The 72,089-nt window shown below is 36.5% G+C and overlaps 1 protein-coding gene across 2 annotated transcripts; it reads left to right on the plus strand.

The window, feature by feature from the left end:
• Positions 1–31,753: 31,753 nt before the first annotated feature.
• VSTM2A (V-set and transmembrane domain containing 2A) lies at positions 31,754–56,021 on the plus strand. Of its 2 annotated transcripts, none has more exons than XM_061995853.1 (5): positions 31,754–31,832; positions 34,312–34,478; positions 35,349–35,399; positions 39,874–40,210; positions 55,933–56,021. In XM_061995853.1, the coding sequence occupies exons 1-5, from the start codon at positions 31,754–31,756 to the stop codon at positions 56,019–56,021; spliced, it is 723 nt and encodes a 240-aa protein (XP_061851837.1). The 2 variants fall into 2 exon arrangements, with proteins under 2 accessions (XP_061851837.1, XP_061851839.1); XM_061995855.1 differs by lacking the exon at positions 55,933–56,021 and adding an exon at positions 55,811–55,887.
• Positions 56,022–72,089: the final 16,068 nt, after the last annotated feature.

Raw genomic sequence — 72,089 nt, forward strand, 5'->3', positions numbered from 1 at the left:
CAGAAAACAAAGAAGCCACATATCTGAGGCTGCTGAATCTCAAAATTTAGCTTGCTTATCTGTACATTATATTTTATATTGTTACACTTTCAGCCTACACATTTCCACCCCTAAATAAATAAACCAGTTTGAGTGACAAAGTTCATTTCTTAAGTCCTTCTTTGTCTTGTAAATCTGGGCCCCATTTTCCTAACTGTGAAGCAAACACAGTCCCCACTCATTTTGATAAGACATCAGAATGCATACTGAAAGAAACTGTGACAAAAAGCAACCAACTGATAGGTTGATAAATGTATTGATAAGTATCAAGCTATTGATATTTACACATTCTCAGATGCAGTCAGACCCCTCAAAATTATGAAGTTTATCTGGTTTGTCCAGCTGGATGCCAACTTCATGTCCTTGAAGTCATAAGCCACAGCATATTTCACATGATGGGCAAACCCTGTTATATATCACAGCAACAAGAGACTTAGCATGACATACAACACAACGTAAGCTACTTTACAATGGTGCAGGTTCACTCAGGCCTTGGAGAAAACAGATAGAAATGATATGACAGGTATGCAGAAGATCCCTGCACTTCAGAGACAGAGAAAAACTGAAGGAGCACCAAGTGGATACTGGGACACTAACATTCCAGACAAAACATTTACGCCTGTTAAATCTTCAGATTCTGTTTGATTAAGATTAGCAAAAAGATTATACCCAAAAATCTTAATGATTGACTGAGCTTCCAATTTCACTTGATGGCAGTCAACATCAGGTGTTTTATGAAACTGGTTTAATGATATTGTAATAGACAAGGATCAAATTGTCCATACTGATTAAGAATGATTAAGAAAACATTTCTGACACTTCAAACCCCCAAAGTCTTAAAGAAGTGTCTACAGACCTCTGAGAAAAAATTGTCATCCACTGTCATGATTCCTGCCTTTGCTCTTTGGAAACACTTCACGGCAGGGATAGTAAAAAGGCACAGCTGTACAGGTTTCTTGTGTAGATTTTTACAGCTTCCCTTCAATAACAAAGTTAAAACAGCTAAATTACTTTAACAAGTACATACCACTACTGTATTAACTATGTTATGTGCATTTTTGCAGCTCAAGGGAAATGACAAAGTTAGATTAGTGGGACCTTCAGCGTATACGTAGTATACCCTCATGTTTTTTTCTGAGCCTTCAACAGAACAATTACGGCCTTTTCCTGGTGTTTGACTGAGACTGAATCACCAAGAAGTTATTTAAGAATGATCAAGAATAATCACTAAGGGCAGGTACATACCATAAGCTGGTGATCAAATGCGAAGAAAACACTGAAAATAATAACTTCTCCTCCTTTAAATCTCATATCTTCAGCTATATTTGCCTTACTTAATGGAAAGGAATTCTACCTGTGTTTTTTACTCAGAAATTGGATATTATTAATCTCATTCACTGTCAATGAAGGAATTACACTTGACAGTCAAATATTCAGTAGGGCAGTGGCAAGAAATGTCGAAAACAAACACACATTTCTGTGAACAATTTTTGTGTACTTCTGAAGACGTGCAGTTGTGATTTATGTACACAGATGTGTCAGGTTGGAGCAATATTGTTATATGCACTATACTGTAAAGGCATCACAGTTGTCTTGATTTTTTAAAAATAATAACTCTTAAAGTAGTTGACAGAAATGAGGGCACAGAATTAAAGGTACCGATACCATATAAAATAAATAGCAAAAATAAAAATATCAAAAATTCTCAATTTGGAAATGTGTTAATGCTTCAACCGGACTTTGCAATGAAACCACCCTATATGTTTTTACTGGCCAATTAATACCAATCTGAATCTAGACCTTCAGAAGTAATAGGATTCTGATATCTGCCCCTTGCATTATCTCTCTCCCAGTCATTTGTGTTTGAGTATTAATATTTTCAGTCTCTTTCTCAAAATACGAAGAGTTTTGTGAAACAGCTTTTCAACTGAGTTCTAATGATTTTGTTAAGATAATGGCTGTTCACAGATTTAACTGTAACTGAGCCAATGCATTGTTATTTTAGTGATCTATAACAAAGTTCATTAACACTAGATATATTTATCACTGCTGCACTTAAATTTTGATGTAATAAATGCGTGGTACATATATTTACTCGTGATTGACAATTTTCATATGTAAACATTTTCAGCATTTAATAAATTTTTATTTTTAGAAAAACTGTCCTTAAAGAGAATTGGACAGCACCGAATGTAGGTTTTTGACCACATTTTATAATAATATATTAATATCTAATGAAGGTGGGGAAGATGACCAATAAAACTACTTTTATTTTCTGTATCAAGTTTGTAGCATGAATAGCTAAGAATTATGTTGACTTTATTTTACTAACAAGCAGATTTTAGTCATTCATTCATTCATATATTTTATGAATATTGACAGGAGTGAATAAATTGAAAAAAAACCTTTCCTTGAAAAAACTCATCAACTAGTGTAAAAGAGCATCACCACTTTATGACTTAAATTGGATTTTTATTTGAGGTAAAAATCGTATCAAATGTAGAAAGGAAACCTGTTTAATTTTACTGCAGTGGTTCTAACTAGAGAATAGATAAGAACTTCAATTGAAGGATTTAAATTGCTTCAGATGCGCTTTGCATTATAATTGCCTACATAGGTAGCTCGCAGAAGCATATTCTGCACTCCTTTTTTTTCCCCCTTAATGTAGGAATAAACACTTCCAGATTGTACCAGTCTCAAGTAATTATTCCTACACAAATATTCTCATTCAAGATCTTTAGAAAAGTACTAGAAACAAGCTTTAAAACACACGTGGGTTAAATAACATAAGGATATTGCCTGATAGCATAACAATTCCAAGATTCATGTTGCTTTCTTTCTCTAACATCAAAATACACTATTTGACATTCGATTTGCTGTAGCATAAAGACTAACCACACTTTTAAGATAAGTAATGCTTTTCTAGAGCCCTTCTTCCATTGAGTCTTGCAAAGACATTTTTTTCTTTTTCTATTTGAGAAGGAATAAAATTATTATGAGTAAAAGAAACCATAAAACTAAAGAAATGTTGCCAAACGTTCTCTTTATTCTTTTCTAATGGATCTGTGGAGTCACCAATAGCCGTCAGCATCCTACAGCAGCTGTTGTGTGTGAATCTCCTTCAGCTGCTGCCTGTAATGCACCACTTCTCGCTGTGCAACATCCTTTCTGAGCAAATCAGGAAAATGTGGAAAGGGACTTGTGTCCTTCCTTTGCTGATAGTGTGCACTGCAGCAGTCTAACAGCCCTTGCCATCCTCTCTCTACATGATCTCTTCTTTCATTAATGTCCACTCTCACTTTTTCCATTCTGCAGCCATTTGGGGCTCCTTATTTCACAAACCCCACAAAATCCTGATCAGCAGTCAATAGCAGAAAAAAACCAGTCTCATTTTCTCCTTTCTACATGATTCCTTTCTGATGTTTGTTATATAAGAGACTGTCACAGTAAGGTATTATTTTTCCCTTTAGAGCTCAGAATTATATTTTTTTCATTCATATGTGGAGTAGACCCATGTTTAAAATAGCTAAAGCACTCCCTTAAATCTCAACTGGTTTTAATATAACTTTATCAATTTGACCATTGCAGTTCCCACACCTTCTAGTCATGCATTCGCAGGTAAAAAGTTCCTTCATCTTCAAGCTATTGGTGATAGGTCTCTTTTGCAGGGTGGCATAGATGAATGAAGCTAATACTGTGCAACTGTGTAAAGAGAAGCTCAATAGGTAAAGGCAAAAATAGAAATCATCAACTTCTTATAGTGTAAAGTCGCATTACAACCTCCTCAATATTTATACAGTAGGATAATCAATTTCTGAAAATCACAGATAGAAGTTACGTATACTTGTTATTCTAGATGTCACTATTCCAAATGACTTAAGTTGCCAAATGTTATACTCCTGCCAACACACAATGTCATTGCTATCATGGGTATTGTTGGGAGTGATTTGCAGCCTTGTAGTCTGGTAAAGCAGTACTACCATGGCTAGGAGAAGACCACTGACACTAAGAGTATGCCCTCAGGCATGCTTTGTCCAAACTTCATTTTTGCTTGCCTGGAACTTTGTTTTGGCATAGTTAACTACAACAGTAATTTCTCCAGTGACAAGGGGACCATAGCAAATTTATTTTATTTCTTACCTTTTTATGGTGTAATCATACTTTCTATACAGTAGTAACAAACAACTATTCTGTGTAAACTATAGTATTCAAAACTGCAACATATTTATGCAATTATAACTGTAATTATTATGCAAACACAGAGCTGGTATGACAGCAGAATCCTTGAAAAGGAGGACAAGAGATGCAGTGCAGGGAAGCACAGGCATAGGATGGTAAGAGACAAGATGATATTGAAGACTCTGGAGCTAGAAACAACACGCCAAAGGGCGGAACAAGAAATGCAACCATGGGAGCTAAGTAAAACCATTTTAAGGATTTCAAAGCGAACAGAGAACAAATATTCAACATATGTAAAGTACACTATATATAGGAGATTTGAGTATGACATGGACCTGCAGACCAAGGAAGACTAGGAGATAAAGCATGTTAGAAAACATTAAAATTAGCCCAAGATAGACCCTAGAATGAGGAAAAATATACCACTGTGATTAATTTCAAACTTTTTCTGGAAATAAACAAAGAAAAAAAAAAGAAAGAAGCATCAGCAACAGCCATGCTGCCTTCCTAGTGAGGAGTCTGAGATGCTATCATCTCCCTATAAATCTCATCTTCCATCTCCAGTCAAACTGAAACCGTTTACTTTAGCTCTCAGAGAGTTCTGAATGAGTAAGCATAACAGAGAAAGATCACAGAATCATAGAATCATTGTGGTTGTAAAAGACCCTTAAGATGATTAAGTCCAACCACGAACTTAACATTGCCATATCCCTGGAATATCTCCAGAGATGGTGACTACATTACCTCCCTAGGCAGTGTTTAGACACTGGCAGTTTTTAACAATCCTGTCAGAAAAAAATTCTTCCTACTCTCCAATTTAAAGCTCCCCTGATGTAACTTGAGCCCATTTTGTCTTGTCCTATAATTTGTTATTTGGGAGATGACACAGACCTCTACCTTGCCACAACCTCCTTTCAGGTATTTGACAAGAGGGACCATGTCCTTCTCAGCCTCCTCTTCTTCAGACTAAACAACCCCAGTTCCCTCAACCACTTCTTATAAGACTTGATCTCTAGACCCTTCAGCAGCATTTCTGCCTATGATTGAACATGTTCCAGAATCTCAATATCTTTCTTATAGTGAGGTGTCCAAAGCTGAACACAGTACTCAAAGTGTGGCCTCACTGTAATGGCTGACTTGATGGAGAAGGACCTGAGAGTTCTGGTGGACAGCAAACTAAACATGAGCCAGCAGAGTGTCTTCATGCCAAAAAAGTCCAATGGCATTTTGGGGTGTACTAAGAAGAGTTTGATCAGTGGGTTGAGGGAGATTCTCCTCTCCCTCTACTTTGCCCTGATGAGGCCTCATCTGGAGTCCTGTGTCCAGTTCTGGGCTCCCCACCTCAAGAGGGACAGAGAACTTCTGAAGATAATCCAGCACAGAGCCACCAAGATGATCAGGGGACTGGACTATCTTTCTTAAGAGGAAAAACTGTGAGATCTGGGGCTGTTTAGCCTGTAGAAGACTAAGGGAGAACCTCATCAACACTTACAAGTACCTCCAAAGGGTGGATTTCAGGAGGATGGTGGCCACTTTTTTTGTAATGTCCAGTGTCAGGATTAGAGGTAATGGACATAATCTGGAACACAAAAAGTTCCACTTAAATACAAGGAAAAACTTCTATATTGTAAGCTGGAAGGAGCAGTAGCACAGGCTGCCCAGGGAGGTTAGGGAGTTTCCTTCTCTGGGGATTTTCAAAATCCAACTGGATGCATTCCTGTGTGACCTGATCTAGGTGGTTCTGCTTTAGCAGGGGGTTTGGACTGGATGATCTGTAGAGGTCTCTTGCAAACCCTGGCATTCTATGAATCTGTGAGTACAGAGGGACATTTACCTGCCATTGTTGGTCACACTACCTCTAATACAACCCAGGATGCTATTGGTCTTTTTACCTACCTGGGCACACTGCTGGCTTATATTCAGCCAGCTGTTCATTAACATCTCCAGGTCCTTTACTGATGGACAGCTTTTTAGTCACACATCCTCAAGCCTGTAGCGTTGCATGGGGTTGTTGTGGCCTAAGTGTAGGATCTGGTACTTGGCCTTGTTGAACCTCATACAATTGGCCTCAGACCACTGCTCTAGCCTGTCCAGGTCTCTCTGAAGGGCTTTTCTGTCCTCAAGTAGGAATCTATGCTCCTGCCCAGTTTTGTATCATCTGCAAACTTTCTGAGGGTACATTCATTTTCCACATCCAATGACATCCAGGCTCCAACACTTAGCCCTAGGGAACACCACTGGTGTCCAGCCACCATCTGGATTTAAATCCATTCCCCACAACTCTCTGTACCCAGTCATCTAGCCAGTTTTCCACCCAAAGAAGAGTAACTTTATCTAAGCCATGGGCAGCCAGTCACTCCAGGAGGATGCCATGCAAAATGATATCAAAGGCTTTACTAAAGTCCAAGTGGACTACATCCACATCCTTTCCGTCATCCACTAAGCAGGTCACCTTGTCATAAAAGGAGTTAATGTTAGTCAAGCTGGACCTGCCCTTCATGAAGCCATGCTGACTGGGACCAAATCCTTGGTTATCCTGTATGTACCTGACAATGGCACTGAGGATAAAGTGTTCTGTTGCAGATGAGTGTCACATTTGCCATCCTCCAGTCCACTGGGACCTCCCTGGTGAGTCAGGACTGCTGGTAGATGATGATGAGTAGCTCACCGAGCACTTCTGCCAGCTTCCTCAGCATCCTTGGGTATATACCTTCCTTGCCCACCCCTTCTAAGGAGTTTGTAGCCACCCAGTACAGCATTCCACAGTCATGTAACTCATCCAAGAAAGGAGTAGATATTAGAAAGTGTGCATATAACAATTGTAACAGTATTCTTATTTATTGCCACTAGGCCTTTTTCTGTAAGAGTTCTTTTTATTTACCTTCTTTCTCTTTTTTTTCCCCTCTTACTAATTAGATGTGGACTAATAATGATTTCATTAGTCTTTTAAGAATTAATTACACTAACAATAAATTCTTAGCTTTGCATTTAAAGTGTGAGTTGTTTTTTTGGGTATTTTTTTCAATGCAAATATGTTGCATGTATTCAAGTAATCACAGTGCTTTAATATTTGGATGAGTGGGAACTATTCCATCAAGCATAGTAGCAGAAAAATCAATACAGTGAGACTCTATCTGCCATATACACCATCATAGTCCCTCAAGATCATATATATATATAAGTAAATCTGACAGGGCTGCTTTTTACCATGTTCATGCCACCTTTTGTCTCAAATTTTCCTGCAGTTATTTAATTCTTACAGGATTATGTCTCATAATGCAGTACAAGTTAAATCATCAGGTTTTGTAATCAGTGTAGGACTGTTAATTGTAAAGTTGAGTATTTGATAGAGGAATATCTACCCTACTGTTCAATATAATGCACAGCAATAAAGGAAAACTTGATTACTGGTCACCCAATCTGAGATCTTTTCCCTCTTCTAGGCTCCATAGAAGCACAGCTAAGAATTAATACTACAGTTCTTTTATTAAAAAACACACTCCAAAAAAAATCATTCAATTGAGTGTGACACTGCTCATCTGTCACATTTTTATTTCAGTAAGGGAGGTTTCCAAATCCCAAACATTAATAAAAACCAACAACCTCAAAGTTAAAACCTCTTATGGAATACACTAAATACTTGTAAAAAGACAACTGGTATTTTTGTCCAGCTCTACATTTAATTTGAATCCTATATGTACTAAATCAATCAGCATGCTTTGCAAATAGGCCCAATAAGAGAACACTTAAATTAGTTAGTATGGACACAGATCTGATTTCCAATGAACCTTGAAGTGAAATACTTCATATACACGAACACAAAACATTTTGCATACTTCCAGTGGTTTGGTCTTGAAATTTTAATTTTGTGTTTCTGAAAAAATGTCTCCAGTCTTTCAATGAAAGTGTGTTTTTGGTCTTCCAATCAAAGTGTGTTTACTTTCACTAGCTTGCTTTAAGTAGCGAATAAATGTTGCTTACTTTCATTAGCTAATTAAGATCAATATAAAAATGTTGCTGAGAAATATATTAATTTTACCATTTTGACTATGTTTTAAAACTGTTTACAAGCTGTAAATACGTAGCCTCATATGTATTTTATTATCAATTCTTTGCACCAAGTTAGAGAAGGTTCTTTAATTGTTACTGGTTTATTAGACTCAAATTCATCCATGAGTAAAAGGAACATACCCAAGAATTACACTGTTAAATCTCTTTAAATCTTAACAGACTAACCAGAGAATTGTTAAGTGTCCTTATTTATAGTTCAAGCTGAACATAGTTAAAACCACACACAAACTTTCTACTACCTTTCTTTGTCATTATGCTCACCCTTCCACTGCCTCTTTGGCTACCAAGTGCCCCATGTTCCCTGCTGTAAGAAGAATGACACTGACATTGATGATTTCTTGTTCCATGTTATAAGGTCCACTTGAGGTAATTTTTATGTGTTTACTAATATACTCTGCACTATGTTCTTTCTTCAATGGACTACAACTCTTCTTTACATCCATATTTCCTCTATATGGTATTGGATGCTTGTTCATTTTACTTCCTCAGTTACTCCTGAAGTCACTTTATCTGTCTTCCAAGGTTACCTTTCTTTGACGAGTAGTAATCAACTTAACTGACCTGTTTATAGCAGTGAGTCATCTGTAGCTTCCTGTGCCTCTTAACAATTTACACCTAGATTTCTCTATACAGCATTTTATTCCTTGATAATGGATAACTCACTCTGAATAACTACTTATTATTACAATTTGATAGCTGTACATATATATATATAAGTATGTATGCTTGTGTATATTTATAACATATGTAAATCATAGAACTGTAGAAAAGACTAAATGCAAAAGGTTACAGTCCCCTGGTCATTAAATAATTGTTTTTAGCTACACAAGCTAAAACACATCTCCAGAAAGGCCAAGAGAAGTCCAAATATACTCCAACATGCAATAAAGCAGATATAGTGAGCATAATGCACAATCTGTAGTGTATTACTAGTGATGGAAACATTGTGTTTTCTCTCTACAAGATTATAAATTCTTTTAAAATAAAAACAAAAAATTACCTATGAGGAGGTCATTTCAAAGGATTTTCTTGGGCAGTATTCAGGCCATATTAGAAGAAAGACATTTTATAGAGGTAGAAAGTATAGCTTTCCAATTAAAAAAAAAACAAAAAGAGTTGTGCATGAATAAGAAAAGAGCACAAAAATCAGTACTCTAAGCAAAGAGTCACCAATGAAGAGTTAGGTTTGTATTAGGGTGGAAAAAAATGAAGGGGTAGTCATGAAACACTGGTATTTTTCCACTGATCAAAAGGATGCAGTAAACTCTTTCTTCATGCCACTAAGGATGGAATAAAACATAACAGAGCTCATTTAAAGAAAGGAAGTTAGTTTAGAATTTATATATACATCTATATGTGTGTAATATATATGCACACATAGAGTTTTCATAATGAAAAATGGGAAGAGGAATAAATTGCCTAAGGTTGTAAAATGCCAATCCTGGATAGAGCAGCAGTCCAAAATAAACTGGAGAAAAATAATTAGATAGAGCATGGCACAATTGTCCTTAGAGACAGCTGGATTTAGGAATCTTTCTAGTTATTCTCTCTCTAATTCCTCAGGTAGGCTCCTGAGAACTCAAAAAGTCAAGTATGGTAAAATTAAGAAAAATTCTGGACAAAAAATTTTAAAAGGGAAGGATGTGGGAACCTGCAATACAGCCCAGATGCCTCAGATTTTAGTAAAGAAAAAAGCTAATTCGATGGTATCTATTAAGACCCAGTGTTCCCCTGTTAGAGATTACAAAGATTTTTGTTAGTATTGTACATTTTCTCAGATACATTGACCTAGATGGGTGAGTATTCTTGCTGTATTCAGATCAAGTAGGGTTTAAGCAGCAGCACCACAAAAGTACTATACTCTTTGTGGTTCTTCACTACAGCTCTGTAGAATTAGCATATGCCCAATTCTTATTTCAACACTAGTTCTAGTAACAGGACTGATTCCAGTGGATATATTCTTGGTATCTCGTACGCAGATCTTTAAGCATATATAAGGATTCACTCCCCTCCGAAATAAAATTTAATCTAATTTCACAATAAATGAATTTTTCTTATGAAAATACATTGCTGCAAAGTTTATGTTGCTCTAAGTGAATTTCGCATCCACAAACAGCTATGAACTAGACATTTAGTGGACAGACAATTAAAAAGTTTGTATTCTAGATGAATTCTTGAAAATATACTGACTGGAATCATATTTTACAGTGAATTACTACATTCAAAACAAAATTAAGTTTCAAACGCATGCAAGGTTCATGAGCTTTTTTCAATAAATTGAATCAAAACTACAATACATAAACATGTATGATACACGAACATAATACATGAACATCTGCTTATGCCAGGCAAAAACAAACAACTACTCTTGAGTTTGAAAAACAAATCTAGAAAATCTAAGGCTAAAAAAATCAAATTAAAGTATGTCATGTTACCTACTAGTGTGATAACAAAATATGCTGAACTATGGCATGCTTCTGAAATTCCAGAGTGCTTGTTTTCTTTTTCTGTGTTTCATGATTACAATGCAAAACTTTAAGTATAAATTCAGGATCACCATTAGTAAGTAAAACTCTCCCTCTTTTGTGATGTGTTTCTTAATTAAGAAGGTGATGAGCTGAAGTTCAGTGGTCAGAGGGTGGGTGGTTAGTTGCTGACAAAGTTTATGGGAGCACTTCGTTACTTTAGGGTTTGAATGTGATCCTCTTCATTATGGCAGATCTGGGTGTGTTAACCTGTCCTTCAGTGATGTTAGAAGGTATAAAGTGGTGATGTTGTCAAACTAGCTGTCTCACCACATTCAAAGCTTAAAGTGCAGTTACAGCTTGAAAAATGATTATGAAAAATACCACAGTCTTACCCAACTGATCTAATTCCCATATGCACTTGATGTATATCCGCTTACTTTACTGACTAAAACAAATATTTTGTACTGTTAGCACTGCAAATCAAGACAGGTCTGAAAGATTGCATAGGATTTCATTTTGGCTCTTATATCACCAGCAAACCTGACAGATGAATCCCAGCTGCAGAAGAATATTTATTACTGATGATGACATAACAGAGAGGAAGAGCAAATTCCTAGTTGAATTTGCCTTGTAGGCAGTTAAAAAATGCATCTTTTTGACTCACATACAGAAATGTAAAAAAATTCCTAAGACCCAAAAACCAAAAAAGAGCAGTTAGGCACTTATCACAAGAATATGGAAAATATTTATATTGGTTATTTTGATCTTTAATGTCAGTGTCATTCAGAAGACCAATAGTGAGGAGCTCAAGTTCTCTGTCAGACAATAAGAAAAGGTAGGTGTCTCTCTCTGAGAAGCAGTGAGTATGTGTCTTCTGTGCATGTGAGATTTTAAGCCAGATATTTAAAACAGCCTGAAATAAAGGATGTGGAATTACACCAATGTTATTCACTTCAACAGTATTTTTTTCTGAAGCATCCATACAATTATGAATATACATATGAGAAGTTTCTGAAGTATACTTTATCAAGAGAACTGACATTTCTCCCATGTATTTAATGATATCAGTTTCTCAAGCTTTTTTTTTAGGTAGTAGCACAGGCTATTTAAATAGGTACCTACCTACCAGTAATCTGCAATTCCTTCTTAGAATCTATACCAAGCAAAATCACATTGCCATAATACAGTAATTTTAATTGGAGTCAGGACTGTCTACTGTTGTTCCCTGGTTATTCCTGCATGATTAATATCATAGCCATCTAAGGGGAAATAAAGGCTATGGATGCTGTGTATGTCACCTGCAATGTCTGAGCCTTTTCGTACGGTCAATGCGGTCTTCAAACCTGGTGCCTCAACTTTATAGCTCAGACTTTATAGCTCTTTGCCCTGATGCACCTCATTATCAAGAACCATGACAAACCAGTAGTTCATCGTAGCAAAAAACCCTCAAGATACATATACATAGCCTACTTTTAAACTGTCCTTAATGTGAAAAGGCAATGCATTTTTTTTTTCCAGACTGATGCAATCCACAGTTGAGATCTGAGAACTCTATTCTTCCAGCTTCTTCATTTCTAATGGGTACCACCAGATGTACTAGATAAGAAACTGATGTAAGACAATGTCTTTCTGGTCAGAAAAGAGATATGCTTGCTCAGTACCTAAAGTATAAGTTTACACGTCAAATTTCAATCGTCAAAAAAATAAAGTACACAAAAAAGTTACAGACAGTCAAAAAGAAAGCCATAGGAAGTAATGTACGTGTATCCTTGATCAGTATCAGTTAATTTGCCTTATACCTCTTCTGTGAACATGTAATTCCAGCATCTGGAATTTAGGCTGCTTCCAGTTAAAGGCTGATCTGTTGGTCTTTGGAGTTCTCCATGTGATCAAAACTGCCAGACATCAGCTCTCATACTGTGACCACAAGGTCACAGAAATGATGACTTCTCACTGGAATCAATATATTTGCTGTGCTGCATGAGGATATTTGTGAATATGGGGGATGGAATTTCTACAGGTGCTCAGCTGCAAAATTACTCTTCCTTGTTTTCAGCACTACATACAATATTTGTTTATTTCAGTTGAGCTTTCTTCCATCAGTTCTTCAAACATGTAAATCCAATATCCCCTAACCCTTACTCCTCAAAAGAATCAATCTGTTTCTCTCAAGGGACATAGATAACAAAGGCTGTTCATTTGTGGTTTAAAATATTAGGAAGGTTTTACAGGCATCAGGACATATGAAGGTTTTAAAAAGACACAGAAACAAAGGCTAGAATCCTACATAAAATATATTTTCACAATGAATAACAGAAGAAATATATGACTAACAGCTATTGAATGATTTTTGTTCCTTCTTTTCATTGTTTTTCTTTTAATAGTGATCTTACTTTGCTACTTTCACTTTATAGGTAGGCAATGTACAATGTGCTACACAAAGGAACTTCAGCAGTTTATCTTTGGAAACCTGTTAGCTCTCACTAGAACAAAAATCTAACAAAAGTTGTAAAAGCCATCTTTTAAAATGTAAAGGCTATTTCTTACTCTCCTAACTGTCTGTTTACTCTAGAGTAATACAGAAACTTTAAAGTTCAAACATGTGCTACACACACTAAAAAAGCCCATTAATATTGTTCACACAATTAAATTTTTAAAAGTGATGTGCCTGACAAGCTGACATACATGAGAAATTTGTTCTAAACCCTATGTACAAGCTACCTCACACTTTTCCTTGCATGTTTCTGAGTCATCTGCCCAAAGATTTCACATGGTACTGTTCTTTGGCTGAAAAGACATAATTGTTTTGCTGTAGGTATCCTAATTTTTCTTTAGAAACATATTCTGAGGCTGTAGACATGCTTATCTAGAAAACATAAGGAAATTTCTAGAAAATATCAGAAGAACATTCACCTGACTTTGATGATGGCACTTAAGATAATAGTGCCCTCTCTAAAATCTTTTGACAGACAACTGGTGACACAAGTTGATTCAGGGGTCCTACTGCCTTCAGCAGCCACCTTATCATTTGCTGTTTATATCATTTGCTGTTCCTATAATCAGCTTTTAGCAGCTTGGCCCTCAAATTACAAATTATGTCGTGATTGGATAGAATCAGTAAGGAAAAAAAATAAGGACAATGTATTTTTCTTAAGTTACTGAGAGTTTTATGAGCACAACTAATGTCATTTTCACATTAGCTTGTATGCATATTGCACACATACACCATTTTTAAAAAACCCACCCTCAGTGCTGGAAAAGAAAAACAAGTGATAGACATGCAGGAAAAGCCCTCTCTGCAGGGTTAACCCAGTCTTGTGGTTTTATTACTTGATCAGATACTTATTCAGGACCTATGCCTTGCTCAGTAGGATGGATGGATTACACCCAGGAAAACAGTGCTGTGCTCAAAAATTTTTCTATCTCCTTTTTTTGTAATGTGTGGCCTTAGGTCTTGTTAGCACTGCATTATTAAGACTCCTTTGAAGACATTTGTTTAGACTGTTGTGTGGTGCCCATGATTATGTTTCATGAACAGCAATGCCTGTACTTTTAAAACTGCCTATATAGTATGACTGGAATATTATCCTCATTTTACACTGGGTTGCTAAAGTACCAAGATTAAGAACCATAGATTTGGGATGACTGACACTAGAACTCTCTGTCTACTCCACTCTGCACGAATCACAGCTCCTGAAGATTGCAATCTCCACACCAGGTAATCAATACCAGCTGCATTTCCATTTGGGAAACTCCTATCACCAAATATCAAAGGCAGGTGATAGAAATAGGAAAGATCATTAGTCAGCAATCTGAAAAATGTGTTTTAAGCAGCTTGCTTAGCATCAGGAAGAAATCCTGCAGCAGTGTCAGGGACAGAAATAGAAACCAGCTTTTCAATGACCTCACCATGAGGCAATCTTTGTAACCATGCCTCTTGCATTGTATGTGTTCTGTAAGAGGGATATAGGGGACCCTGAGGAAACAGCTTCCCTCATGCTCCAAGGCACTTTGTTGCCACAGCCTAGAGCACCTTTTACAAGACTGAAGTGGGGTCCTGTGGTATAAAAGAGTACAAAGATGTGTTATTAAGAATATTAATGGGAGTTATGCTGGAACAGACCGAAGGTATGTCTGACAGTGGTTAGAGGTTGTTTAAAGAAAGAGTGCAAGAAACGGATGAAATATGGACTGATATAACTTTCTGCCTTGAAGCAACAAGAAGCTTAAGGTTTCCCCTACCCAGACTTTTTTCTTCTTTTTTTAAGCCAGAATTTACATCCAGCCTAGTGCATGTAACAGCCACCAATGGGCATTTATGAAACAAAAGTATAATTCACTTTAGAACCTTTCTATTTTTTTTCCCCTGCACAATACTGACTTGCAGAAACAGACTCTGTAACCCATAGAGTTACAAAGAAGGTATGTTTATTCTGCGCCGGGGGGGGGGGAGGGGATCGCTCCACCACAAACGTGTGCACCCGACTTGGCAACTTGCTTGACTTATATTTGTTACAAAGATACAAAATCATATGATGACATTATCCACCTAGACAAGGACACAACCTGTCCCTGATTTCGCATGTAAATTAGGTCTTTTCTTCCTTTCATTTGCATGATGTCTCCCGGTGATGGTCTTTGAGGCCTTGGGAGATGAAGGCTGATAAGTCCTGAGGCTTTCTCACCCCTGATCTTTGCACAACTTTAGATATCACTTGGTCCCTTGCAGAACCGGTTTTTGCCCTCAAGGAAGTTGGAGGACCCCGGAGGTATTGTATGAGGAGATAAGCGAGACCTTTTTACAGCTTGTGTGAATTTTGTCCCGTCTGAAAAATAAGCTTTATATTATTGTGATAAGTTGGTATAGGGTTTATTAGTACATGTTAGTATAAAGCTCTACATCAATACCTTACAGCAAAAAGCTTCACTATTGAGGACTGCAACAAATATATTGATTTTTAAAGTCTACAGTTCTGTTCAGGTTACTCTTCTTGCAGGATGGGACTATAAACCTCTGGCTTCAGAACAGAAATTATCTTGAATTCTGCACATTAAAGAATGAATGTTTTAACCTAAACGTATAAATCAAGATGTTGATTGCTGTGTGTAAGCCAAAATACTGAGTATGTCACGCAAGCTTTTAGAGTGCTTAGACCTTTCTTCACTCCAACTCATGTCCATCGCCTGTTACAGGTAACAGTTTCAGTAATGTATACAACATAAAGGAATAATACTTTGTCGTGGTTTAGGTCCATCAGGGAACAAAAGACCACAATTAGCCTCAAGTACCGAAGAGGATGAGAATTGCCAAAGGCAGGGAGAGCTTAATTGCCACTTAAGGTTCAGGACAAAACAGACCAGGCTACTCGGTTTGGGGAAGAGAACAGAAAATAATTTAATGAAACATCAAGAAACACATAACCTTAAAAGCCCAAAACATAACCAAAATAAAACAACACAGAGTAGTACAACAATGAAGAGTCCGACCAGCCTTTTTAAGAAGACCTTCTTGCCACACCTCCCCTCTTCCTGGGCTCAGAGCCCTGATCCCGGGGGTTTTTACCTCCTCCCTCCTTGAACGACCCAGGGGCACATGGAATGGGGGTTTCAGTTAGTCTGTTCCCGATAGCTTCTGCCTTTGTCCCTCCTCAGGACAGGTGGGCTCCTCACCCGTCCTCCCTGCAAGTCCGTGGGGTACCTCACAAACGGCAGCCCTGCACAGGCTGCTCCGACACACACTTATTCCAAACGCTGCAGCTCCTCTGCCTCTCGTGTGGGGCTGCTCTGCGGCGTGCAGGCTCTCCAACACGGCCTGGGCCATGGCTGTCTCCCCACACAGTCCCTCGCCCGTCCGGGCTCACTCACATGGAGCTGCTGGTAACTCTCAGTCCTGCCATGGGTCTCCATAGGTTGCAGGGGCACAGCTACATTCTCGCCACGGCTTGCAGAGGGGTCTCTGGTCTATCGCTTCTCCTTCCTTCCTCCTGCTCTAGCTGAAGGGTCCGCGTGGTTGCCTCCATCTTGTATCAGTCTTACAGCTCCTGCCAGCACTTCCAATTCCCTCTGTTTGATTGCATAGGCACCAGATTGGCCCAGCCGGGCCGGAGGTGGGTGTGAACCCAGGAGCTGGGGGAGAGTCCAAAACCTCTTTACCCTTTACCAGGTCTTCACTGCAACCTGCTCCCTCTGTTACCATGCAAGAGCTGCTCCTTTTTAAACCATGATATGCTTGAATGACTTTTACAGATCTTAAAAGGAACAAAAGGTGTTCAATTATAGTCAAGGTGTGTTATATACTTTGAAGCAGATGGTACGGAGAAAGCTTCACTGATAATACTGAATATAACTATAGCCTTGACAACTTCCTCCTCATGTATAGATATATACATATATACACAAAAATCACACAGTCATTTTAATATGAGTGAATTTATCTCCAAGAGAAAAATGTAAAATGTAATTTTTTTTTTTTTTTTTTTTTTTTTTACTAAATCTCCTCTGTAGCTACACCAGATAAATGCCTTTTCATCATATGGTAAAATTTTGAGCATTTCACCTTGAATTCCTTGCTAAAGTCCATGGAGAATGCTGAAATATCATACTCCAAATGGCTTAGAGATATTTAGTTCATATGATTTGAAAGGTTCTACTATGTCACCTTAAAACAACTAAATCTTGCCAGACTAGTAGCCATACACCAAAATTGTACAGGTAGATATCAGCTAAATAAACCACAATTCAAAAAAATCATAAATGGTTGACCTTTATCAGGTGGTTCTTAAAACAAGGAGGAACTGTACATCACCATCAAAAGCATTCTTTTTAAATCTCAGACAGTTCAGCCCGTTATAATTATCCTAACTTATAAGCAGTAAAATGTTTAGTGGGACAACTTAGGGAAGCAAAATGTATGAGAGAAATTATGCAGTTAATGGGGAATTGCTCAAATTGTAATTTATTAAATATTGTTGCAGATTCTGTGTGTCAGGTTGTAATAAAAAGAAAGTCTTCCTAAATTAATTTATACTGGCTAATTAACTCCTAGATAATAACTGACTGTACTATTTTTTATGCAACATGAGCCCAATATTTTAAGCAGGACACGTGAGATTAGACACCCAAAATCTCACAATGCTAGCTGCTTTACAGATCCTAGGCCTAAGTATGGACTTAAATAGCTGAAAGCAGGCAGCCTCATTTGAATATTTCTCAGTCACAATGCTACTGTGTTGGTTCAACAATTGATATAATTTGTTAGTTCATTCTGATTGACCCATGTATATCTGAGATATGCTAAAAAATTTCTTTCCTCAAAAATGAAAGTAAGTGTGAAGACTGAAAACTAGGCTGCACGCAGGTTGTTATGAACACTGCCCAAGAGCAGAGAAGAATATAGTAGATAGTTCTTTATTTGAGTGGAACATATTTACTTGAGACCACTGGACACTCTTCAATAATGCATGCCACTTCAAGCTAGGAAAGTGTGACTAACTAAAGTCAGGGATGCAAATGTTGCTATGTAAGCCTTTTCTTACTTTCTTCAGCGCTTTATTTGCAGTGGAAAGAGGGATAGAGGAGGAAGGATGGAAAGAAATTATGGGAAAAGACTCGGTGTGCTACATGTGCTGCCCGGGCTTACTCCTGCTGTTTATCTTTAAATAGGTCTTACATGTCTGTTGCTCTAAGAATAAACAAAGAAAAATAAAGCAAAACCACATGTTTTCAAAGAGTTTTCTTTGTGAATAACCTTGGTAGATTTTTATAACTAACTATGTAAAAGGAGATGGAGAAAAAGTCACACCTACACTCCAGATTCAAGAGAATCCCAAGTAAGGCATATTTAATAGCTGAAAAGGTTAACTTTGCTGTATGGTAAATCCATTTCCCTGTTCATTATCTTTTCATAGTTTGAAAGATAAAAAGCCTTTATTTATGTATTTATTTTAAATCCTGTCAGTAATTGCCTCTCTCTGTGCATTTTTAGTATTAAGACTCTACAAGGGACAAACTGGAGCAACTCACCAAAGCTTACAGGGATGAGGATTTGTCTTACAGTCTTTTCATGTTATTCCTCTGATATATAGAACTTCAAAGAAGAACAGTACTACATCAGGAAAACTCCGTCAGGCCCTGTCATTATAACATCACCCTCAGAGGAACTAGACACACAGAGTAACGACACTGCTACAGCAAGTGAGCCATTTTAACAAGTGGCCACTGACAAGTTTAACTTAGGAACAATACATCAGCTTTCATCTATGAATTCCAGAGCTCTTTAGAAAGAGCTGACACACTCAACTTAAAATTGGATAAAGAGCTTCTAATTTATATGCAGTGTTCCCAATGAAGCAGAGAAAGTCAATGTTAGAACAAGTGTCAGACCTGAGATCCTCTGAATGCATACTTAATGGAATTTAACCAGCAGACTGAAATGAAGTTGTAAGTTAAATCTTTATGAAACAACATTTTCATACCTAGATAGCTCACCGAGGGGAAGAATTCTATACTATGAGTTGCTGTTTCCCAGTACTTCATGGACATTTCAACTTACTGAAGTATTACAGTGAAGGGGCACTGGCCCTTTATTTTATTTGTTGGCAGTTCTCTTAATTGAGTCTAGCTCTATTCTTTTTGGAACAGAGAAGGCCACTAACGGGTGGAGCCTAGTGCCTGCTTTGAGACAGTGAGAGACAAAGAATTCTGTATGATTTCAGAAAAGCCTCAAGTCAGCACAGTGTGAAGTTCGCATTGCTCTCTGCCCCCCACATGCCTTCTGTCGGCTGCTGGGGAAAGGCATCACTCTTCAAACAACACTTCGCATTTTTCAAGTCCCAAGATGGAGACATCTTCTTCCACTAAGTACAAGAAGTGTTTCTGCTCTTGGGCAACTTTTAACATTGTTATTGCTCTTTGAGATACTTGCAGGAATCAGACCAGTGTGTTCAGAAGGAATGTCCATATATCTTTACTTCGTGCTTCACAGACTGTTACAATTTACTAAGTGCTCCCCTGGGGTCAACTTGTGCAGCAGTGCTGTGCATTACATAGTAACTACTATCACAGTACTTACACCAGCACTGAAGAGAATTACAGCTGAAATGCTCCCTTTGGTTTTATAGTACAGAACAGTGTCCTCTGCAATGCCGACAACTGTACAGTGTAAGAACTAGAATGCCTCACTGTCCTACTTCAGATCCAAGAAGGTAGACTTCTTCTATGCTATTAAGGGGGGAAAAGAAAAGAAAAGAAAAGAAAAGAAAAGAAAAGAAAAGAAAAGAAAAGAAAAGAAAAGAAAAGAAAAGAAAAGAAAAGAAAAGAAAAGAAAAGAAAAGAAAAGAAAAGAAAAGAAAAGAAAAGAAAAGAAAAGAAAAGAAAAGAAAAGAAAAGAAAAGAAAAGAAAAGAAAAGAAAAAGGCTTTCAGGCATCTTCTGTTCCAGCTGTAAAGATGTGGCAAGCAATGTAAATTGAGCATTCTTGGCAGGTAACTGCTTCTTTCTAATGTTTATGGGTCAGATTGTCAGACATGAACAGCAGGGTCAGACAATTTCTTTCCTACAATAAGTGACATAACACTTTTGCTTGTAGAGATCTAAGTGATTTTTGTGCTCTGGTAACCTTATCTTTCTGTTTGTCTTCCAAGCAAAATTTTAAAAGAACTTTTAAAGGATATTTTAAATTATCTTCAATCAAATGGGTGTGTCCTATATCCAAATGCAAAAGACAGCTTGTTTTATTTCTCCTTTAAGTACTGTGTTGATAATTCATGTTTTCTTAGCATTACTTTGTAATAATACACACCAGCCACCATTGACTATATTTATCTAAAGTAGAAATAAGAGAAAAGAATTAAATACAAAATCCTTCCATAGATAGGAGTTTCCAAATTTTGAAGGAACCTGTACAGTGATTAAGTTTGGTTTTCATCTCAGAACTACATTTTTTTCTCTAACTATTTAGAGAATTCTTATCTGGAATTACAGAATCAATTAAGGGAACAAGGCACCTCTTGAACTAAGGATGAAACACCAATTACTTGACATCTCTCCTGGCATCAACAGATAAATATTTCTATGAAAATCTTACCAAAATCTTCATGAGGAAAAATTCCTTAGGCTTTTTTTTTTTTTTTTTACAAAATCTAAGAGAGACAGAAGGCAGAATCTTTCCAAAATCTTTGCTCTGTTTCTAAAGCTTAATACCATGGATATAAGGAAAGAATCCACAGCATTCTCAGAAAACATTATTTTCCATTAGGATTTCTTTTTATTTTTCATAGATTTCTATATCCACTTCCCATCTTCTAATTTTTTCATTCCATTAAGTGATTATGTAAGTATAGATGAATGTTAATGTCATTCCCTTGGACTCCTATTTTGTGGAAGAATGGAGGAAACTATGGAAACCTTAAGAGGTCATTGATTGCCTAAGCACAAGTACTTAGTGTCTAAATGACACCTTAGTATATCCTGAATCATCTCTATCTGCACTCTCAAATGGATGTAGAATCACTCAAAGATTTGTTGTTCATCTGCCAACCCCATGCCAACACCTATGATAGTCCAGGGAACCCAATAACGGCAGTAGACACCATTAGCATAAACAACTGGATTACTCCTTTAATTCAGAGCAGTGTTAAAAATCCAACTTGCACCAGCAAAACATGGCTTAGAGATGCTACTTGTATAACCTCTATACCTAGAGTGTGATGGCAGCAGCAAAGTTGAAATTTAAACATCTTATGGTCCTCTTTTAAAATACACTCCACGTAGTGAAAAACCCATGGCAACTCAAACTAGGTCCCAGAATTATCTTGGACAGACATCTTTTCACTCTTTCAAATTCTGTAATAATTAAACTCTCTTGCAATCTTCTCTAATGGCAACAAAAAAGCTGCTATTGTGGCAACCCCAAACCCATCCCTCATGAACATGTTAAAACAGACTCATGCTGAAATCAGTTTGCAATATCTTCTTCTGAGAAGCCCAGAAACTTGCCATTAGAATTTTCAGAGTAATTGTGACATTTTATTTGTATGATTACAGAGAAAAATACAAATTTCAACAAAGGGATGGAGACAGTTTCCATTTAGATTATTAAATTATCACATTCTTTTTCCAAAATTATATCAAGCTCTTAATAAATAAAAATTTATTCTACTTAAATAAAATATTAAATGATACTATTACACAGAAGATAAAAATATTATTTTCCTTGAAATACCTGTATCTGCAGGTTCCTTCTGTTTCCAACAGATGCATTACTGTCACATTTCAATTTTGTACTTAATGTCAAAACATGATATTAAAAAACCCAACTCTGGTTCCTCATTCTGAGCTGTACTTGCAGAATTATTCTTCAGACTTTGCTTAATTATATGTCCTATCATGTGTTACTTTTCGACTTTCTAAGTGGCACAATCTTACTGTTAGGAATATTAAACAATGAAAGACAGTACTCAGGTTACACAGCATTCTGTGTCTGAATTCAGTCTCCTCTCACAGGTCAAAGAAGGACACTTAACAGTCATGTTTCCTCTACAACATTAGGGCTGGTGTGTGTCCTTTTGTATTTGCTGTATCTCTGAATTTCTCCTGTTATTCAGAATGAAATTTCAAAACCCCCTCTCCCCCCCAGAAAAACCCCCAACCAAACAACAAACAAAAAAAGAAAAGATTGAAGTGGACAAATAAAGCAAAAAGAACTACAGAAATTCAGAAACTTTATTTCATATAATTTTTTTTCTTACCCTGTCAATATCACAAGCTAGTAATCAAAGTAAGGAAAGAAGTACTGGAAAAACTATTTTTCTATTAATAGTACTTCTTAGACACCTAACACTGTGTTAACTGAAAAGACCAGGAATGCTTAAAAATAAGCAAAAGAAAACAGGTAGTGATGAAAAAGATACTGGAGAACTTGCTCCAGTCCAATTGGATGGGATTTCTGATCAAGCCTTTTATATTTTGAAAATCTTTTCATCATAGTCCAAAAATATGGAACCTCCTGACCTCAAAAGTGTCAAAAGTTAGCAGACTGATTAATCAACTTAAAAATTGTATTTTTCTGTAAGAAAGCTTTTTTTTTCTGAGAATAGTTTAAGAGTTTGATTCTGAGAAGTACACTGGCAATGTCCAAGTGAGTGAAACAGATGAGATTTTTATAGCATCAATACTGTTCTTATCAGCCAGAGAAACTGTGAATCTTAGGCAACTAATGTTAAATAAAAGACTCCCATTGATTTAAATCAGCTTCGTGCCAAACTGAATATGAGGATATACTAGGATTGTCCTCGAGACAAGAACCTATTTTAATTGTTTAGCCAAATAAAAATCCAATTTATTTTATTCCATGGCTTATTTTGTATAGCAATATTTCAAATTATAATCCTAGACTAAAACTCCTCAAAAAAACCCTATCAAACAAGAAAACCTCCATGCCAAAAGTAAATCTTACTGTTAAATCATCCTGAAAAACAAAGCAACCTATCTATCATTTCCAATCAACAAATAGTAATATTTAATCACAGGCACATTCACACTTCAACTTGGATCCACTTCTGTCTTCAAGCTTCTAATTAATAATTGTGTTGTCAAATGCAGAATCATGAATAGTCCTCTTAAGGCTTTTCCTGTTCAGAAGATGATGAATACTTGTACTTAACTAATCAAAAGTTTATTTACTTGTTAAAGAATACATCCCTTTAAAGTAGCTTCAAACAATCAAAATTACAGGCTTTTTGCCATTTTAAATCCCATTTTAAGTATTGTAGAAAGTGAATATCTGATAAATAATTTCTGAAAAAGGCACTTCACTCTTGAATTGTGGACTGCTGTCCCATGGATGTTACCTAGAATGATAGATTTATTGTACCATGGTGGATGGTGGATACTATAGAGTAATTTTTCTCATCCTTACTCACACTTCCTCCGGAAGATGTAATTTTCTTTGCAGAGTGGGGATGTACACAAAAACAGTAGAAGCTATTCTTAGTGATTCACTGGATAAGGAAGACTTAATAAAATGTTAAAAAAAAGTTGCAGAAAAAAATCAGATTGTTTCTAACATAAATATGTTTAAGAGTGGACAGGTTTTTTTAACAAAGCTCAGATGAAAACTAGCCTCTGATAGGCTGGCTTCTGCTTACCACTTACATTTGTAATCAAAACTTTCCTCATTTGCAATCATCTCTGAAGCTTCCAGTCTCCTTTGGCTTTTTGGTCTTGTGTTGTGAAGATAGCTTCAGAGTTATTGAGCCTAGCTGAAAGCTACTGCCTCATAGGCAGGCAAATGCAGTAAAATAGGGCCTAAAGACAATTGCTGACAGTCTTCCCTTTTCTCTCTCAAGCAAATAGTTCCTTTCACAAGCTGAAACTACTATGGCAGCGGTTTCATTGAACTACATAAAAACTAGAACAAAAGAAATAGGCATAGTTAAAATTATGAAAATGATTTTATTTAACGAAAAAAGACAGAATACTTTTGCATGCAAATAGCTGAAGATATCCTAGTGTTTTTCAACATCTCCTCCATGAAGATTTCCGCTGTAGTCATTTTAGTAGTCATTTTGTATTGTCAATGGCTTACCTCAAATGGATATGCAATATCCATTGGTGACACAAACGGCCTGCTGTATTTTGAAATTCTCACACTTGCGTTTTTGCGGCACAAGGAAAGAGTACAGTTTTATGAAATCAGAGAAGAGAGGTCTGCATTTTCAAGGTAGATGTACTTCACTGGGTGGTTTTGTAAGGATTAATTTTTTTGTTTGTTTGTTTGTTTTACAAATTGAAAAAAAGGAACCATAAAGGCATTTGGGTAATATCTGAAAGTAATTTTATTCTGCAGATGAAAAGTTTTCTAAATACCTCATGCCTTTCTACATGAGTAATCACTAATATTGTACAATAATCTTTTCCTAGCTGACCACAGAGAATAATGGTTATATGGTACTTTTCACAGTCCAGCTTGTCTGTGAGTTGCATAGACTTTCTCACTTTCTAGTTTCCCAGCTTGCTGGGAAAAGTTGCAAACAGCTGTTTGTCCTTAATTGTCTCTTTCCCAAAAGAACTGTCCACAACAGGACTAGGTATACAATAGATTAAAAACACAAACCAAAAATCCATAAAAACTTAATATGAACACCAACGTTATAAATGGATTTTGACACAAACTTGGATATTTGTGAAGTGCAATTGCTATGGTAAGTAGAAATTAATGACTCTGTGAGATAGTTAAATTTGCACATCTTGTTCACATCCTTAAGACTCAACTGACAGTTAGAAATTACAAGTTAACAAAAATGACCACAGAACAGTGTTGTTCATAAGGACTTATTTGCATAAGTGGATTTTTGTTTCAAAAACAAACAAACAGATAACACCTATTATTCAACAGCAGAAAAAATATTTTCAAATGCTAAATAAGGAACTTGTCTTCCAAGAAAATTGTTTTTCCCTAAGGCTACTCTGTACCTTCACGTTTCACTGTAAAATTTCAAACTAAAAAAAAAGAAAAAAACCCAACCAACCACACAACACCTCTTCTGCTTTCTTTGCTGCTATTTCAGTGTGCAGCTGTACCCAATATGCCCATGTCAGTGAAGGCAGGGAAGAGAGATGAACTAAAGAATTGAAAAAGATAAATTGTCCAGGAAGAATTCTTTCATTAAGAAAATTAAGTTTGCTCTTTGGGCACTATGAGAACACTTTTTCCTTCATCAAACTAACAGATCTTAAGGCATCGAGTAAATTTTGGATCTATCTCCACAAAAAAACACTAATTCTTTCATGGATAGAGTGTGATGGGCCTTAGCATGGTTCAAAGAATGGAATGAGGTCTTTTGTCTGACCAGCATGATAGCTGATTTCAGACCTTCACATTGTTTTGAACCTGGTGATCATAACCCTCACCAAGCATGAATAAAACAACCCAGTCACTATACTGCTCTCCAGTGTGCTTCTGCTGCAAGAAATCTCCGGGACCAACAGCCTCAAAGATGCAAAGATAAAAAAAAAAAAAAAAAAGTGGAAAGCAAACTGATATTTCAGTGAAGTTTGAATTTAGAAGAGTCAGTCTGTCAGTATCTGTGATTCAAACAGTACAAAACTCTACACGAGAATTTCTGCGTCTTACTTTTTTGTTTTGCTAAACAACTCTGAATATATGATTTAAAGTAACTTAGGAGCTTAAGTTTTTCAAAATTCACTTAAACCAGAAATATAAATTTATCCTACCAGAAAGATACTTCTAGATTATTATGGATATGAATTAACTGGGGGGGAAAAAAAAAAAGGACAGGAAAAAAGGAAAGTTCTTAGAAAAGTAATACAGCATCAAGGCTTTCTGCACAGAAAGCATATGTTTTCCATAAACCCGAGGTACAGATTGTGCTTAAACCAGTTTATTTTTTCTTTCTTTTTTTCCATTTTCTTTTTCTCTAATAAAAACAAACAAACCAAAATGTAGGGGGAAAAAAAGCATTTGAATTGATGCCCAAAGTCCCATTTTAGGGTTGCATGAGTTTTTCTCCCAGCTACGTAATGGTAGAGAGAGACAATGCTAGGGATAATTAAATGTTCACTATATATAAAAAACTGTACTGAAAGAGCACTGTTGAAGTTGCAAAACGAAGTACTCAAGAGACAACAAAGAACTAACCTTCATGTGCAATATCGTGTAGTCTTTAAATACGCCATTACACGGGCTTTTTTTCCAGAGCCTCCCCTACCTCAATCAAGGTATGTGAAGAATAGAGTCCATGTAATGAGCAGGTCTTTGGTATTTTGGTTATTTTTATTGTTCAGTGGGTGTCCCTTATCCTCATCCATGTACACCACTCAAACCCTGAGCTGAAAGACACATTATTCATTTCCTTATAAACTTTCCTATGGTGCTTATCACACAAAGCTCTGTGAGTTTCATGAAGGGTAATTTATCTTAACAAAACCTCTCTAAGTGACAAGATCCCACTTTGCAGACAGGCAGCAGAGGCACAAAGGCAACAGTTGGTGTTGAGCTACCCAGGACCCAGGTCATTGGTATTTTGTCAGGTTTTGTAAGATTTTTTTACCTTCAAGCACAGCACCCATTCACTTTGATTGCAGTAGTGACTACTCAGTGCCTCTTCATCTCAGCCCTCAGGATCTTGAGGTGGGCATTCAGAAATGGGAAGCACAGCATTACTGACCATTTGTGAAATACCTGATGTAAGGCACTGTGCAGCATTGCTCAGGATCTCTTGTTATCAGCAATGCACTCTGCTTCTCCATAACAGAACTCAGCTGCCCTGACGGGAAGGTATATTTTCTCTTTCAATACTTGTAAGAAATAAGGCAGAAATACTGTATATAATGGCATCCTTTGCTTTCTAGGCTTGTGCAGGAAACCATTCTTAGGTTAGGAAAATTTTGGCAATTGAGTGAAGTAAGAGCCCAAGTTAAAAATAGTTCACCTGAAGTAGGGCTTGCTCATAATTGCATGCAAATGAAAGGAATGAATAAAGATAATGGACAAACTTCATTATGACATTTTCTAACTTTCAACCCCTTCAGTTACTTCAGCTCCTTGTCACATCTTCTTGCTTTTCATCTGTTTCTCAATATTCTAATTACAGGCTTTTTTGCATAACTTTTGTATGTCTGTTCACTCTGTGAAGATGTTGCATGGGCACTTAGCATTCAAAGCTGTGCGAGGTTTAAGCAGATGAACAAACACAGGCTTTTAAGGGTAGTGAGCTGTTATTGAGTACATGTAATCCATATTTTTTTCAGACCTTCGAATATAGACTAATGTACAGGAATTTTCACAAGAGTGCCAAAGGTATAAAGTCCACATACTCTACAAAATATCATGTTCCTTATCCAAAGAGTAAGAGCATGAGGGTATTTCAAATAAAAGATCTTAAAAGTACAAAAGTACTTATTTCTGACCTTTATTATAATCTCTTATTTCACTCTTGCTTTCATAGGCAATTGATAAATGCAAGAATAAAAACACAAAACTAACCACCATAAAAACCTTCAACCCTAAAGGACATAGTTAACACAGAAACTTCACAGCTAAAATGCTTAGTTTCACAAAATTCCACATTTACAAACTACCAGCACAGAGTATATGGCTTGTGTGGATGTAGAACAGTAAAACCACTGAAGTAACAAAGTGCTACTAGTTTTGAAAGGTCATACCTTTGTTCTCTGTCATGATTAATGTTAAGATAGTTACTAGCATTATGAAATAGGTATCAGTTACATTATAATTTCTGGGAACCCATGGTGGCATCATATATTATATATAAGAAATTATTGTCTCAGAAGTACTTAAAATGTAGAGATTTATTTAACTTTTCTCTGTTCTTAAAGACCACAAATTCTCTGACTGGTCTGAATATTGCTAATAGTGGACATATGTTATCTCCTTAAACTAAATGAATATGTAATTGCATAAGAATTCCCACTGATACTCCCAGGTTTGGAAGTTAACCCTCCACAAGTTTTTGCAGTTTTATTACCAAAATGATTACTGTTGAGTTGTGCTGCTACTAGCTCTGCTAAACTTGCAAGTATAGAAACACTGCAAAGAGGTTGGTTGGTTACAAATCAAGTTTGTTCATAGAATTCATATATATTTTAATTTCTTATAAGATACAGTGATATTTTTGCAAAGAGACAAAATTGATATGCTGCAAGAAGCTCATATGTGTTTATGTTATCTGGGGTTAATAAATAGCAGACCTCAGTGAAGAAAATCAACCTCCTTTTTAACCTTTATTAATCAGAAAATGCATCAGAAAATGCAAAATTTCCCTTGAAATAGTAAACAAAGCCTTGAATAATAATGATGAAAAAATCTTTAAATATCAAACAATCAAAAAAAAAGCCTAAAAAAGTATTCTTTTTTTGCTTTCGTTTTTAATTGAGCTTAGTCATGGTCTCATGCAAAAATGTGTAGGCTGACCAGCTTCCTGCAGGACAAGGCAGCCCATACTAGTGCATGTCTTTTTGGGACCAAAGCACTTCAACTTTATTGACAGCTAGTAGGACAGTAGCTTTAATTTTGTGGGTATTTGCAAGCTGGACAGAATGGTGAACATACATGGCCACTGACAGTTTTGAAGGAACACCTAATCTGGAACATGTAGTGAAATAGTAATAAGACAGAAGATGAACTACACAATTCTCCAAGGTAGCATAAATGAGTCTTCCATTACCAGACTTCTTTGTTGTGTTTGAAAAGTCATTCTCCATGCATGGATGTTCTGGCTATGATCTGGGAGAATGTCCAGTAATGACTCAATTGTTAGAAAAAGAGGTAGTAAACATGAAGTAACTAGACAGTGATCAGATTCATACAGCATAGTTGATTGTGGAAAAGCCACAGGGTGAAATTTAATGTTCATAGCATAAGGTGGATTGTTTCTGTTTCCTGCTTACAATATTTGACAGAATCATTTGGCATGTAGCACCAATGAAAAAAGTAAAAATAATAAATATTCACCTAAGTTTTAGGATTCTTTCAATTAAATCCATTTCCTAATAAATACATTATCTCCTTTGCTATTTTAATAACCCTATATATTATTTTGTACCTCCCTGAGACAGTAATTTAATATTTAATTAGTTCAATTGACTATAAGGTATTTGAGAGAATTAGTTGTGTTTCTATATTACAAATTGATAAAATTAAACTTTCCTATTAGATATTCTGAATTGCAATAGGAAAAGAAAGAGGAAAAAAGTAATCTATTTTTGTTTTCTGCTTTCCTTCTAAAGCAGGTGATGCTGCTTAGATTCTTTTTCCTCCTGTCTAATTTACATTTAACTTGGCTGCTGATAATATGTCTCTAATTTGTAATTTCAACTGATTACTGATGACGTATATGGGTTTGAAGTGAATCCTAAATCAGTCTTCATTTTCAGGAGTGATTTAGAATTTTGGTTGCCCATCTGAAAAGGATCTGATTTCTTTTATAGAAATTATTGAAACATTCACCATCTGAACCTGTAAAGACCCCTATAATGTGTGTCTAATCACTGAATCACTCACAGTCCTTGGTTACTTGAGGCTATTTACGTCTACCACTTTTAAAGACTTGTGTTTTCCTTTTATTTTGTGGGTTTTCTTCCATTTTAAATATACCTGTCATGATCTCTTTTATAGTAATTAAAACTCTGTGGTAATAAAAAAATCTTTCAGGCAACATAATTGTTTCCCTATTTGGGGGATAATTTTGATCTTTTAAGTTATATATGATTTATTGTACTCAGAATTATTGTTATATTTAAGATATAACATAAATGGAATAGACCATTGCCCTGGGGAAACATCTTCCTTATTTTAATAAATAATGACGGGAACTCATGCAATTGTAAAACATATAAGTCTGAAAACGTAGACAAAGCGATTGTTCTTCAGTCAGGTGTCATTGTGTGAAAGAGATCTCTACAACTATGTCAAATGTCTTGCACACATCTAATAAGTTGGATGGTGCAGTAAGTAAAGTTGTGTCTTGTACCATTGTGGAACTTCTGCACTTCTGTTGTCCTTTCTGATCATCATCCAACAGAATTATTGCCCATATGGATAACATTCTCTTTAGTTATGTACAGCTTGTACCTCTTTTACTCTGTGATTAGTAGTTAAGTTCAGCTATTTGGCTGTCTGAGTGATTATCAGGTGCTCTTTTCAGATTCCATTTAGTTTTTGTCTCAGTCTTGTGAAGGTATTTGGTGTTTGCCTAGTGCAACAAGCACTTTCTAGACAGCTTCTTACTACAAGCAGCACCATGGGTTTAGTCAAAGAACTTCCCTCAGTGCAGATGTTTTTAAGAGTGTTTTGAATACCTAATACAGTCAAGGTTAGTCTCTTGTCTAAAAAAAATCCTAAGGTACATAAGCAGAAAACAGAATAGAGAAGGAAACATTCACAGCAGGAGGAAGCATGTTTTAATATGCTGTAAACATCTTCTCTTGTGTATATAAATATAAATACTACTGTGAGTTATCTGTAGGATATCTAAATCCATTTTTATCTAGATAAATATTTATTCCATATAAATCTATATAAATGCATGTATCCTAAGCACACTCTAAGTATCATTTTCTTTATCTGTTTTTGAAAACAAAATGAATAACATTTTAATGTAGGATGCTAGAAGCATTTGTTGTTTGGAGAAGGCAATAGCAAGTGCAATAGGATTACTAAGTAACTATTTCACCCTCAGACTCAGTAAGAGGGAAAGAGAAGAAAACAGCTTAACTCACCAAAAATCAAACCACTGCATTGCCCTCTTAGCCACTGAGTGCTTTGGGATGAAGACCGAAGATTACATCAGTACAATATAGGCTTCCTGCTCTCTCTAAAATCACACACACACACAAAAGTGCAGCTTTACCCCAGCATCAGAACCAGTTGAAATCAGAACAGGTAGAGCGATGTAAAGACCAAGGAGAGAGAGGGAAGGGTTAAAGGCATTATCGCAGCCATTAGAAGGAAAAGTTGAAGCAATACAAGCACAGTAGACTTCTCTTTCTCCCCCTCCCCTTTCTTTTCCCCACTCCTCTCTTCCCAAGCTGGATCAGTGTGTAGGGAGGGCAGTCATCACGCCATCCTGAGCAGCAAGAGCTGACGTTGGATGGAGCTGCCAGGTAGCTGAAAAAAGGCACAGAAGCAGCTGATACCCACTTTCAACGGGTTGGTTTTTGTTTTTTTGTTGTTTTTTTTTTTCCCAGTCTGAATCTGGACTTCAAGCAACACAGTGCCTGAGACAGCTCATCTAAACCACACTATATTGCAATACTCTCTCTTCTCAAAGAAAAAGACTCCACTGAGTAGCAGAATGCTGCCAGTGTTGCAGCTACAGCTACGATACAGAGCCTCTTTGTAACATATTAGATTCTCTTTCAGTTCATATATTTTGAGATACATACACACACTCAGTTCTTCCTTTTTTGAGGACATCTTTGTGTTTTGTTACCCTGATGTGACTTCTTCATCTTGGAATGATGGGGATCTTTCTAGCTTATGTTGGATTCATTTTCTTTTCAGTTATGTATATTCAACAAGGACTTTCTACCCAAGGTAAGATTAGTACTGTCAAATCTGTATGTGTGTTTTTCTATGCTAAAACAGACTGAGGATCGGATTTGGGGGGGATGGGGGGGGGGGAGGAAGGGGGGAAGGAAGCACCAGGAAAAAAGAAAATAAAAAGAGGAAAATAACCACAATGGATAGGGAATGAGGACATCAAGCATTAGGGTTATGTTTAGCTTAAAACTTGTCTGTAAATTCTCAGAGAATTTCTCACAGAAGTGAGAAGTTTCAACAAAGTAGGAATAAAACAGGCTTTCTTTACTTGATTGCAAAGAGGGAAATAACATGCACCTTGCAGAAGTGTAAAGGGGTGTCAGGGGGTGTTGGTGAATTGACATATGTGTGTTTGGGTTGTGCATGTTTTTATTTATGCATGCATGTATACAATAATCACCTACCCGTGTATGCATAATTATTGCATGCAGACCAAGTACCAGATACTGCCTCCTTTAAAATATTACAATCTCTTTTTGTGCTGCATCCCCTTCCCTCTCTTATTATCCTGCAATCTTCAGTCTGGTCTTCATTTTGATTCTGTGACTATGTGTATTTCTGTTCCTCATCTTCCCCCTCCACACTTCACCCCTCCCCCCCAACAAAAAAAAGGTGGGGGGGAATAAAAAGACAAAACCGACTTCTTTGAAGACCTTCCCTCTACCTCCATCTCCTTCCTCCCTCGTCGCCGAAAGGCACGCCTTGCATCTCAAGCAGCCCCGGAGCCGCAGGAACCAGTTGTTTGGGACCTCGCGGCTGCGGCGACGCTGTCAGCACCATGGACAGATCGCGCGGGGACGCCCCTCCCGCCCGCTGCTCGCTGCGCCCGGTCGCCGTCCCCCGATCCTTGGTCGCTGTCCCCCGATCCCCAGTTGCCGTACCCTGCTGCTGGCTCTCCGTCCATTCCTCGCTGCCCGCCGTTCCCTGCTCCCTGCCTGCCAACATCTACTTCCTGCCTGCCGTTCCCTGCTCTCTGCTCGCCGTCCTCCCTTGCCCGCAATCTCCCGACCTGTGCCTGCCGGCAGCTAGCAGCCGGCTTTGAGAGCCTGTGCCGTGCTGCGCTTGGCGATGCGATCGGGGAGGATGCTGGTTCTATTCCCCTCCGCGTTCCCACACCACTCACACCCACTGACCAGGAGGGGAGGGAATGAACAAACAAACCAAAACAAACGTACAAGCCTCGAATACACAAAATGCGCAATATCTTTGTCAGTTTAATTCAGTGACTAGCAATCTCTAGCTGGTGGGGGTGGAGAGGTGGAGAAGGATAGGGGGGAGGGAGTAGAAAATGTGACACCGTGAAATATAAAGCTAGTAGCTTTGCTAAGCATCCGTTGCCAAGCACAAATATAAGGAGAAAAAGAAAAACACTGGTTGAGCGTATTGCTACATTATCCCACCAATTCCAGGTTAGCTAGGAAGACGGATAAAGGGAGAGATAGAGGGGAGGAGACAAGAAGCAATATTTCCTCTGCATCATAATACACTCTAGTCAATCTGTAACAATGCATAATAGAAAGTAACATTGCAGGGACTTTCAAAATTTTCCTGATCTTGAAAAACAGTTTGTCTGTAGTCCCCCTCACTTGACTACTATGTCATACATATCTAAAGGAGTTATAGGGAAAGATAAGAAAGAAGTAAAGATGGGCTTAAAGAAATACTAGTACCTTGGACTTATGTCCATCAGGATTAACTTTTAAATCTGTCAGTGGTTCACTTAAAAGGGCAGATTCCACTTACTAAAGGGCCAGGATACAAGGGATACAAAGGTGAAGGTTATTTCTAGGAAGCATCTACCAGGACTGAAAAACAGAAAGTGTACTGTGTCTTGGTCTGAATATGAAAGCAGAGGTCCTCAGAAAGAATAACTGTCTCAAGTAAAGCCTTTGAAATGGGCAGTTTGATGAGTGGTCATAACCCGAACCTGAGATGAATACGTGTCCCAACAGCTGCTGCAGCTGACTGTGGAAGATTTAACAATTTACACATCTCCAGGTCTCCAGGTCAGCCCTACGAGATACAAAAATTCAGTTTGGGGTTTTTTTGTGGCTTTTTTTTCCCCCTCTTCCAAATTGGTCTTGCACAAAATCCGCCAGTGAGCCTCATGAAATACTTAATTGTGTCCAAGGGTATTTGGACCTAATCATGTGAAACTTTACTAGCCCATGGGAACAAACATGAGGGTCTATAGCATTTCCCTTGAGAAGAGTTTAGAGTGTAAAGCAGGTGGATTTGTGCACGAGGGAGGGAAGGCATACCTGTATGCACTAGAAACCAGGAAAGATAACATATGGGGAAACTGGAAAATCAGAAAAGAGAGGGAATGAGAAAAGAAAACAGAGAAATTAATTTAAAAAGGGACGGGGACGGGGGGGGGGGGGAGGAATAAAGAGACAGAAGAAAAGCCACATAAAAGCAGGGAAGAAACAATGAGCTGGAGATCCCAACATGTTATGCCTTTATTTTGCAGCAAAATTCACTGAATTTCCCCAAAATGTCACAGCCATTGAAGGGCAGAATGTGGAGATGTCTTGTGCTTTCCAAAGTGGCTCTGCTTCGGTGTACCTTGAAATCCAATGGTGGTTTCTACGGGCAGCTGAGGACCAAGAGGCTGGAGCTGAGGTGACAGGCACCCAGGTACTGATCCTATGCCATAGAGTCCCCAAAACACCTGGGATAGCCACATGAGAAAGGATGGAGAGAAAGGGAGGGAAAAAGAGAAGTTGGGAGAGAGAGAGAGAGAGAGCAGAAGGAGGTTCTGGATCTTCCCAGGGACTTAATTTTGACCATGAAATAACAGTGCAGGAACCTTCAGAGGACAAAGAACACCTCAGGGAATGGTACCTTTGGTGCCTGTCACTCAGAATGCAGACAGGGACTTCACAAAACCACACAGATTTCCAAAGTCTATTTTTTGTTCTTTTTTTACATTCTAATTTTCCCTTTGGAAAGCAGCTGTTCAGAGACCGCTTCCTGTGGGACATTTTTAATTTCCCAAACAGTAAGATCCTACATGTGCCCCCCAATTTACAGCTTGTTCAGTTGAGTTGGAACCCTTTGGCAGCCTTACTGCTGCCGGCAGCTGCTGTAGGAGGGCACACTTGGAGAGACAATGTGGGGAACCAATACTCCATAGAAAATAATAATTTAAAAAATCTAACAAATCATACAGCAGTATAATTTCAGACTTCCAAGTGGGACAGAGGGAGTCATGTCCACTTGCACTGCCATCCAGGGACGGTCTTCCACTGTCATCTCCGCGTCAGTCTCGGCGTTCGGCCGCATCGAAAAAACGCCCACACGAGTCGGACGGGAGGGCGGAGGATCCGTAGGGCAGTATCGCTCTGCCGAGCTCGGGGGCTGCCCTGTGGCCCTTGCCGGCTGTCCCCGGAGCGGCCCGCAGATGGCAGACGAGCTACGCTGCTCCGCGGGCTCCGCGGTGCGGCGCGGGACGCGGAGCGGGACGGGGGCGGGCTGTGACCCATGGCCTCTCTCCTTTCCCTGCAGGTGGAGCTCTTGCCCGAGAGGGACCTGGACAGCGACGGCACGAAGATCAGTGTAAGTGGCTCCGTGGAGCGCGGGCAGCCCCCCGCCGAGCACTGCCGCAGCCGCAGCCCATCCCAGGCACTGCCGGCAGCCACCTCGCAGCAGACACGGCCGGGGGCGCGGAAGCTATTCGCCTCCGTTTGCATCCTCTTCCCATCTGCACCGCAAGCTGCAGCGGGTGTCCAGCCGCCTGGCCAGCAGCCCTCAGCCCGTTGCTCACATATCCTGGCAGAGGGTGCTGGGACAACCCTGTCCCACGCAGCCCAGGTGTACCTTGGGAACCCTTGAACATGAAGGCATGGGCAAGAGAGGCCCAGGCAGTAGACCTTTAGCAAACTGTTTCCACCCAGTGAGCCAGACAACCTAAATCCATTCATCTATATACTTCTTGTTTTCATTTACCCTGGGCAACTGTGGAGTCTGCCTTAGTGCTCTTAAGCTGGTTTTAAGGCTGAAATTTGGCTATGAAGTTGCACTTCCCTTCAGTGGAGTGTGTGACTATTTTAATGGGCTCTTCCCCAGCTTCATATCTGCCGACAGAAAGAAAAGCTCAGAAAGTCTTTGGACAAGACCTCCCCGTTCAGAGTAATTTTCACTCTTGGCCCCTGAAACCCTTTCTTAGGAAAGCAGTGTTCTGACACCAGAGTTATCAATCTGCCATTTGGAGATTAAACCAAAATGTTGTCTCAACAAATGGTCATATGATGAGCAACATTTGTCCAGTCCTTGTCCAAGGAAAGGACGCTTTCCTCAGCATACTGAGTCAGACACAATGACAGCCCCTGACCTGAAGAGTTCAAACCCTTCTTCCTCAGCATCCCAGGAATAGTATGGTGCTAGGGCCATGGTGTAGTGCTTACTACAGTGGAAAAATAGATACTTAGCAGACACTGCAGCATGAGAATTCCTTATGAGCCCAAAGGGATTGTCCGTTTCTCAGACACAAGCCCTACAGAAGTGCCTTTTAGCTGTAGCCAAGACTGTAGGTATCAGTAAATCTTAAAACAGTAATGGACAGAGGGGAATCCTTTCTATTAAATACTTTGCTGCTTTTTGATGCCTGCAAATAGCTAACCAAGTAATTACACCAGAACAGAGTGTAGCTGGTTATAGTAAGTAGCAGGGTATTTGTAAATAAGAATTCAGATACATTATATTCAACATTATACATAGGTTAGCCATACTTAAATCATACTTATATAATACTTCTCAACACAGACTATAAGCAATGTGTGTCACGGACCATATCTTCAGTTACATTTGTAGATTATCTTACAAATGAGGCCCACATGTGGCCTTTGGATACTATTCCACTAGTCATAGTGCTAACAATCAATTTATTCCTCATTAATACTTTCTTATTCAAAACCTCCATAGCAATCCATAAGATCTGTGACATAGCATAAGCTGTAAAGTTTGTCCCATCTTTCAAGTTAAAACCGTCTTTCTCTCATTATGTATGCTAACAATTCATGATGAGATATTTATACAGTGTTTTTATAAACTCACGTAAAACATAGAATCATAGAATGTTAGGGGTTGGAAGGGACCTTTAGAGATCATCTAGTCCAACATTCCTGCTGAAGCAGGTTCACCTAGATCAGGTCGCATAGGAACATGTCCAAGCGGGTCTTGAAGACCTCCAAGGAAGGAGACTCCACAACCACTCTGGGCAGCCTGTTCCACTGCTCCGTCACTCTCATGGTGAAATAGTTTTTTCTTATGTTTAAGTGGAACTTTTTGTGTTCCAGCTTCATACCATTACCCCTTGTCCTGTTACTATCTACTATAGAAAAGAGGGATGTCCCAACCTCCTGACACCCACCCTTTAGATATTTACAAATGTTAATAAGATCATCCCTCAATCTCCTCTTCTCCAGACTAAACAGCCCCAGTTCCTGCAGTCTTTCCTCATATGAAAGATGTTCTATACCCTTGATCATCTTGGTGGCCCTGTGCTAGACCCTCTCCAGCAGTTCCCTGAGCTGAGGAGCCCAGAACTGGACACAGTACTCCAGATGAGGCCTCACCAGGGTAGAGTACAGGGGGAGAAGAACCTCCCTTGACCTGCTGGCCACACTCTTCTTGATGCATCCCAGAATGCCATTGGCCTTCTTGGCCATGAGGGCACATTACTGGCTCATATTTAGTTTATTATCAATCAGGACTCCCAGGTCTCTGTCTGCAGAGCTGCTCTTCATCAGTTCTGTGCCATTGATCACCACCCTCTGGGCTCTGTCATTCAACCAGCTCTTGATCCACCTTACTTTCCACTCATCCAAGCCACAGTGCCTGAACTTTCTGATAAGGATGTTATGGGAGACAATGTCAAAAGCCTTGCTGAAGTCAAGGTAGATGACATCCGCTGCTCTCCCCTTATCTAGTGAGCTGGTTATGCACTCATAGAAGGATATCAGGTTGGCCAAACAAGATTTCCCCTTGGTGAAGCCATGTGGACTCCCCCTGATAACCATCTTATCCTTCATATATTCAGTGATAACATTCAGGATGAGTTGTTCCATCACTTTTCCAGGGATGGAGATGAGGCTGACCAGCCTGTAGTTTTCTGGGTCATCCTTCCTGCCCTTTTTGAAGACTGGCGTGGCACTGGCCTTTCTCCAGTCCTCAGGCACCTGACCTGTCCTCCATGATTGTTCAAAAATGATAGAGAGAGGCTTAGCAATCACATCAGTCAGCTGTCTCAGCACTCTAGGATGCATCCCATTAGGACCCATTGACTTATGAGCCTTAAGCTTGGCCAACAAGTCTTTAACCTCTTCCTCTACCACCCAGGGCAAGTCCTCTGCTGTCCTGGCCTTCATGTTATCCTTGCTGGACTGGGCTTCCTGAGGGTCAGCCTTTGCCATAAAGACAAAAGACGCAAAGAAGGCATTCAGTACTTCGGCCTTTTCTGCATCCTCAGACACCAGGGCACCCTCAGCATTTAGCAGTGGGCCCACATTCCTCCTCGCTATCCTTCTGCTGCTGATGTACTTGAAAAATGCCTTATTGCTGTCCTTAACATCCCTGGCTAAATTTAATTCTAGAACTCTTTCCATTCATATGAAACTCCTTTAATCCTTTTGCTGAATGCGAGTCGCTCAGCAGAGATATACTATTTGGTTCGAATATGGTTTGAATAACTATCTAGCACTTTCTGTGTAATTAATATTACATAAGTTGTGCCTGAAAGTATGCAATCCATAGATTCAACTCAGTTTGCCAAGTATAACTTCAGAGCTGGATACAACACAACAAGGATATAAAATCTATCCAATACCTCAAAGCAATAATGCATTCACAAGTATTGCTCTTCAATTTATCAATCAGGAAGAGCAGGTACTTTACCAACAGTGGTGACTGTAGCATGCAAAGCTATCAGAAGCAATGTGTTATGTTATCACTGATAACACATGCCTACTTTCAGTCTAAAAGTTCTCTGTTTTTATGATCTACCATATATTTGTCACCCTGATGTTTCTTCATTGCCAGTTATTAAGATGAGACATCCATGTTTATGCATGTTTATGCTGGAACTAAGACCAAGTTCAAGAGTACTTCAAAGCTGAAGCATTCTTTCTGCCTCACTGAAGCCCTTCTAACTAGCTTCCTTTTAGGTAAAAATATTAATCCAGATTGATAGTAATAGCAAAATAATTAAATATAAATTTCCTAAAGTGATGAAACATATAGAAAGGAATCTCTGTAACCTTTCCTAATACATCTTAACACCTATCACACACTATGATTCTATGTGTGTTTTAATTATGTGAGACAAAAATCTGTTATTAAAAACAATTAAAAAATAAATCAGGGGTCTTGTTTTGGCTGATAATTTTAAAAAGAAGCTTGAATTTTTGCTGCAGAAATTATATATGACTTTTAATAAGTACATACTTATTCGAACAAGACAAAAGGAACTACCTGGCACAAGATGTCTTGCTATGGCTAATAAACAAAAAATACAAAAAGTTTGGACATATCTGAAGGAGACAATTGGAATGTTAACTGTGCAGTTCCAATATAGTAAAGACTACAAGCTAATCTAATAAATTTATATTTTAAAAGTTTAATATTGGCAAACATCTCCCACAAAATTGTTAATGCATTAGTTGAAAAACTGGATTATTCAGTAAAAACAATGCATTGGAAAGGTTTAACCAATGAAATGCACAAGTATTAGGTTTACGTAAGAAACCTAGTATTTAAGAATGTTCATGATCTTAAGCAATTAATTTGAATGAGTACAGTAGCTTGGGTTGTTTGTTTGAGGCCAATTAGCATTTCAGAGCAAACCATTTAAACAGTTTTGGAAAGATGTCAGACATCCTCATAGATACAAATAACCATACTCATCCTTGATGCAACTTCGGTGCAGTAAGCACAATTACACCACTGATTAATTTGTCAATCGATTTCTTTGGACAGAGAAAGAATAGCACCTGACAAGATACTTGTTTGTTTGTTTTTCCTGTCAAATTTGCAGACAGTGAAAGTTCAAGGGAATGATATCTCCCACAAGCTGCAGATTTCAAAAGTGAGGAAAAAGGATGAAGGCTTGTATGAGTGCAGGGTGACCGATGCCAACTATGGAGACCTTCAGGAATACAAGGCCCAGGCATTTCTCAAAGTCAATGCTAACAGCCACTCTCGGCGAATGCAAGCCTTTGAGGCATCTCCAATGTGGTTGCAAGACATGAAACCTCGTAAAAACATCTCATCAGCTGTTCCAAGTAGCATCCATAACTCTGCCAATCAGCGTGTGCGTGTCACCTCCAGCCCTGAAGCAGCAGCCAAAATCCCCAAACAAAGTCCACAATCAGGTATGATAAAGCATTTTGAGCTTTCATTTGATTGTTTACCAGCATGTCAAAGGAGGCTAATTCAACAAGGTAACCAGGAATTGTGACTAGGAAGAGTATGGTGCTCATTTATTCCTCTTCCTTTCTGGCTTTGTTCCTCCTGTTATATCCTTACTTCCTAAAAGCTGAAGAGTAAGTTTCTGGGCAGAAGAAGCAAAAAGCCTTAAATTCCTATATGTGGATTTATCTCTACTGGCTTTGTCCTCCTAAGGTTAGCTTTCTAATAAACGTTTGGCTTTCTCTAAGCAGTGTGTGTGGAGAGAAAGGGGCATGTCAGTGAATGACATGTCATTTTAAGATGGCTGTGAATCATAAATTAATAAAATGTTCATTCAGAAGTGTTTCTTCTTAAGTTAATTTACACCAGTCTTCTAACTTATGTTTCTAACCATTGGTGAAATTGATCTACTTTTAGTATCAATCCTATTTCCATAAGGAACTTGACCTCTAAACTTTAGCAGACCTTAGATGCCTCAATGACAATGCCTCAATTGTATGACATTTAGAAATTAACACTCTGCACATGCTGTTTGAAAGACTTTGTACAGCATTCTATGAATAACCTGTAAGCAATGTAAGTCTGCATTTTCTCCATTGAGTAAAATTCACAGTTATGCAAAGGTATATAAATATGTAGGAGTTGTAGCTGCTGATCACTATATGATGGCAGTAGAGAAACAGACCAGACAAAAATTGAAACATGTTGTAATTGATCAAAAAACATCTGGAAAACAAACTGTGCAACTTTAAGGGTTTCAGGGTTACTTCTCTTTATACTGAGGGCCCAGTATAAGGCAGGAGATTATAATCTAGCTGAAAATATATAATGAAGCTTGGTTTTCTGTTAGCAAATGCCATATTATCAAAATAAAGACTGAGAAGACAATTAATTTGATAGCACATCCATTGTGAAACCACTTTCCTCTTACAGGCATATTGTTAGAAAAATATTTTGATAAGGAAAATGCATTTTGCTACAGATTGGAACAATACAATTATTCATGTGACAATTCTTATTGCTATTAGAAAAGATGATGCACATTGCTATCACCACTTTACCACTGTGTACATTTTCTAAAACTTATGTTCAGTGCTATTTCCTTGGAATAGACCCACTATCATTTTTTAGCTCTTCCAAAAATTTTTCATCTGTTTGAAGAAAAGAAACATTTCAGTTGATTTGAAATAATCATTCTGCCATGGTTTTCCTTTCAGGGAAATGTATATACCACATTTCCAGTGGACTGATACATTTAAAAGTAGCAGACTTGTCCATAAAGTGAAAACTATGGTTTCTAATCAGTTATGTGTGAAATTAATTACAATAGTCACAAGTGTATGAAATATGTAGCTACAGAGTACATTGCATTATGGCCAAAGTGTGCATACAACAGCTAATCCACTAAAATCCATTAAATCACTTTGGATATATAATTGGTTTGACAATATTGTTTATGTCTTTAGTCCAAGTGAAGTCTTTCCTGATTACTGAATATTTGTTATTTGAGGGCTAGTAGGTTATTACATGAAACATCTCTGTAAAAAAATACACACCACACAAGAAACCAACCAAAAACCCATAGAAAAACTTAATCTCTGATTTCTTTCCTCAGCAAAGATTACTGCAGATCATGTCCAGACAATCCTAATCACAAAAGAATCAGTATTAGGATTAATTTCAATTTAATGGACACTTGATACACAGTAATTACTGATAGTTTTTTTGATGAACATCAGTTTAACTCTTGAGAACCAAGATTTACGTTCCTTTACTTGGGAAAATTTGGACCTGATTTTCCAGCTATGGTTTGATTTGGATTTTTACTCCATTTCACACTTACTGTACACCAATAGAAATACCCACAGGGGCACAAAGCAGTGAGTCTGTAGCACTGTCTAACTTTGAGGATCAGCTTCAGTGAGGAAGGGAGAACTCAGAAAAACAGAAAGGTGGTGTTATAGACATAGGTTTTCTTTTTATGATATTGCATCAAAAAATCTCCTTTTATTCTCAAATGAGAAACTCTTCTCTTCAACATTATGCTAACTACATGCGCATGCACAAGACTGCTGTGTGATTACATCATATGTAAGCAATGTGTCCATCCAGCCTAGAACACAGAAACGTCTGAATAAAAATTTATTGTTATTAACCACATATTGTATTTTGAAAATATGGAGGGTAATTGTGATGTGTCTGTCCATGTTGAGTAATACATTGACTTCAGCAATAGTATTTGAAGAGATAAGTACTATTAACCATAGACAATTGTATCAAATGTTCTTCAATATTAGCTAGCCAGTGGATTGTTATTGGCAAGCAATATATTTTACTGTGTTGCTCATAGATGATATTTTAGATTCTTTCCCTATTTATTTATTATTGTAAAAAAATGTTTTCAGCAGAGGGAAATATGACACTGCAAAATTACTGGAAATTCCTTATTTGTCTATTTATGAACAACTCAGCTAAGATAAGAAAGATAGTATGAATATTTTGCCCCACAAATTTGGTTTTGAAAGGTAGATAACACTCTACTTAACTCTTTCTCTCCTGAATCACACCACAGTATTTCACTTATTTCTTAAAAATAGATACATAATAGGCAACTATAGAAACATATTTTACAGTCACTGTCATTTCAAAATATAATTTCCCAACTGAACAGATATTTCTGCCATTCTCTTCCTTTGCTCAAAAGTAAGAATATCTGTGATAATTATGAGGGAGCTATATAGTGAGGTCTGACAAATTGAAGCAATATGACATCCACTCAGCATTTTTTGCTGCTCTGAAAAATGTTATGTGAGTGTAAAAAAGATATTTGTTATTGTTAGTGTAATAGAGATTCAATATAGGAAGAAAGAGCTAAAGATAACATCTCCCACAGGTAGTCTAGATAACATACTGAGAAGTGCTAAACATCTAACTCAAAATAGGAACGCTAACGTAGCTTGACCTTTTAATTTTATATTCATGGGCTGCAGCAAATGAAGTAAGCCATCACAGCTTTACAGGATTCTGAGTAATTTGACAGGGTGATCTGCATGTATCCAGAAAATGTCCTATGTAGGTGGAGTAACAGACATTTTTTTTCCCCTGCATAATTCATAACAATGTTTCTCAATTCAAACGTAAATGTACAGAACCTTGTAACTTTAAGCAATGTTGCAGTTATCTGAAGTCCAGGAACTACAATGAATTAACGTAAAAAGAAGTTAAATAATCTACAAGCTGCACCAAATCTCACGTTTTCATGGATGTAAATCTAGACAAACTCTGCTACCTGCATTCAAGCCACTTAACCTTTGTAGCAACAAAAAGGGATGCAGAATTTGATGTGCTGAGAATGTATATATCCCCCTAAACTCTTCCTGTTCTGTCAATGCTCTATTAAAGCACTCAAAGCCATTAGTTGCTTTTCAGACTCAAGAAGATCAGACACAGTGAACTCAGGAGGGAATAGCTACAAATGAAGAAGTGACGTTATGTCCATTTTCTGGCTGCTTATGTACAGACTCTACACATTTCTAGCAACTTTTTGTTCTTTCCTGAAATAATAAATTAAACAATTCAATTACATGCTGAAACTGTTCCTATGATGATGGCAGACTTGCAGTGAATGATGTGAAAAGGTGCATGAAGGAGAAGGTGGTCTTTACCTAGGAGAAAAAAACCTGGATTCTTGACATCACAAATCACACTGAAAAGCTGATCATCAGGCATGAATGCAAAACAAGACAATGAAAACATATTTCTTCCATCCTTTGGTACTGATAAACTGATGATATTCCTTCCAGCCTTCGTTTTTATCTGCAGAATTCAGGAGTCTTTTATTATCAACACAAATTTTCAGTCTTCATTGGAATCTTCTGGGATATAAACCAGCTTCTGTGTTGGTTTGGTTTTTATGCTATGTCTTATAAAAGGAAGGGATAAAAAACCTGCTGTAACTTCTGCCAAGATGACAGCCAACATTATTGCTTTCTTCATTAAGAGAAAGACTTTGTGGCTGCTGTTTTAGAAACTGTCAGTACCTATAAGGATGGGAGACACTATTACTGGGATGGTTGCACAGCAAAAAGTCAAGTTTCTCTTTCCTCCTAGGAGGATTTCATTAAAACAAAAGCCAAATGAGTTTTGTTCTTACTGTTCTGAACCTTATTCAGCCTTTTTTAGATATTCTTTCAAAAAGAAGATGATGCAAGAACTATCCCATTTTACATCTGTGTCATGGTTTTGCCAAATCAGCAATGAAGAACCATGACAGTCTCTTGATCACTGCCCCCCATCCATGCCCATCCTCATTAGGATGCTGGAGGCCGCAGCAACATGGGATGAAAAAACAAATAACCAAGGGTCTTGTGGATTGAGACGAGGGCAGGGAGGGCTTGCTGCCAATCATGGTTCTGGGCAAAACAGACTCCACTGCCCAACTTAGAGAGGAAAGTAAGGAAAGTTTATTCTACTACCTACAAGAAACAAAACCAAAACAGAACAAAAAACAAAACTAGAGCAGGATGATGATCAAAATACAACCAGCACTTTAAGATCTCCCTCTTTTCTTCCCAGGCCCAGCTCAGTGTTCATGATATCTCTACCTGCTCCCCTCTCAATGGCTCGGGGGGGTAGGGAATGGGACATGTGGTCAGTCTCTCACAGACAGGCTCTGTTGCTTCTCCCTTCTCAGAGGAGGACGACTCCTCGCATCCTTCCCATGCTCCAATACGGGATTCCTCCCATGGGACACAGTCTTTAATGAACTTCTCTGATGTGGGACATTCCCAACAGTTACAACTTCTGTGAATATGAGGTCCTTCACATGGGATGTGGCCTCCTCTAGGCATAGTCACTGCCCCTAGCACAGGGTCTTTTACGAACTGCAAACGAATCACTGCTTCACCAATCCTCTCCACACGCTGCAGGGGGGTTCTGCTCCAGCACACCTCCTCCCCTCTTCTCTTACTGACCTTGGGGTCCACAAAGTCACTTCTCTCTCTCTTCCAACTCCTTGAACCACCATCAATCAGAAAAGGACAGAACAAAAAGGAACAGGAAGAACTCTTCCAACCTCTTCTTCTTAAAAAAAGATTGTGTAGGTGCCTAATTGGCTCAGCCCCAGAAGTAGATCTGACTCAGAGCTGGGTGGCTCCTATAAGAAGTTGCTCAATACTCTCCCCATAACCAGAAATGGCTCCACACAAAATCCTGACAACCTGTATACACTACAATCTCTTTTTTTACATGAAACTTACATTTTGATTCTCTATTCCTGAAATGAAGCTGCTCCACTTTTTTAGCTTATCTGAAATAATGGAATAAATTCTAATCATGTTAATTGATACAGTCCTATTAGCTAGTAAGTTGTCAACCTCAAGATTGATCTATAAGCATCTTCTGAGAAGTGCCAATCTGTTCCAAATAATTCATGGAGCAAGGTCTTAAAAACAGTTAAACACCCTTTTTATGCCAAGATTTCCTATGCAGGAGGAACTCACTACTGCCTTCAAAGAAACTTTTCGTTCTTCAAGGAACGACATCTTAATTTTTTAGATGTGCACACCTATTGATAGAATCAAATACATACAAGCATTTAAACTCCTACTCCTAATTCTTAGTCCAACTTAACCAAGTAATGAACAGTTTTGGATAGATCTACAGTTTTAACTTTCATCACAAGCAAAATGGTATCTAGTTTTTGTAATTATCCCTCACTGCCATTGTTAATCACAGTTACAGTAACCTTTCTAATAATTTCTCTTCTTCTTACAAAGACATGGCTTCAGGAATTAAGAAGAGAAAGCACATAGCAGCCAATATGTGCTCATACACATTTTATTGTTCTAAAAGTGGCTGTTCAATCTCACATACTCATGACAGACTGAGTACTGAGTATTCTTTGTTCCAAACATATTCTCTTTGAAATAAGAGACACTATTCTGATCCTTAGTTATGCCTGTGATTAAGTACTAATATTGAGTCATAAAAACCAATAATGGACTTCTCAGATTTCTTGAGATAATAACAGATTCTGTCAAACATATTATATCCCCAATGTAACTCATATTCCTGCAGAAGTGATAGTTTGGAAAGAAATGTTAAATAACCCTAATCACAAGCAGAGTAACATTGAATCTGAGAAAGCAAACAATGGCAGATTAAAAACAGCCTAATATAGGAATAAGGACTCCATAGAAGATTTCCATTTTTATTTTTCAAACAAAGCCTGGACTACTTTTGAGCAGCTGCTTTTTTAGATAACATACAAGTTGTATACATGAAAATAAATAAAACTGCCTTTGGATACTGCACTATATATTTGCGTCCCTTAAAGCCAATCCAGAAACGGTGAGGACAGTTACAGCAGGATCTAAATTCACAACATTTAGGAAACTAATGTGGCCCTTTCTCCATCTAAGTTGCTATTTATCTGCATGCATATAAACTGAGATCTTTTCTATTCTTTTAGTAACTTTACCAGTATATTTCATCATCCCTCTGCTATTGCTGTATATGCACTGAATCACATCTCTTCCCTTCTTTTAGCTATTTAACTGAACTTTTAGAAAAAAACTGTTATCAAGGTCTGGTAGAGGCATCCTTCAGGAGTTCCCTGAGTAGCAGAATTACAGTTTTTCTTTTCTTTTCTATTCTTTTCTTATTTCTTTTCTACATGCATTATATAACTTGCTTTGGAAATTAAGCACTGAAAAGATTGCAAATGGGCCTCACAGCAGAGAAGGATAAGAGAGGAAGAAACGGAAAATAGGGGAGAAAACAGCTATTTATGAGTTGTTAATCAATTCACTCAAATTGCTTTTCATTGCTACAGAATCAGGCAGCTTGCACTGGGTCATCAACCTATGTGATGGCCTGCTCTTGAAATAACTGATGGGATTTCCTTGCTTCAGAACAAAACATATTTGTTACTTGATATACATAGAGCAAAGCAGAGAACATTTTTGCTTGTTTCACATGAGAAGCAGAAATTTTCCTGTCTGTGGTGTCCTACTTCATTACAAAAATCCTCTCCATCATTGCACATTGAAAAGAATGGATAGAATCATCTTCTCGTTGGAATGAATATAACTCTGCTGAAGCTAAAAGAATGTAATTTAATTAATATAGAAAAAAGAAATTTATATCAAGCAAGAGAATGAAGATGAATTCTATTAAGAAAGTGAGACTGAATTGTAAGAATCTTAAGCTTTACTCAGCTTGTACCACTTGAAGTTTAGGACAGTGAAGCTGATTTAGAGAAGAATGAAGGAAAAGAAAGTATCTGAAAACTTCATTTTCCATTTCTTTGAGATTCAGGGTGAAGCAGAATTCTTGATGGTTAGTTTTATTTTTTTCTTTAACTTTGATCATCTTTTTGCTAGTGTTTATCTTTGAAATCTTAGGCCAGTCTAGTTAGAAAACAGAATACTTTTAGGATTTTCTTACTCTCTGGACTGGGATTTTCCACTTGATTAAATAATTCATGAGCTTCAAAGATATTCCAGACATATAACTTTATTTACAGCTACAGTGATAATCAATTAATCCTGCTTTACTGCTGATGAAACTGGGTGTCATTTGAAGAACTGTTTATGATCTTTCCATTGGCCTTGTGAAGACTGCCTCAAGACCTTCATCTTACCTTATCATAAGGAAGTTGCCTATCATACTTTTTGAAAGTGCAACTTTCTGTCTTGTCTGTGTGTGGGTGTTCTAGTCTGATCTACTTCACTGAAGTTTTTTCCCCCATCTATTGAAAAATAGTAATGTCTTGGAACAAAGCTACCTAATATTCTGAGAATAATAAAAACGTGAAAATTAATTGCTGCAGCCAGCATTCCCAAGGCTTCATACTAACAGAAAAAAAAAATCATCAACAGCAAAAAACCCCCAAACCAGATAACAAATTGTAGTGGTTTAGTCCTGGCTGAACTATAACAAAACCACCCAGTTACTCTTCCCCCATCTCAGCAGGATGGGGAGGAGAATCAAGAGAGAGTTCTAGAACTTTGTGGATTGCGATAAGGACCACAAGGAGTAGGCAGTTACAGTGCCGACCGAGGGACCCAGCAAAAGCAGCCCGACAGCAGCCGCAGCTCCCGCACTTGCCACAGAGCCCCCGAGGCCAGCCGCTGCCCTGAGAGCCTCCGCGTGATGTCACACGGGATAGCACAGCCTGGCCACAACCCCTGGCGGCTGTGGGGAGTTAACCCTATCCTGTCCAAACCCAGGACGCAAATCTAGATGATAGTTCTGCCAGTCTAATTTCTACTGCTGTTATTTCCTCAGCTGCTGCTGTTGCCTGTGCCACTTGACTGAGTTTTTTGGCCACCAAATAACAGCTATAGGCCTATAATGACTGTAAAAATGACTTCTGCATGACTGCAGAAAATGATGTCTCTATCTCCATTCTGTGCAATGGAAAAAAGAGTCAAAATGACAAGATGTTTTGTCAAGGTACAATAATAGATTAATTATTAAGCCAAGAACTAGCAATAAGTCTCACAGAGAGCTAGACATTCAGATGTTGCAAAGCTCTTTAAGAGAAAAATACTGTTTGAAAATATGGTTACATAGCATTGTGACTGTCCAAAACTCTGCCAAAATAACAGGTCAGTTACCTATTTTGCACTCAAATTATTCTCTTGCATACAATATATACTGATTAGTGATCATGTTACACGTGAAGAGTCTCTGAATAATGATGAGTGACATTTCATGATTATGATTGATTCCACATCTCGAAAGTTAAAAATCTGAAAAAAACTCAGAAAAAAAACAAAAATATAGAATGTGAAGGAGAGAATTAGAATAGAATTCAGCACAAATACTTTAGGCTTCATTCTCACAATTTGCCATTAGTGCAATGTGTCTGTAGGGGTGATAATGTTCTATTTTGCTCTTAAAGTTTAAAATGTTGCCACCCAAAGTCTCTGTCTTGCCCAATCAGAAGTTGTTGCCACAGATTTGTATGACAGAAGGAATAGGAGCCTGCTTCTCAGCTATCCCAATTCAGTGTTGAGCATTAAATTAAGCCTCTACGACAGTCACTAAAAACATTGGATTGTTGCATTGATGAAAAGATGGCATGGATTTTGCTTTTATCAGTCCTACAATCGGGGTTTTAATTTTTCTAGGAGAAGGAGGTAGAGAGATGGAGGCACTATTATCTTAAACCACTACAGCTCAAACCGGTAAGAGCTCCTGAGTTATAGCTCTTAGACAGAGGTGTGTTCTATTGGTCAGAGGCATTATTCTAACCTCTGTAAGCACTACATTATCCACTAAGCAAAGGATTAGAAGAATGGCCCCAGCCTCAAAACAGGCACCATCTAGGAATCAGAGAGAAGAAAACAAGTCTTACCTAGTTACAGATAAATGAGAGGTACAGATAAATGGGAGCTTAGCTGAGTTCCATGAAAATAGCTTTTATATAAATTATATAAATAGCGGGAGATCAGGCTGACTGTATGTCAAACACAAGCCTAAGCAGTGTCAGATGTGAGAAGAAAAGAGCTTGAATATCTCATGCTGAAATATTTGCAAAGAATGATAATTTTCCTTCTGTCTGTGTTATAATAACTTTTTTTGTATACATTTTTCTTGGTATGACAGTGCTGTTGAAGATGACAGAAAAATATTAAGTATCATCCTACTTAAGATTTTTTTCTGATAAAAGATGAACAGGACTCAAAAAGCACAGGAAGAAAAAGACGAGTTCAATTCTATTTTTATTCAAATGAAACTCTTGTTAACAATTTTATTATATCGTTCAGAAATGACTCTGTTAACAGTTTAATTACAGTATGGCATATATCAAATATACACACTTTTATATATATTACAAAAATGCTGAGCAATCTGTACTGGAGCCATGTTTAGTTAGCAGAAGCTGGTTAGTAACAAAAGAGAAAATTCAAGAAATTTTGTTACCAATTTAAATTCCCGCCTTCAGGATGGGATATAAATGTGTGTAAGTAAAAGGATGGGGATGAGTTACCACAGAACAGTCACAAAAAATATATTCACTTGGGAATCAGCCGTTTTATAGAGATAAATATAAATTTGTTGTTTTATGTCTATTTTTTGTTACATATTAAAAATAGTTTAAGACATTTTGTATCCATGGTTTTCAGGGATAGAGGAATGTGTCCAGTGATTATAAGAACAGCCATAAAGCATACTACCAGTGTTTTTTAAACAGTATGTAAGATTGATTAATTTGCCCTGTATAGTATGTTTGCCAAAGACAGTGGTGAGTAATTATCACTATTTTAGGCCAATTACTGTACAGTCAATAGAGAAAGATGGACTCAAAGCCTAAGCAAAAATACCTACATTAAGAGGCTTGAATATGATACCACTTGTCATTTGTCATTCAGTTCCCCAAAAGCCAAAGCAGATGATAGAACTTTAAAATACACATGGGAAGTATTTCCCCCAAGGAGAAAAAGAGGAACCTTAAAATTTGTGAAAGGGAATGTTTTTCCTCAATTTGGATATATATTCCATCAATATAGGAGACCTATATGTAACTGTGATTCCTGAAATTCAGAGGACTAAAAATCACAGAATCATAGAATGGAAGGGGTTAGAAAGGACTTTTAGAGATCATCTAGTCCAACTCCCCTGAAAAAGTAGGTCCACTTAGATCAGGTTGCACAAGATCTCGTTCAGGCATGTCTTGAAGACCTCCAAGGAAGGAGACTCCACAACCTCTCTAGACAGCCTGTGCCAGGGCTCCCTCACCCTCACAGTAAAATATTTTTTTCTAATATTTAAATTGAACTTTTTGTGTTCCAGGTTCATCTCATTACCCCTTGGCCTGTTGCTAGATAGAACAGCAATTAGTCAACCAAAGAGGAAGAAACAATTTATGTAAAACTTGTGTGAGATGTATTAAAATAAAACTCTGATAAAATCAAACATACTTGGTTTCACCTGTCTTTATAGATGTAAAAGTGTAAGCACCTTCTCATAAATCTTATGGTTCAGTAATATCTCCAGCAAAATTAAAGCAAGTATTTCACAAGCTTTTACTTCCTTTACACAGAAATAATGGAAAAAAAAATATCGTGGTTTCAGCAGGCGCTGACAAGAGGGCTATTTCAAATCTAATACTATAAAGCAGAGTGTAGCAAAACAAAAATTCAGACACTTTAAAATGAAAAATACCAACAGTAATTCCTGAAAAATGAAACTTCCAAGGTTCCAACATCTTTGTGATTTCAGAAACAAAATTAACTCATATTCAGCACAAGCTGGGAATATCTCTCACATATATATGCATGGATATTTTGCCATCATCTAGGATAGGCTTTTATGTGACTGTCTATATTTGTCCTGCACTGTTCAGCAAAAAAAACCAGGATTCTACTCAGACATCAGTCTTCCCTTGTGATCGGTGTCTTACTGATTAAAGGAAACCCAACGATATCTTCACTAAACATACATGTTTGGTAAAATATCAAATCAATGCTGTTGAATTCACAAATTTATTCTATTATTTCTATGAAGATACACTACCCACTATAAACATTACTGTAAGAATTCATACTTCACAGGCTTAAATGGGTATTGAGACTTACAGTACATGAGACTGTTACATTCCAGAGACCTCCCAAACCTTAGCAAACAAAGGAATGAAAGACCTGTTAAAATTTCAAAACTTGCAGATGCAAACTGATTGAACCCCAAGGCGGTTAACCATGTAAGGAACACTTACAAACAGGGGATGCAAAAACTGTAAGTGTCTGGGACAACTGCTTAGATTAAGAATCTTTTTTTTTGTAGTTGTGAAAAATAAATGGGCAAAATAATGAAACCATTATTTGCTTTTTCTCTACTTATATCCCAAAATCTCATATATTTTTGTATGATTTTTGTCTGATCAATACTTTAGTGAAAGTAAGGGACTGTATTTATTCAGGCCTGAGATCAGTAACTACTTTTTGATCAATTAGGGTTTATTAACTATTTCTAACTTTTACTGGCTTTGTTTTTTACTTACATGCTCTAAAATTAATCTCATTAACAGAACAAAATTGATGTCTAGCTAGTTAGTTGATACACTATGAGACAAGAAATATGGTACAGCATTTGTGACAAAGATTATTTTATTATTTTTAACATTAAGATTCAATTGTTTATCGTGATTCTTTTCCTAGCCAAATATGTAAATCACGTATTTGAATAATTTCAAATTTCAAAGAGCTTAATGGCATGAACTACTGTTTCATAGTCTTGCATAGAAACTTATCTCATGATCAGATCCCTTTGCCAAACCAGAATTTGTTTTCACAAGAAGGCTAAGTATTTCATGGATATTTACTCTTTTGGATATATGTCAGTGGCAGGAAAGAAAAGACAATACATACCTAGATGATCTCTAGAAGTCTCTTCCAGCTTCTACTATTCTGTGATTTTGTAATCCTGCAATTTACATATCACAAGCAGACTTTAACTGGATCCCAACAGCTGACAGGTCAAAACTGAGAAACCCTGACCCACACATCATGTAGAGCTTAGCTAATAACATAGAAATACTATATGCATACATAGTATTGTTCTACTTCCATATTATCATCTTAGAGGGTAATGTAATCATAGCCCAGCTTTCCCAATGTTCTTGACCGGCAATAAAATGCATCTATTTATTTATTTATTTATTCTGTATTTTTGAAACGTTATGTTCTGTATTTTTGAAACATTATGACCTGTATTTTTTAGATCACTACAACATTACACATTTTTTGATTACAATCTGTACTTAGATTTACATCTAATAATAGTGAAACTAAATCTCTGGTTTAAACACTTTATGACTTTTATATTGACATTTAACATGGTAATTTCTGACTATTTCTGGTCACTCTTCCATTATCAAGATGGAAACAAAAATAATAGAATATGGGCAAATATGACAGAATAGAAAAACAAAATAATCTAAACCATCTGGTTTTGCTTTTGTTATGTTATTACTCTACATTTATAGCTTTCACATTTCTGAAATCTAAAGAAATACTTTAGTTCATGAGAAAACCAAACAATTTTTTTACATAGGAAAAAAAAAGGAATAAAAAAAGGAAACAACCTCTCCCCACACCTGAGTATATTTCAACTGCAATGTAAGATGTACTAATCAGTTCCTGAAACAGAAGACATTGTTTATGACACTGATTTCCAAGAATCCTAACAGCTTCTTTCTTCACATATAAGTTGAAATTTTTTTAGTTACATTTCCTCTAAATTTTTCTGATGTGTTCAGTATTGCATTAGCTTGTATTTACTGCATAAACTCTAACCTAAATCCTTTGCAAGAATTTACTGGTTACAGAAGAACATGTATTTAGAATATGTGATGTGAATTAGAGAGAGATAGTGATTTATACAGGAACTGAACATTAGAAATAAAAAAGCTATCATATATATGCAATATATGACAAAAAAAAAATCAAAGAATGATTCACCTACAAATATTATGGTGTTGTTTTTCCTACTGTGAAACAACTTAAACATATTTTGTATCACACCGTTTCTCTCCCACACATTACAGCTTTCAAATTCTCAAATTATAATGCCATTAATTGTTTAAAAAGCTTTTTAAAAATATCCATGAGACTCTTCTGAGTAATTATCCTTATGTTCATTGTACATATTTTGTGTAAGGGAAATGTATTTCCAAAGACTCCCTTAGAATTATCTTGAGCGGTGTATTTCTCTACTACAATCAAAAAACATTTTCATAGACTAGAACAAGTGAAAATAATTCAAAACATCATTAAATGCTCCAACACTAAAAAGGATCCTAACTAAATTCTCTTAACATAGTTAGGAAAAGAAAAATCTTTACAAAAATCTGTGAAATGACAATTTTTACACCTTACCTGAAAAAGAGAACAAATTCATGATGCAAATAAACCCAAAACTAGACATGGAACTCAAGTCTTGAGCACAAGCTTGTAAATACTACCTGAATGAGAACAACCCACAGGAAGAAGTTAGAGCAGATTTGCTGTGTGTTTCCTTGTTCCTAATACAGAATATGTATTTTGAGAAGCCCAGGAAACTACTACAATGTAATTCAGGTAGACTAGTATTATCAATTGGACAAGAGAAAAGTAGACTTCTCAGTCCTGTCACCATTCAGTAGGAACTAAGTTCAGAGTTCCATTGGACTTCTTTGAAAATCTTTGTAATGTCTTTGAGATATGTTTCTACTTAAAAGTTAATATTCATTTTGAAATATAATTTACACATGGATAATTGAAATATCACTGTTACTTAGAAGCTCTTGTGCATGTGACACCAGACAGTCCTTTATGGAAACAACTGTGTATGCAGTGTCTCACTCCATGTATTTACAAAATGAAGCAGTGATATGTGGCTTAGTTTAATCCCCTTTTTTTTAAGGGAAAAAAATTACCAAATTCCGAAACAGAAATACTTCCTGCTACACAGTTAGCAGATACAGAGAAATGCTTTACTGATAAACGTCTAAAAACTTTAAAAAATGAGAATTTACTGTGAGTTCTTTTTTGTTTCATTGTGTATATTTTTTGTGAGAATATAAATGGGTTTTTCAAATGGCAATGGAACCTAGTATTAAGTTTAATATTAAATACTTTCTAAACATAGCTTATGCATGATTAATAGACTTTTTTAAGTTGCCAGTTATTAAAAATCCATCATTATTATGGATAGCTCAAAACACCATTATTACTTTGTTGTAGAACTGATACCTGCAACCATCCTTTTCAAGTATACAACAAAGGTATAATATCTATTAATTGTGCATTAACCTCTTATAATTGGAATTTTATTTATAGTATAATCAAAATAAATTTGTGGTTTTCACCTCAAGTAATATGTTTCAAATTCTGAATGTAATTCTTTATGATATAAGAGTTATTACACACTGAGACCTGGTATGTAAGAAACCTAAATACTTGCACTTGGTATTCAGACATTTCAATTTAATTAGTCTAGTTCTGAATGGTTTTATTCTAATAATGAACTTTAAATATAAAGTTATATTTTTAGAAATGATATGTGCTATTGTTTCCATAGCTTTTAAAAAAAATAATAATCTAGAAAAATATAATTTCTCTGAGGTACACACTCTAAACTTTTAGCATTCTTTTCTCCCTTGTAAGTAGCACAGCCATTTGCCAGTATCTCCTGTTTTACATGAAAACCCTCTTTAGTCACCAGGTGACCTTTTTGTTAGTAGTCAATGATGTGATGCTGGAAATGACTTTGTAAAACTCTGAGGTGAAAGGTGTTTGGCTTTCTTCATCTTAGTATGTGGTTTCACTGGATAATATTGTTTAAAAAGACAGACATGAAACAAAAGCAAAGCAAAACAGACCAAACCAAACCTTCCTGGGACTGAAATACTTTGTATGTGTTGTTATTTGCAGTGCATGCCAAGACATTCATGGGCACCAGAGCCAACCTGGCGAGCTAATTAAATATATAAATGTATGTGTTTAAAACAGCCTTATAAGGAGCATTGGAAATCTGCAAGATGAGCGAATATCTTATAACTTCTTCCGCAGGTGCGAGGATAGCTACAAGCCATGGACTTTCTGTCCTGCTTCTTGTTTGTGGCTTTGTGAAGGGTGCTTTGCTTTAATCTAAAAGTGCTGACTTTTTCCAATATCACTTTCTCTTCTTAAAGCAAAGAGCAAATCGCCTGTAAAATCCACGGAGCGGACAGCAAAGTTGACCCTAACCTCCAACCACCACTCTGCACCCAATGTACTCTAAATCTCTACACAAGGAGCACCTTCTTCAGGAATTACAAACAAAAATACTAAATAAATAAGTAAATAAATATTATAAAAAGAAGAGGATACCATGTTTTCTTGATATATCTTGTTTTCTTTGATGTATCACTGATCTTTTATTTGAAGAGAACTGGTGTGATGTAATCAAACATTTTGTAACAGCAAGACCTATTTCCCTTTCTTTTGGCAAGGAGAAACCTCATTCTTAACTTCTCAGGGGTTGGCCTCCAAGTCATCAGTATTACGGAATTAATCATGGATGACATTTGTTTCCTACACTGAAAGAAATATTCCAGCCTGGAAGCAAACAAATATGAAAAAAAAAACCCATAGTGAATTAACCCAACAAACCACCCCACAAAAAATTATCAAAAAGCCTCTTTTTTTTGTTAGTTTTTTTGTTTTTGGGTTTATTTATGTTGTGGGTTTGGGGTTTGGGTTTTTTTTTTGTACATGAGGAATAGGGAGGAGAAAAGAAATTCTACAAAGCACCTAAGCAGACTAGAGGTTGCTTCTGGAAAATAAATTGAGGATATACTTTTTTGGTCGTTTGAGGGGTTTTTTGTTTGTTTGTTTTTCCCCTTTGGATTATTTTCATGTTTTTTTCTGTTTGTTTCTTGTTTAATGGTGGCAATTACTGACATAGGCCAACCCCTGATGATTGCGTGGAGGTTTATAGATATACATCTTTTTTTTGTGTGTGCATTCTATATTTCAGTGTGTTTTCTCTATTTTTGCAACTTCTGTATATGCAAAACTAACTTAAATTCTGTAAATTGCTTACAGTCTGTGTGATATAACTTCAGAGTAGACATACTTTGGTCTTCATGCAAACCAGTTTTTAATACTATCTATTTCCTTTTTTGACAAAATATCACTTATTGGTTTGTAATTCAGTAATGTGTGCATTTTGTAATACATACCTTCACTTCCAATGGTTTGACCCCTTTCAGCCCTCTATTTACTCTGTAAATGCACATTAAATTTGTTATGGTCTCTAGGTAATGAATTATTTTAGTTTTGTGTATGTTGTGTTGGAGTTCAGATGCTGAAAACTCTTTTAATTTGTGGTATTTGTAGAGGATGAAGTGATTTGATCACTAAAGACTGTAAAATGCAGGTTTGCTGTCAAATACTGCATGTAAAGGAAGGTTAGGCAGGGAAAACAGACAAATAAAATAGAACATGGCTTAAAGAATATTCTTTTGGCAAAGAGTTTTAGGAAAGTGAATTTATTACACTGATAAACTCTATTTGCATCACAGCTCCTTCTACATGGCCAACGAATCATCTTTTTTTTTGCTTTTTCTGGAAGTGAATTGTCATTACTCATTGATATTCTTAATTAAAATACTTTATGTCTGTGAATTGAATGTGAGAATTTTGCTATTGAATGAAGTAATATGCATTACATGAATTACATTCATTAATGCAGGAAGGAAAAATTGCTACCATTTGCAGCTGCAATCAGGAAGGTTTTTTTCTTTTTCTCCTCCTTCCACTGATGCTGAACAATTCACACCCTTTCATTTATCAGCACAATCATGTATACCACATGCTTATTATGATCTATTTACAGCAGCATTAAGTAGCTGCAGTATGGTCAGCTGTGTAATTTCTCCTCATTTTTAAGCAGTGTAGAAGGAAGTAAAAAAAGTATGTTTATTATCTCACCAGTCCACAGCCTACAGGCCTAACATTTTATTTCAAAATGCTCATAAGTTTGAAGTCAGAGAAAGAACAACTGGTAGCTTAAACCAAAGGGTAACACACTTACACTTTGGAAGAGGATAAAATATTTGCACAAATTTAAATTCCCTTCACCATACATTCTGTACTATAAATTTGACTGGAAGTCTTTGGTTTTAGAAGTGTCTTAGCAGTAATAAAGACAGTGGAAGTTTTATCTAATACAGACAAATCAGAAATGACTGTCAGGAGAAAAAGGGAAAAAAGTTATTTTATTTCAACATAAAATAATTTACCTACTGGGAATATTGTGTACTGAAAAGGTTTTGCTCCATAGTAATAAGCCTACTGGCAAAGAAAATAGAAATAGTCCATGATAAAATGTTCTGAATCCAAACCAATATTGTGGATCAAAGAAGAAGTAAATGAAAAAAGAGCAAGTTTTGTGAAGTCTCATTTTCTGAGCACACCTATGGAAGCAAACTTTCAGAGCTCTAGAGGAAAGACTACATTTTCCCCATGACATCTATTACTAGATGTCATGGAAATCTCCTGTGTGGAGTTCAACTGGTCTCAACTGCAATGAAATGCTTAACATCACGTTTCATAGGTTTACTGTATACATATATCTTGTATGAATATTCCATGTATGCACATAGTCATATGGCAAACTTGCAGTGACATACAGTATTTTTCAGAAGCAGTTTACCCTCACATTGTTAATCTCTAATTGCTATGTTAAACCGACACTGTGTTTTGCTTTATGCTGTTAGTTGCTCAGATATAGATGACCATGTACCAGGAAATAAGACTAAAGAATCAGCTGAAATTAAAATCAGAATTCTAGACCACTAAGACTACTGTGATGTAACAACTCAGAATATGTTACCAAGGAGAGTGTCTTATTGTGATCTGCTATCATTCTTCAACAGTGTCAGCAAAAAATAAATGAAAGAAATCTGAAGAAAAGAAATCAGAAATCTGAAGAAAACTTTTGAAAAACCTATAAATCTTGTGTCAGATGCTAAAGGGATACAGTAGCTGTCCTCCTTTCCTCCTCCTCAAGATAATAAACCCAAATTCTTCAGATGAAACTGGTCCAACCCTTCTGATTGGAGATCTAGAGCCTAGCTTTACAGTTGTTGCCAGTCTGGGTGGATGTAGCAGCATCATCTCCTAACAGGAACCTCATCTTTTCCTAATAATTAAGTTATAAATAATATTTCATATAGAAATGGAACTTCTGCCATTTTCTCCCCCAGCACAATTCTTGTTTGGATTTAATACTAATACAGGAAAACTGGCATAATTCTATACTTAAAAACTTCATTGAGTTAGGTATCTGAAAGGGCAACTTCCATTTGGTGGTGTAAAAATCTCATCAAGCCCAATGTCTTTAACCTTCTCAAACAATATTTGTATTTTAAAGTGATTATTGACACGACTCGTGCTTCTCACTTGGTATCCCCAAGGTCTCATTGCACGTAACTTTCTTCAGATTGTTCCAACAGTTTTTAATAGAAGAGTAAACATGGGTGAGTATGAAACACTTTCTTATTTCCAGATATATGCCGTCTAAGTACAGCTCACATGCTTTGAGGTGTTTTGACTGTGAAACTAAAAGAGATGTATTCCAACTGTATTAAATGTCATTGCAGCATTCATATTACATGGCGAAAAGATCTGTAGAACCTTTGTACCACTATCAAGGATTAGTACAGCTAGAGAGCCTGTCCCATAAATTCTGTTTTTCTATAGTTATCAATATTCTTTTAATCTCTGCAACTTCATGCATACAAGTTGCTGCACATCACATTTGATCTCTCCGTTCTTAGTTACCTTTTATAGGTTCTTCAAAGAAATTTGTGGAGGTGAACTCAGAACACAGGTTTTAAAAGGTTTGACAGAGTAATTTAAGGTTGTTTCTTCCTCAGAACAAGGTAATTGGAAAAATGGAATGGTAAATACAGAACCTATCATGAATTGCTTTTATTTCTTTTATTCTCAATATTAAGTGTATTTATTAGATCACTACTCAAAGACAAAGATCAGAAGTAGGCATAAACATATAAGGCATCACAGCAGAAACAACACTACTTGGAGGTTCATACCTATGCATGTAATCAGCCCAGCTGTGATTTATGATCAGAACATGCCCTAGAAACACTTTTTCCCACACTCCTTCTTTTAAGCATTTTTGCTTCATTGAAACAAAATGAGGAAACAATGACCACTGTAAAAATCAGAACATTTGCCTAACATTTTTGATTGTTAAACATTTAACTTCTAATGATCTCTACAGAGGCATCACCATTTAATTTTAAAAACAAAACAAGAAAACCCCACTGCTGTCAGTATTCAACTCCTTCCTCAAAAAAAAGGAGGGGAGAACAATTCAAGTCTTTCTTATTTGCAGAATGGGATAACATTTGTCCATGACATTACTGTTGGTAAATGTCAAATGTTTTTTACAGAGCTAAAAACATTAAGAACCAAGGAAGGGATCAACATACTTTGCAATATAAATTTTTAAAGGTTAATCTTTCATGATTAGCTTAGCTAAATAATTCTAAGAATAAAGTAAATTGCTTAATACATGTAACCATAAATGGCTTCAGTCTTTTGTTCTGAGCTTCCTAAATATTGATTTATTTGACTACACAGTCATAAAATTTGCACATACATTCACATATTTGAAAGATTATGTACAGTTTTTGTAGTGCTCTTCACCTGTACAATATAGGAAAATAATAGTAACGAAGAAAGTTAAATTTGTCTGTAATAATGATTCACAATCAATTGGTCGAGCTATTGCAAAAAAAAGAATTGATCTTTCTTAAGCCTCAAGTGTAATTGCAATAATTTCATTTTCATTCTTTTTTTTTTGGCAATGCTTCAATCTAAAAACCAAGACAATACTATATTTCTTACTTTTCACTTCTTACAATGAAACTGAGGACAAAATAATGCCATCTTTGTTATGAAAGAAACTGGGCATATAAAAAAATCTTTTCATTTAAGAACAATCTAAATGTTTACAGTGCCCCATTACCTCCAAATATCTTTGCTTTTAGGATTACTGGGAAGGAGTGACAGAGAAAGTGCTTTGTGTTTCAACTTGACTTCTCAGTTCTGAGAGTGTTCACAGTTACTTGTCATCCTACAGCTAAGGACAGGACTCTGCTGCAAGTGTCAGAAATACAGTCATTTTCCCTTTAACTACGAGTGACAGATTGATTTGAGCTTTAAAATGATGAATACTTGCAACTCAGAATAATTTTCCATTCAGTTATTAATGTTATGAGGAATGGCAATTATTGAACACATAAGTCTGGAATAATATACTCTCTCAAAGGTTTCAAAATATGACAAACGCTTTAATCAAAAGAAGGCTTTTGGTGGTATTTTCTTTTGAAGTTTTGTTGTAACTCACTCTTATCCGTACAGCTATAAATGCTCTGTATTTGAATTCCAAGCGTATTGTGCTGACAGTATGGAGAGCCTTCAGATGGGAGTAAATTAAATTTTCTCTTATTGAAATGCTCCGTTATATTGACACTACACCACAGAAAGAGGTCTTATGTGTATATGAGACTATTTACAGTGACAGCTCGTAAGGAAGCCAAAATGTACATAATAGACTATTAAATCCTTTCCTCTTTTTATATTCCGTGAACTTGAAAAACAAGAGAGAAAATTACGTTTGACAACTAGCAGCTTAAAATAAACCATTTAATTTAAATCTTTGAAGAGTAAAGTCTCAAACCTTCCTTATTAAAAAGACTTGTATTGCTATGAACTTTGAAATCATATGGGCTTTAGATTTTTAAGCAAATTTATACATATTATATATGAAATCTTTATATAGAAAATTGAGAAGGAATGAAATGATTTAATCTTCTGTAACTTCTGATAGAAGATTATATTAGTTGCTGCTGAATATTTTCAGTCTCAAATTATTTAACAGACTCTTCAAATCATTGGCAAGTATACTTCTTAAAAATATAGGTGCTAAATTTTATTATCACTAGAGCTACACTCAAGTTAGGAATTTTAACCAATGCTAGTTCTGTTTAAAAAATGTTGTTTATTCATGGTAACAGAAAAAGAGTAATTCATCCTTTATTAAAAGTAAATGTCAACTTATTTACTAAACCATCTCTATGTCTTTTTCTTCATTTAAATCAGGTAAAAAAGATATTACTTTTGTCCATATGTGGTATCACCTCAAAGAGGCTAAGTACTGACAAAAAAAAAGTGGAAATGTGGATCACAGTTGTTTTACCTACTAACTGGATTTCTGTGTAAGAGACAGAAAACATAAAGCAAGATTCACTCTGTTTCCATACATCAGCCAACAATGAAAGTTATTTCTAGGGACAACTCTATTGACAGCTTAATTCTGCAATAAGGTGAAACACTCAATGAAATCAAATGCAATTTCTCTAGCCAAATGCAATTGTTTTTCTTCCCAAACTATAACTCTTTCAACTGATCTGAAAGTAGATCATGTAGCTTCGGCTTTCAAAAGGGAAATATTTTCTTTACCTTTTGCAATTGCATAGTGGCAACCCCAAAAAGACTGTAATTTGTCTCCTCTCCACCATCACTGTCCATCACTTGATTATCAGTGATGAAGGCAGTCAGGAGATGAATATATACTGAGCACAAATAATTTTCTATAATTAAAAAATGTTTTTCAAATTGTAATTAGTTTTATAGTAGAAAAAGTTTATTTCAACACAGCTAATTTTATTTTTAACTGTAAAGTAATATTTATGTAATTTTATAAGAATCGTAGATTGACCTTATTTAAAAATAATTCTTAGCCCTCAAATCAACAGAAGAGGACTAAAAAGTGAGTCAACAACAGTCTAGAGTTCTATATGTGTCAGGAGCTACTTGCATGAATGGAAAAAACCAAACAAAATCCTCCTGGCCTGGAGTACATTCTAATCACATGTGAGAAGTACGGGGAAAAAATAGGCAAGAGAAAGTTCTTGGATACTGATCCTTGTCTTGAACCTTTCAAGTATACTTCTGAGACCTGTCAAGGGAGTAAATTCTGAAAGGATTTGCATGTTCAGTAGCAAAAATAATGCATGCTATACTGCTGACAATCTTGTGCAGTCCACACAACCTACTGAGTTTACAGTGACACTGTGCACACATATCTGGCACTGTCTGGATTCAAGAAATGCTGAATGGCTGCTATGAACGGGAGAGCCCATCGTATATCACAGAAAGAGGTAGCTAGATATAGGCTTTTCCTGTCTTTGAATTGGAATTGACTAACTAGAACAGCTGTTCCTTTTCTAAGGCCCCCAATCCATAGGACAAATAAAATACAGAATACTGAAAAGTCAAGACTTTTGAACAAAATTCCTCAGGAATCTCCCTCACTTTCTGTGTTTGTGATTGGCACTTCTAATATACAAGTTCAAGAAAAGTGCTCTCGCTAGCAATAACATGCACAGATGGACTTGGATAATACTGCTTCTGAGTTTTACAGCCCTACTTTATCACTTTCACTTTTGAAAGGTATTTCAAGGTTTCAATAGTATGAATACAAGTAAATAAAGAGAAACAAAAGTGGAACATTGCGCAAAAACATTTACTGAAAAGAATATGAAACATAAATTATTGTGTATCTAATACCAAATCAAACTTTTTTTTATTGGACACATTAAAGAGTCCTAGTTTAATCAGCTTTAACTTTAAGGATACCTCTGCAAAATTGTGCTTTATTATTAATTTGTTTCAAAAAACATCAACCTTAGATGTCCTTGTAATTTGGTAAATTAAATGCTATTTAGTATGGTTAACTATAAAGTTAAACAATATATGTGCCTTAGATATTTTTCATGAAGATATATACAGAACACACAGAATGCTAATGATATAGTTCTTTTTCTCAGCAGATGGATGAAGCAGATGAATGACTGGTCTTTTCTTCACTCTTTTCCTGTTGATAAGTAACTGCCAGCAATAATATCAATGTCTACTCTGCAAATATATACATACAGGGATTTTATTTTTTTTTCCTTAGCTACTTTTCCTCCTTTATAAAACTGGGCTTTGGTATTCCTTAGAAACATGTAGCATATTGAGAAAACTTGGGCAGTTGTATGAAAGTACATGGATCTTCAAGTCCTTTCACTAGCAAATAAATTTGAACATTTCTTTAGGAAAAGAAAGACATCAAGATGTTCTGTAAAATTAATTTGTTATATGCAAGTCATATTTGAGACTGTTCAGAAATATTTTCCATTACATATACCACAATGAAGGCCCTATTTGAAATATTCTAATTGCAAAATTCTAAAATATCCTATTTGTCCTCATTTTATCAGGAATTGTATTGATTGTTTCAGCAATTTACGTTACTAAGCCATACAGCATTGCTAAAGTGAATGAGAAGAACTTTCAAAATCTTTTTCACGATGTCATCTTTGAGGTCTCTGACTTCTAGCTGTAGAGTGGTAACAAGTAGGTGGCATGGCAGAAATATTTTAAACCAGTCACAACTATCTTTGGGCAAATCCCTCAAAAAACCCTAAATCCCAAACATCTGAAGGGATTTCAAAAGAGTGTCATTCAGAAAGCTGACATAACACCTAATGTTAGTAAAGCTATGCTGATGGAAGAACAAAACAGAGGCAAGATAAGTATGTCAGTAACAACTTCACTCTGTCCAGTTTCTATCTGCTGTAGAGGACTCTTCCAGTAACATATTAGCAGAGGTAAAGGTTTCAAAGATTCATTAGGCAGCCAGGTCTTAACAAACCTAAACCTAACACTAACACTGAAATGGTTTGTCTCTGTACTAACTGTAGTCATTCCTAAAGAAGGACTAGAGTTCAGTGTGACAGGATGAATAGAAACACTATTACAGTAGTTAATGGGTAAAGAAACAGAAAATACATTATGATGTATATGAAAATACACAAAAAACTCTGAAAAAAGTGAAATGACATGACACATGTTTCTGCTGCATGCTACTGAAGAATATTGCATGCAGATTCAGACTCATTGTCACTGTCAACAATGATATCAAAATGTGACAGAGATAGAGCCCTACCTCAAAATGAAGCTGTGATAGCTGAAGTCACTGTATCCTAAGATGTAATTATAGCAGTATTTAAATAACAAAAATCCGAGTGAAAGTGAACACTTGTAAATATAATAATAAAATGTATAGTTATAATAGAAGAATTGTTTTAAAAGACTTGTGTGTGAGTGTGTGGCCAGCAGAACTAGGGAAATGATCATCCCCTTGTACTCAGTGCTGTTTAGACTACACCTTGCATACTGTGTTCGGTTTTGAGCCCTTCACTACAAGAAAAACACTGACACGTGCTGGCACATGTCCAAAGAATGATAATAAAACTACTGAAGGCTCTGGAGTGCGAGTCTGATGAGGGGCAGCTGAGGGAGCTGAGGCTGCTTAATCTGAAGAAAGGAAGCCTGAGAGCAGACCTTATTGCTTTCTACAACTACCTAAAAGGAAGTTGTAGCGAGGTTGGTGTCAGTCTCTTTTCCTAAGTAACAAGTGATGGGATAAGAGGAAGCTCAAGATACATTAGAAGAGGTTTGTATTGGATATTAGGAAAAATTTCTTCACATAAAGAGTTATGAAGGATTAGATCAGGCTTCCCAGGGAAGCCATTAAGTCACCATCTCTGGAAGTATTTAAAAGATACATAGATGTGGCACTTGGGGATGTAGGGGCGTGCCTTAGTAATGGGTTTGGCAGTGGACTTTACAATTGGACTTGATGATCTTAAAGGTCTTATACAAACTAAATGTTTCTAAGATTCTATGAAGAAAAATCTTCAAGCCTTAAGGTAACAAACATCTAGAGTTGGTGAGGAATAAAACAATCTTTAGGTGTATTATTCCATGAGCACATTATTCCATGAGATTTCTATTGTCTGCTTCTGAGAAGCATATAGATACAGCTACTGCTGAACACTAAATATTAAACTAGGGGGACCTTATTATGTGCTGCAAAAATGAACAGAGCAGAGATTTCAGAGATTTTTCTGACTGGGAACATGGACCATGATCACAACTAAGACTGTAAAGCTCTTCATTATTTCAAGTTTTTTACACAGTAACTCCTCTACACCAAGAGAATACTTTTGAAGAGAACTGTGAAAATATATTTTTTTTGTCATAGCCTTCTCTGCAGTACTTTTCAAGTCCAAAAAGAGGACTTTCATGGTTTATGAACTTTAAATAATTAAACACCAATGTATTGCTAGCAAGTCTTAGTGGGAAGAAGGGCAGATGTCATGGTTACTCCAACATATCAAAAGTAGAGCATTAACATTAGCACTTTAAGACAATGTAAGTAAGACTTTCAATTTTTAAATTAATCATATGTTGACGTGAAGTTGATTGATAGCATTATTTTGCTCTGGTTGGAAGTTCGAGCAAAAAAAATTTTCACATGTCAATAAAATACAGAAGCCAAAGACATTGGGCCATACTGCTAACTATACAGTACCCTACCTAGGAGAAACATAACTTCTTTTGATTTTCAAACTGGTTTCTATCCTCACTATACAGCACAAATTTTAGTAGGAATGAGCATTTTAGCCTCAATCCCAATAGAGTTACAACAGTCTTGCCATTGATTCACTTGAGTGAGACAGAACAGATAATGTATGAAAATGAAGGCATGTAGAAATTAATACATAAAGACTAATCACAGGCATATTGGCAGAAAAATTATCAGAGCCACAAGCTTATGTCTGTTTTGAAGGATCTACCATGGAAGCACATTTTTGCCTTTTAGTATCCCAAGCTGCTAATCCTTTTCCTCTCACATATCTGTCATTTTCCATTTTTTTCCTAATATATGTATTGTAAAAGAATGTAAAATATTATGTGCTCAATTATTAGTAATATATTATTCATGCTTTGCAAGATGTTTCAGAAATAAAAATACAGAGAAGACTTAGAATTAAATCCCATTTCAGAAGTTTTACCTAAAAATAGCTGGTTCCAGTATCAGCTACATCCTGTTGACTTAAACGACTGGAAGAGCAGATTGGAATTCTAAGTATTCACAAATTTAAATATATGTTCACTTTAAAAAAAAAAAAAAAAACCAAAAAAACGAATGAGTGAAGCTAGTTGAACCCAAACTAAGGTGCTCTCCTCTGCTGCACAGGTACTGTCTACTGAAACTGCATGTAAAGTCATGAATAAATAGGTTTTGTTTGCCCAGATTACAGAGGACTGACATGAAGAAGAAACTAAAGCAATGTTTTAATTCATAGCCTGGTTTTGGGTGGCCAACTTAAAGAATCCTGATTAGAATTTACTAAACCACTCTTTCAGTAAATTTCAGATTTTTAAAATGTCACTAACGTAGCACCCACTAAAACTAAGAACAAATAAGCTACATGTATTTTTGAAAATACTGTTCAATTATGATAGGAAGGAGGAAAAGAGAAGCGGGAGAACTGGAATCTACTACTTACTTTAATTACTTTCCTTACTACTGCTGCTAGTAGTAAGGAAATAGGACAGTACACTCATACAATCCTTGGGTATGCTGTTGTCCTAATCCCTCTTCCATAAAGAGTGTCTTCTTGCTGCATAAGGAAACATTTTTTCCCCTGTTCTCTGAGTAGGTGTAAAGGACAAGGTTTTGGTAGATTGGGAGCTGCAGCAATGGCTTCTATGGAAAGATGTCAGAGATGGCCCATTACTAGACACAGACAGTTCCAGACAGCTCAGAAACAGATCCACAGCTGGACGAAGCTGAACCCACCAGTCGTATGGTCACTCTGCAAAACCATATTTAAGGTCAGAAAAGCTGGGGAGAAGAAGGAAGAGGGTACAACACAATAAGAAACAACAAAAGGAATATCAAGGTCAGAGGAGGAGGATATTCTCCATGGAAGAACAGGTATGTCTCTTAAGGGACTGCAGCACTTGGAGATCTCACACCGGAACAGAGTGAGAAATCTGGAGTGGCAGAGGGAAACCACTATGTACTGACCATAAGTTCCCTCACCCTTGCATCGTGCATTGTCCCATCAGAACAACTGAATGTAACTTATGACAATATGAAGGAGGAGATAGAATTGTAGTGAAGTTGGGCATGGGAAAAAAGAAGGAAGGGTGTAACTTTTCCCTAAGAGTGTGTTTGATTTATTGATATTTTTTTTCCAACATCCAAATCAGTAATTACACATTTATTCTGATTTTTAGTAAATTAATTTAGGACAAATCAGGTATCTTTTGCCTACAGTGGTAACTGGTAAATCTCTGTCTCCATCTTAATTCAAATGAGTTCTTGTTCCTGTTCTTCTTCCCCTATCCCACTGAGGAAAGGGAATCAGAGAGTGGCTGACTGGGAGTTTAGTTACCACCTGGGACCAACTCATCACAGTTCTTGTTGTTCTGAAAAAAAAGAGCGGGGGAAAAAACAAAAAAAAAGTCTTCTCATATATTTTCAGTTGCAGAACACCTGGGATGACATGTGAGTGACTTTTGTAATTTCAACAAAACCTTTCTGATTCTGTCCAAGGGTTTTGGTATTAATTCTTCAGTTCAGGGTTGGATCTCAGAGGCAAGTGACTCAAAATCATATGTAAGATCCTTCTTAAATTATGTCTTTCTGTCTGGTTGATTCCAGTTTAGAGTAAAATCCAAAATATAGACATTGTTTAAGCAATTAGAATCATAGAATCATAGAATGTTAGGAGTTGAAAGGGAGCTTTAATTATTTAAGTATTTAAGCCTTGTTTAAGTAATTTTCATTCAAGTGCAATCTCAGGCTGTTCTAATACCCTTTCTGTCAGTAACAAAACAGGCAACCTCCTCCTTTATCAATGTAAGAGTTTTGGACTACCCATCTCTAAATCACATAAACAGAAGGTTTCTCAGGTTACATTCAGTTACAACAGCATTGGAAAAAAAGCAGTCCTCTTCATTCCACTCAAATGTCTCTTTTAAATTTCTCAGAAGACTTACTGGTGTTAAAATATAGAAAGTTAAATGGCAGAACATACATATGTAATAGAGGTTGGTCAATAAACTGGTCACCTATGAAACAGAGGTTTCATAAACAGCATTCACAGAAGCAAACTAATGATGTTTATCCAGAAAGCCTTGTCATATACTGCATTGACTACCTCAAAGGAGCTAGTGTTTCCCTAGCACTGTCTGCTGATAAGGCTGATGTTTCTTTTCAATTTCCTTTTCTGTTACTTTCCTTCAGAGTGATTTGTTGTTGGGTCCACTGAATGTTTTATTCATGCATTTATTTTTCATTCCAATTCTTTATATCTCTTGTGAGAAAGAAGAAAAGGAAAAGGGAAGAGGAAGCTTTGATCTGTCTCTTGACTAGAAATATTTGTCCCCAGATGGAAATGAGTGAGATTGTTTAGCATGGGGAACTGGGGTGAGAAGACAAATGAATGGTGTCAAGTCAGAGAGAGAAATCAAGACTATTTTTCCTTAGAACACTGCCTTTTAAAAATGAGAAAGTAGCAACACTAAAGCTACCTAGTAGCCTCTCAGAGATGAAGATTTGGAGATCAGGGAACTCTAAAGCTGTCTAGAGGTTGGTGCTTTTACCAATGAGGGTATTTTGCCAATATAAAACATTCCCTTCATTGGTTGTTACAAGAAGAGGAAAAGTCAGGAAGAAAAAAAATATTTCAAGTAATTTAAATAATATAGCAACCAAATTAATAGTTACTAACCCCAACAATACAACAAGACAAGAGAATTTAGAAGAAATAGGGAACTGGTTAGATGTTAGTCCTGAAAATACAAGTTCTCAGGTCTTTGAATGACTATACTTTGATCACAGCTTTTCTTCAATTAGGCAAAGGGCTTCAGCAATGATGAGGGACCTTTTTTGCTGGTAGGAGTTATTTCAGTGTCATATTCTCCTTTCAGAATCTGTTCTAAAGCTGATTTTGTAGTAAAAAATAGCAGACATCGTGAATTGCCCTTCGTATTGATATAACATGAGGTTAAACTTTTCTTCAGAGTCATTCTGATTAGTGATAACAACAGTATTAAATAGCATGGGGGAAATCACTAAAATGGCTTCATACAGACAAGAGTGAAAATGTATAAAATTATAAAAAAACCTGATTGGTAGTTCTGCAATGAAAAAGAAAAAAGAAAAAAAGAAGCAGAAGATAAGGAAAATTCTGGTAACAATACACCTATTACCAAAGGTTTGGGACAGAAGAAAAATATAACTCCAAATATTCCAGTTTTTCTGATGAAATGGTAGATTAACTCAACAGTCAACTACCTTAGTTTGTAACTAGCTCAGTTGTGTGACACTAGTTAAACCACAAAACACACAAAGAGAGATAAAGAGAAAGCAGTCTATATCACTTGCTCAATTATGTATGGTAAAAGGAACATAAATTATCACATGAAACTCTACATACTACTAATATAATCAACATAAATATATTGATCTGGCTAAATATGAACATATCACATCTCCAGTTATTTTGGTGTGTATTAAATTGGTACTTTTGGTTTTGCCCACCTACTAGAAAACTGAAACATTTAAATATATTTTTATCTCAGAAAATGTATCTATGTGAGATCTCTGTATACCGAACTATAAAGTCACTTGTTGCTTTTCTTTATGGAAGAAAACTATGTGGAGGTATGATAGAGGAAAATAAAACTACAAGTGGTATAAAACAAGAAGAACTGAAACTGTTCACTGCTTTTTCTAGTACCAGAAACAAGACTTGTCCAACTGAGCAAGTACAAATGAGTTTCAAGATGAACAAGAGCAGGTGCAAAAGACTTTGCAAAAATGGATGTGGATCCTAGTAGTTTGTACAGATTGACTGGAGACTGAAAAGTTTTATGGAAGAGAAATTTGTTGTGAGTTACCAATGTAGAGAACCATAGAGATTCAGATTTCTAGAGTGAAAATAGCTGGAGGTTGAAATTAACATTAAGCAGAAGTATATTGTAAACTTGTCTTGCTCTTTGTTTGTACAAGCAATTCCATTCTAGATGCTTTTGGGTTCAGTACAGAAGTTGTACTTTGGATTGAGCCCCTACAGTTGTTAAAACTGTGTTGAGTTCTCTAAATGATGTCATGCATTAATGTCTCCAAATGAAATTATAAATGATTCTTCAAAGCTGTTGACTCTATTAACTTCATATAGTCTAAAACATAGCTGTAACTATTTAAACAACCTGCAACCTTTCCTTTCATTCCTATCATTGTCATAAGTTAAATTTCTTCATTTATGTATCACATTTTTATAGTTTTCCTCTATATAATATTTTTCCTATACCTTGATGAGATGAAGTAACACAAAGCTTTCCATTGAATAAAATCATGAACTATCTTTGTTTGATTTCCAGGGTAGTAAATTTGACTTTAGTATCCATTTTGTCTATCTTGTAGTATATAATTGGTCATATATAACTTTTTTTTCTGTATCAATACAGTTTCTTATTAATAATAATGATGATTTACATTCATATTCTTCTTTCTCTCTAAAATATTTTACAAACTATACTTAGACTCACTTTATCCTGCATTGAATTTTATCCACATCTCAGCTGAAACATATCTAGTAATATTCTGCAATACCTTCACAGTGGTTTGAAACAGAAGAGATCAAAGAATTAAGGTGAAAAAGCAAGAAAATTTTTTTAAATATACAAAAACTAAGTAGCTAATTAGAATAATGATCAGTACACTACCTTTACTCTTACAGAGTGTATCATTAAAAAAAATCAATAAAAAGCAAAAGTTTTCATTTTATTTGACTTTTATGACTTACCATTTATTAAACATATCATTGTTTAAGAACAAACATTTACCATTCATATATATCGTATGTATTTCCTGCTTTAAGGCTATAAAATTACTATGGCATTAAGATACTGCCTTATGGCAGCTTTGAAAATATTGACTTCGTTCTGGCAACAATGGTATAGCATCAGTTCCAAAACAAACCCAATTTTCAACATTCAATGTTAGAGTAGCAGGCACAGCTTGTTTCCATCAGTGTCTTCCTAATTTTAAGATCAGAATGAGTGAATACTTGTTTAATACTAAATTAATACCTATAGGCCTGGGTCATACAGTACCTACCTGTATAAAACTTCAATGACAGCATCCAACTATATATATTATGGCAGTTAAGAGTTACTTACTAGCTTGCTTACTTCTAACTGATGAAGAATCTGAATATGTTTAATACTAATATCCTGTTAATAAAAAACAATGAAGTTCACCATCTGCAAAAGTATCTGTAACAATTTACTCTTATATCTGAACAAATGTACCAGTTTTAGATAAATAATCTTAAAATATTGGAGTATTTATTAA

The sequence above is a fragment of the Colius striatus genome, chromosome 4, assembly GCF_028858725.1.
Source record: "Colius striatus isolate bColStr4 chromosome 4, bColStr4.1.hap1, whole genome shotgun sequence".
NCBI lineage: Eukaryota > Metazoa > Chordata > Aves > Coliiformes > Coliidae > Colius > Colius striatus.

Bases quoted from the DNA above. Each gene is read 5' to 3' on its own strand.
- VSTM2A (XM_061995853.1), top strand. From the start codon at position 31,754: ATGATGGGGATCTTTCTAGCTTATGTTGGATTCATTTTCTTTTCAGTT. The intron at 34,479-35,348 runs GTACTGATCCTA...CTTTCCCTGCAG, and splicing joins CTGAGGTGACAGGCACCCAG to GTGGAGCTCTTGCCCGAGAG. The intron at 40,211-55,932 runs GTATGATAAAGC...CTCTTCTTAAAG, and splicing joins CAAACAAAGTCCACAATCAG to CAAAGAGCAAATCGCCTGTA.